At 45.0% G+C, this 72,089-nt stretch overlaps 2 long non-coding RNA genes across 2 annotated transcripts; both read left to right on the top strand.

Annotated features, from left to right (window-relative positions):
- Nucleotides 1-3,691: 3,691 nt before the first annotated feature.
- On the top strand, nt 3,692-7,140 carry LOC142785221 (uncharacterized). The gene is made up of 2 exons (XR_012888875.1): nt 3,692-3,839; nt 6,489-7,140. It is a non-coding gene; the product is annotated as an uncharacterized LOC142785221 (long non-coding RNA).
- Nucleotides 7,141-23,319: 16,179 nt separating this feature from the next.
- LOC142785215 (uncharacterized) lies at nt 23,320-52,087 on the top strand. The gene is made up of 2 exons (XR_012888871.1): nt 23,320-23,556; nt 52,014-52,087. It is a non-coding gene; the product is annotated as an uncharacterized LOC142785215 (long non-coding RNA).
- The last annotated feature ends 20,002 nt before the right edge of the window (nt 52,088-72,089 follow it).

Here is a 72,089-nt window from a genome sequence, read left to right as displayed (position 1 = left end):
AAGCAAGCAAACGTTTCAAATTTCGCGCGCTCTTTCACATTTCAAATTTCGCGCAAATACGCGTTATGTGATTTTGTCATTTTCAAAGAAAAAAATATTCCACGCAATACACACTAGCGTATCTTCTATTTTCACTAATTTTTACTTAAAATTTAAGCAGAAATTATGTATTTACTTATCATATAAAAAATTGTGTGCGCAAATGCGGATTGGTGGCGTCAGCAGGACAGAAATGGCGGTATCTTCCTGGAGGCCGCAACGGCCGTGTGCCACGCGTTTAAAGTCGATTTTCTATGTTGTTCAAAGTGTGCTTGCGCTGTCTTTCGTGTTCTGTCGGTGCTGCTTGTTACGAAGATGCACTATACTCAAGAGAGGACCGGCTGCTTTGTACCGTCGAGCGCTCGCCAAACTAAAAAGGTAGGTGGATGTTTCTGCTGTCGAGGCTTTGTTTTTTGCTTCTCCGGCCAGGCCGCGGCGTGCTCGATCCAGGCTGTTGTGCTACCGCTCGCGTCCTCGGCGCCTCCCGCGGTTAACACCGCAAGCGCTATAGTATAATAACGTTGTGAACTAAGGTTTTTCTAGCTGGTAGACGATAAGTGAGTTTTTATTAACGTAGCGAGCCTGCTGGCGTGTCTGATTTCATTAGGCTCAAGTCTAAGCTCAGGGACGTTACGCGCGGATGAATTTTTTCTGTGGGGAAGGAGGTTAAAGCAATGTGCGCTGTGATGCTGTGAGTCGGCGGGCGATGCTCTTCACGCTATGAATCACTATATTGCCACGTTCCATTTCCCAAGTTTTCGTTATCGTCCCAAAACACCACACGATTCTCAGCGCCAACCGCGCCTGCAGTTTTCCAGAAGGTTCCGGACTGTAGTAGATCATTTCGATAAGATCACGCCCACTGTGCGAACGATACAGATTGTTCTGGAACCTACGCCACCGCCAGCGATAACGCTAGAACATTCGATGGCAAGAGTATAAATGTCGACACGCTTCGCCGCTTGTCAGTAGTTGTTGATCGAAGGCCGACGCTCCGTTCGCCGCTATCAGTCCGAGACTGCTTGCTATCTGTGCGAGACTGCTGCTGTAATTGGACTTTCCGTTTACCGGGCACAGGTTCGCCCAAATAAACAGTTCAATCCCAACACGAAGTCTCCTGTCTTCGGCCACGTCACGACCCCCGTGACAATATTTTTGCAATGCCGTCGGACGCCGTTCGGGGACTGCGCATGGAAGCCGTAAGCGTGGTCTGTGTGTCGCGTGCGTTTGAGTATTCCGGTGATTCGCGTTGAATTAGATCTTTACGTATTTAATTTAGAAGAATGGAGAAGAATAACGTGGTGTCCGCGTTGGTATATACGCGGCCTTGTTCGTTTTCTGTGCCAAAGAGGTATATGAAGAAAGTTTTATATGTTACGCGTCCTCTTTTCAACAGCTACATGATCATTAAATGTGTGTGACTACTATAAGGTAGATGTGTTTTCCTGTGTGACCAAATGTGTTTGCATCCACCGGGCACGTATAATATTAAATTACCGTGATATTCAGCCTATATAAGTGTGCGTAAACTTGACACAGCGTGCTGTAGGTGCGGTTCTCAAAGCGTGCAGTTACGCCTGGGTCAATACATTTTCTCTATGAGTGGCCGCATAGCCGTACCTTAGCTGTGCAAGCGCTAGGTTGAGCAGTAGTTCACTCGTTCGAGTGCAATTTTGGTGGTACTGCTTGTTCCCCCCTGTTCACATATCATTGCATTCTTCTGGTTTGTAAAAGAATTGTGGGCGCTGCAGCCCGCTTTGGAGTTAAAACTTTGCCGAATACCTATACGTCTACAAACATTCTAAAACTAAGTTCTACCCAAACTTCCAATGACACTTTCGAATACAAGTGTAACGCTTTATCTGATATCATGAATTCTTTATGACCTCGCTGCAGATTTACAAGTGACCTGTGATATGTGCAGTGTATGAATGCCTAATTTATTGCTCAAAACACAATAAGGTTATACATCACAGTATGCGTGCCAAAGGCGTGCATATGTTGCTGCTGACATGCAAACTTAGACATTGTATTTATCTAAGAATGAACAAATCTAAACTGCCATTTTTTGAAGATGTATGCATCAGACCAATTCAATAATATCAAAAATAATGTTCACCAAGTGATTGTTGTTTATTGCCTTGCACCGACGTCACTAAAACCGCCTTGTTGGTACTTAGACCACATGGTGGGATGCAAGATTTATGACGTCATATTGAATGTTAATGTCACATGGGATGCAAGGTAAATTGTTAGTAGCATACAGAGGCCAATAACGTTATGGCCTCATCGTTATCATAATTAAGCAGGTTAGGCAATATGTGATTCTGCTGCCTTTACGTCATGTTGGGAAACCATTACGTTATGTAGCTATCAGCAGTGTCTGAGATCCTGGTTGCCGTTCAATATTGCAGAAGCTTGCCTTCTTCATTGTGATGGCATGGGGTTCAAGATGGATGTTTTGTCTTAGCGTTTCCGCTATTCCTCCCCTATGGTCATTAGACAGCGTGTGCTGTTTGATTAGAAGTGAGGAGTAGTGCCTCTTTAGCCAACCAGAACAATTTAGATAAATGATCACTATGAAGCAGCACACAATATTCATTTAGTGAACTCAATTTCAGGCAAATTATAAACGTCCGAATGTTAGCCGTTTGAAGAAAGCTTCATTTGTTGAACTCATGAGAATAAATGGTAGAGAAGGAAAGGCAGGGAGGTTAGCCAGACCAGCAAAGACGGTCTATCACCCTACACGGGGGAACAGGAAGATTGAAGTCCTGTCGCAGTGGTCTAGTCGCTAAGGTACTCGGTTTCTAACCCGAAGGTCGCAGGATGATATTCCGGCCTTGCTGGCTGCTTTTTCGATAAAGGTGAAAATGCTGTAGGCCTGTGTTCTCAGATTTGTGTGCACGTTAAAGAACCCCAGGTGGTCGAAATTTCTGGAGCCCTCCACTACCTTGGTAAAAAATTCATGTGTCAGTATTGCTTTAATTTTATGCTTTATCTGCAGTGGATGCATATGCGCATACTGACATGTATATGCAGTGGTATTGCAATTTTACGGAATAAAATATTCATATGGTGCATATTGCATGGCATTTACTTAAGAAACACATCACATGGGTATCATACCTACAGAAATGCAAATGTGCCTCTCTGGATGCACTCGTGCATATATTTGGTCAGCTTCAAGAACAGAATTTATTGATTGCAAACAACAGCATTACTCACGCATGCTTATCTCTTAATTACGCGCAGTCGATACAGCTAAAAAGGGGTGTCTTCATCTAAGAGTTCTAACTTCATCTTCGTGCATGAATGAGCTATAAAGGTGAATGAAAGTTCACATGTATGACATCGACATGAAAAGCTCTGCAGCAGCATGTTTTTCGTTGTATTTATATTGCAGCATGCCCTTTTTGTATTTCTCAGTTGCGTGCCAATAAATATATGTTGGCCATGCGTTTGTACCCATTCACTGCAATTTGGCAAGCTGCGTATGAAGTCTAGACAAACCTCACTAAAATAATTTTTTGCACTGGTGCAGAAATTCTTCGGCATGGTCTGTCATTTCATTTGAGTGAGGCTGTTGAAGAAAATTTCCTGACAAGGTCAAGGAGCCCAACCACCAGCGAATTCTGAACCATTGTTTCAAGCATCAGCTCTGTTCACCCTGCTTATGCCCTGTGCCTCACCAAGCTACTGGACGCTGCCTACTTATATGAAGTACTCTCCATATTCTCCTCAGTTTGGCAGCAGTGTGTGTGGTCTTCACAATGCTTGCCAAAATCATTTTTGCATAGGTGAGACACCTATTTCTTGTTTTAATTGTGTTAGTATTACTGCACGCACTCCTGCCAAGCAAGAGTACTAATGTTTCCTGTGAATTGTTTGTCATGGTAAACAGAGGATTTCAAGCACAAAATTTATACTGAACTTTGGTCCTTCAAGAAGTGTGGAACGAAGGTGGTGACAATGTCGACGCGCTCTCTGTAGAAATAAAGGCTTTGCATGAAGAGCCTGTCGCACCTTGAAACAGGCACAAAAAACTTCCAGGTGAAAATAAGCAACTTCAGATGAAAATTGAAGAATTCACACTGTATTCAAGGTTGAACTATCCGACATTAAAGGCGTCTCAGATGAGGGTTTTCTTTTGATGCTGTCCGAAATTTTTGGGCGATCATAGAAAAACCATTACTTGTGATGATATTGACACTGCAGACAGAGTAGGAACAAACAAGCCTAGTTCGAAAAAGAAATAGTAGTGCATTATGAACGATGTTACAAATGAAATGTTCTGGATAAGACAAAAAACTTACGTCTGTCTACAGTGGCCTTTCCTTTTAGATCAAGTAGTCCTATTTATGTCAACGAACACTTGACAAGACAAGGTAAGCAGTTAGTGAGAGCACGAATGCAAAAAAAAACAAGTAGGATGGAGGTTCAATTGGATGCACAGCACGAAATTTATAGCGAAAAAAATTGAAAACATTAGCAATTTTAAAGACTGCCTTCTTAGAAGATCTGGCGAAACGCTGTGTTGATGCCTTCAGAGCCACACTTTTCTTGAGCTTGCAATGTCAGTAAACTATGACTGACATGGCAGAATTTCGATACCTAGATAGTGAAAAATTGTTACCTAGATAGTAAAAAAGGCCACCAGCTATCTTCAATGCCTTTACCTTGAATGCTCTTAGCATTATAAATAAGACTAGTTGCCTGTGTCTCTATTTCCATGACATGTCGGTAAAATTTGATGCCATTATTTTGACATAATCCTTGTATTTTTTTTTGTGCGATACAGCCCACCAAAAATACCAGGGTACAATTATCATGGCATTGTGTAGTTCATGAAATAAGAAAAAAGAATAGCGCTGTACATCTAACATTAATTTTTGGCCGATATCAATAGACTTCCGTGTGTTAAGCCCTGTGTTGAGTGTCTAGTAGTACGACTTGGGGGTTTTGTTTGCAGCAATTAGCACGCCTCCATTAGGTCATAAGTAGGAATTTCGAGTTTCTGGAAACTAGGTAATTTGATTTTTCTGTCACAGATGCACAGACGATTTTTCGCTCACAACCAACGGGGCAGACGCCGGCGGTGGGTTTTCTGCGACACGAGCTCTTCAACGCTACCATGTTAAAAAGCTGACATAGGCAGCATTGACCAAATGAATGCAAAGAATAAAGTCAAGTGTCCTAGCAGGAATCGAAACCTAGTATTCTGCTTGGTAATTAAGTATTCTACCACTGAGCCATGCCCAGCCTCGGTTATCCTTTCTAAATAGTCTCAAATGTTTGTGTAACATCAACTGTCATTGCAGTACAGGCTATCAAATTTTTTAACTATTACATGTGCACTCCTATGATGCAGCCGTGAGGTCGAATCAAAGTCAATTGTAGTCAGGCACCATCCTGTGAAGTATTTGTGTAGCAGTGTTGAGGGCTACCATCGTCGCGAGTGCCAGCGCAAACACCAGTGCTTCATACCAGCCTACCACTTCTAGTGTGGCTAATATCCATGTTTCTGTTGGCATCGTTACGAAACAGCCAATAACTGCTAATGTTGTCAAAGGTGTGACATCTCCCCATAACAAATGAAACATATGCGGCTGTTTAACGTATGTGTGTGCGAGAATGTGTACTTATATTGAGCTCCACTTCATAAAATCGCTCAATAAAAAAATTAAAATACATGTTATGCGTGTTTCGCATAACATCGATTCCCAAAGTATGTGGGGTCTGCCAAATTTTTAGCATCAATTTTGTAACCTAAATGCTACCATAAACAATTATTTATTGAACATGAACAGCTGGACTGCAACATACTAAGCTTTAGGTATTAGGAAAACTGAATATGTTCATGACTACAGCATACCTAACAGGCAAATACTAGTACTACAAACATGACACACTATTGTAGAGCTTGATTGATATGTGGGGTTTAACGTCCCAAAACCACCATATGATTATGAGAGACGCCCACTATTGTAGAGCTAGACTAGAATATTGCTTATTGGCACTTTACAATTCTTTAAAAACCCTGATTAACTTCAGTGCTTTATTCGGTTTGTTCAAATCGGACGTGTGCAATTACTTGATGAATAGCTTTTTTACTCAAACCTAACTCATGTTTCACGTGTGCATCATGCTGAATCATTGCTCAGATGTTTCTTGTGTATATATTTCATTTCTACTATGCTGTTTGTTTTTGTATGTGAAATCTGTTGTACATGCTACCCTCTGTAGGCCCCCAGGTACTGTCAAGTTGTTTACACAGTTTTTTGCCTGGGGGACCTCCAACAAGCATGTTTTCTGTTGAAAACAAAGCGAATTTTGATGCTGACTTCTACTCACATAGAACTAAGAACACTCCAGCATGACAAAGCATATTGTATCTTGGACAGTCTGTCTTGTGAAACTCTTTGTGATTACTTCTGTCTTTATTTTAGGCTTCCGGGTGCGCATGTGCTGTAGAGAAGGAGCGCCCTGACCACACTTTTGTAAAAGGAACGAAAGTCGCCTGGGCAGCTGAAGATGGATTGTGCAAGTGTTTGAATGATCACATTATATTAATCCAACACCACTTGCATTACTTTGCCAATATTTGTGATTTTGTAACGCACAAGTTTAGAAACACACACACATATATAAAGGGAGAGCTGTAAATAAGCCTTGAGCAAGTTTGTAGTCAAGGCTTTTAGCATGATGATCAAAGCATGTTATATAAGCCCACATGTTTTACCACACACCTACTTTCCTATCTATTTTCTTTTTCAATTTTGTGGGCACTGGCAACACCCTCAATAAGCGCCTTTGGACTGCTGGTGCCTCTAACTTATATTTTGTTGTTCTAAATAATTTATTTGTTACCTGCTATGCAAGGAGGGAAGTCAGAATGTTAAAAGTTGAAAAGAAGTCTCGTCACAAAAAAGCTGTCTACTCGTAAGAAAAAAAGATTTGAAAAACAGAAGATTGATCCTCACTCACAAAGATCTCACCATTACAATCGATGCAGAAGGTCATAGCTCATGTTTACTATTGTCAATCTTTTTCGGTTGTATGCTATGTACAATAAAATAGTGACTATTTGCATCATGTTAATTTTTTTGTCGTAAATTTTTGTTGGGGCCTAATATCTTGCATTCTAACATGCATAAAAGCTCACGTCTGCTACACATAATTTAAAAGAGCGCAATGTGGTAAGGTTCTGTATTTAGTGCATATTATCTGTGTGTCTTTCAAAGTGAGTATATGGCATTTGAAATAATCACCAGTATTCGAAACTTGTGAATTTTTAATTTGCAGGCATGCATGTCTGTATGGTGACCAAGCATCCATAAATTGTGCATGCATGTGTGCAGCAAGAGGACTTGAATAGATTACATTCATTCTGGACCAAAAATAAGTAGCACAGGCCATATATGCACTCTGGGATCAATTTCATGATTATTGAAAAACACATATTTATTCAAAATACCTTGCTTTAAGGTATATATTTACATATTGTCTACTTCCTTGAACATTGCACCATGCATCCGGCACTCTGCCGAGCGTTTCTTGGGGGCACTTTGGTAACTAGTACACAAACGTACAGACAGCTGTAAGTTGGCCTCCACTTTGTTGACTGCTGGAGAACGGCGTCTTCGCCAAATCACACTTCCTTTGTGGTGAAGCTAACTTTGCTCTTGCAACAGTACAAACTTATCTAAAATTCAACACTGTTCTTCAGAAGTGCAGCTTGTTCTATCCAGAGCAGCCAAAAACGAAAACCCGAGGAACAGCACCTGGACAGGGTAAGGCGCAATTGCAGCACTTCTCGATAACAGTGCCGGATTCTCTATTTGCCTACACATAGAGAAAGCAAAACACTGAAGCCAACTTACCAGTAGCTTCACTGCAGAAACACTGTGTATTTTAAAAGACGATGATGTAAAACCCCACCTAGAGCTGTCACTGTGTTTCAATGCTAGTTTCATAAGCGCCTGTGGAAGGAACTCTGTGGAGGGCCGGCCGCGTGCATGGTGCACGTGCTCAGGGTGGAATGGACGACTTAGTACATGTGTTCAAGTACTAACAAACCGTATGTGGGCTGTCACTCAGCATGGTCTACAGAGTATACAGCAGTCTGCATTTTTAGCCATCTCCAGCATCAATCCTAGATTTGGCCCACTGGTACGTCGATGTGGAGCATCCTTCCAGCACCCATTTGAAAGGGTGTTATGACATCACACCACCTTTTTTTAAAGGGTGCACTCATTACACCCTTCAAAATTTTTGCTCTGCACCCTTTTCTTAAGGGTGCTGAGCTCTGCACCCTTTCTCAGCACCCTTTTTTGAACACCCAATAGGGAGCAGAGGGTGTTCGTCTGGCGACAAGCTCATTTACACCCTTAAGGGTCAGATTTGGTTTAGTGTGTACTCGCCTTCTGACCTCTCAAGAGAAGCAAAGGCGCTTGTATGACCAACGACACCGTGAAGTACACTTTCCGCCCGGTTCTTTGGTACTGCTCCGGTTTCCGACCCGTCAAGTTGGCTTGTCAGAAAAACTGCTTTCTCGCTACACAGGCCCATACCGAGTCCTGCGTGTGGTTACGCCTGTAACATATGAAATTGGACCTGCCACCCCGTTTCCTTCATGTACTCAACAGGCTACGGATATTGTACATGTTGCGCGCTTGAAGCCCTACAAATCTTCTAGTGACGTTGACATTTAAATGCGCCGAGACGGCGCTTGCGCCGCCGGGGGTTATGCTACATGCATATATATTGATATTCTAGGGGGCGATACGCGTGTGTTCCTGACGAGGAAGACGAAGAGTTGTCTCCGCTCACTCGCTGGTGAACCGGGCACGCCATTACCGCTGGTTTTGAATATATCTAATCCCCAGCCACGTCATTACGGCGTCTCTTTTTTTCCGTAACAATATCATAAAAAATGTCACATGTATGTCTTGAATGTCATAATTTACAATTCGTGGTCCTGCAGCTTTTGCGGTTGTTTTGTTCACATTGCATGTTGCACAACTGGTATTGTATGACATAATTGCATGGTGAACACAAGCAAAAGACCCTTACATGAAAGTCATGACATGCGCGTCATGTACCAATATGACTACATGCCATGTTCATAATGGGCTCGCAGCCATTTTGCTAGCGTCACATGTACCAAATTTGGTATTCAAGTACGTGAATAGATGCCAAAGATATGTGAGTGGTTCAAACAAGATAAACGTGAGATGCGTGTAATATAACAACATTACTACATGCTTCACTCACTATGCGCTGGCGGCCGTTTCGCTCGATTGACTTATACCGATTTGGTTTTACGGGATGTGCATGAATGACGAAGATTTGATACTGGTTCCAACATGATAAACATAAGATGCGTGTCATATAACAACATGACTACATACCACGCTAGCTTTACATCTATCAAGCTCGATATTACGCGACACGAACGGGTGGCATAGGTAAATGGCACATCCAAACATGATAAGCACGAAGTGCGTATTATGTAACAACAGGACTACACGCAACACTGAGGATGTACTCGCAGCCAATCCGCTTTCACATATGCCAAATTTTGTTTTACGTGGCACCAATATTGTGTTACGTGGCACCATGCGTGTCATGTTATAACATGACCACATGCCACACTCATGATACGCTCGCCGTCGTTTTGCTAGCTTCACTTATACCAAATTAGGTATTACGAAACCTGAATGGATTACGAAGGTATGTGACTGGTGCAAGCATGATAACTATGAGATGCGTGTCATGCAATAACATGACTACATGCCTCACTCAAGGCACCAATACACTTCGACGGCACCACGCGAGCGTGTGCGCCGGCGTTCGTTTCGTCGCGTCACGACGGTGACGCCACGCCAGGCACTCATCTGCCTGCCATATACTCGCAGGCGTGCGTCGCGCTGCGTTGCTTAAACGCATGCGCGTGTGAGCGCAGCGGGCGTTTCTCCGTCACGAAGAGAGGCAGACGCAGTGCTCTCGGGGTAACGTTATGGGCGCGAAATGCACTATGTCACATTTCGCGCCGGTTGCCGCCTGGCCGCACCGACGAACGCTGGTCGCGCCGGTCATGCCTGGCGTCAGATTATAGAGTGCTAGCGTTGCTAGTGCAGCGTTGCTGTGCCCAGCGTGCAGGCGCGTCAACGTTCTGACGGAGCGTATTCATTCACGATGCGCTTGTGGCCGTTTCGCTAGCTCCACATATACCAGTTTTAGGATCAGGTGACGTGAATAGATGGCGAATGTAAATGACACGTTCAAACATGATAGTCACGACAAGGAAGAAATGTATGGCCTAATTTGCCTCCGCCTCGTAACGTTGTGCTCATTTTAAAGTAACTTATAAACCTTCCTCATCGTGCGTCGCATTTAATAGATTCCCACAGTACCTGGCATCCCCCAGTTTTTTTTCTTAACACACTACCAATGTGGTAGTGTTCTGCGGTGGCCCACACGACGACCGTATGCTCTCTTATAGTGGAGTACCAAGTACTCTAAATCGTTCACCACTTTTTCTTAGCCTTACCAATGGCTCCACAGGACCCGGGCCGGGCGCGACTGTAATTTTTGTCGACACGGATCTTCAGAATACTTCGATGTAAACTAGTTCATAATATTGTAAAGTGCACTAGAAAAGTTATGATTATTATGTGAGAGCCTATACGAAACACAGATATCTCTGCGAATCAACTTGAGCACATGGTACCTGATTGATTGATTAAAACTTTACTTTGGTGCTGAGAAGACGCAAGGGAGACCCCGCACCACACGGGTAATCTCACGTAGGGACATTCAAGCCGAGCTTAGCGGCCCGTTCACGGGCACTCTGGACGGCCAGGGTTCACATGACACCTAGCTAGAGTTTCTTCACCCCGACGTGATAGCTGTATCATATGAGTACATAGGTAATGTTTACAAAATTTAATCACCAACACTGCAAGCACAATACGCGTTTATGATCATTAGGGTATATTTTAAAAACAGTTCTGAGACCCTCAGTGGTTGTTGGGTAGAATACGTGATTGCTACGCAGAATTCCGGTGTGCAATTCCTGCTGGGACGCTCACATTTATTCTTTGCATCGATCGGCTCAACCCTGCCGATGTGAGCTTTTCCTTCACGCTCACGCGTTAACAGGGCCCATGTGTATTTTCAACATTTCCAGGTTAACCTCCCTGCCGTTCTTTTCTCCCTATTTTCTTTCACTTCTTCCTTCTCAGGTGGACAAGAAAATACCAATAACTGGTGGCACACACCCCCTCCCGGGCATGTGCCAGCGTTTTTTTAAGTGTGAATACATTTTATAAGCGACCCCAAACCATCCACCGCCATCGGCGGCGTCCGCAGTCTTCTCTCTATCTTTAAAAGAAATAGGACTTGGCGGGCCGCAGCGCGACGCTCTACCGAATAAGCCACGGACGCGACGCTGATATCGGTGTCAGTAACGCGCCTTATACCCCCTCTCCCTTCGCTCGCTCCTCCGCTCTCCTCGCTCGCTGCAGCTGCGCGCACACCACTCTCTCTCGCGCGCCCGCCTTCACGCTCAGTCTCCCGTCGAGAGCGGGTCGTGAGGGGGAGTAAAGCTAAATTCGTTGGCATTCGCCAGTGAGTTAACGTAAACTCCCCCGTGTGATAAAATTGCGATTCCCAGGAACCATAACACCATAAAGGCACCATAGTGTGATTAATAAATATAATAGTGCGAATTAATAAATACCCCTCATAGCATCCCCCCGTGTATGAGCACTTAACCATGTTCACCCTCGGGGAAATGCTTGGGAGTTTTATTGAAGTCTTGGACGACGTGCGCCACGAGATTGTCATATTATTCTATTCATGACCAGTGACTCGTATTCTTCAAGCCATCTTTCCCTTCCGTACTATTTTTGGTGTAACCCAAGCTAAAGGGTGATCATGAGAGCACCGAGTGGTAGGCGGCTAGATATATATATATATATATATATATATATATATATATATATATATATATATATATATAAATAGATAGATAGATAGATAGATAGATGCTTAAGATGCCTGCAGTACTCAAAGTAATGGTTCGCATTTAATACATGGAACCCATTACAGAAGATATACCATCCGATGGGTGGAAACGCTAATGAGAGCACCGCATATCCGAGAAGGGTGATGAAGTAAAAATGCTTTCAGAATTGGAGCGAATACATCTCTTTGAACAGAAAATAAATTGGAGATCGTTCGGGGACGTTTTAGGCCTACTGTGGGTGCATGTTTCATAAGGCGGCTTGGGCTAGTGGGTGATTCGCAATCAGCATTTTTTTTAGTTACAGCTGTTTTTAGTTGAATTCAGCATTCTTTCCGGTCCATGTTTCTTCTTTCTGTTTGTTACTCTGTAACTTAGAGTTTCATTGCGCAGTGCAAATTTTTGGATTGATATGTCCAGCTTAAGATTCAGATAGCCCCGCCGCGGTGGCCTAGTCTAAGGTACTCGGCTGCTGACTCACAGGTCACGGGATGGAATCCCGGCAGTGGCGGCTGCATTTTTGATGGAGGTGAAGATGCTGTTTGCCCGCGTGGTTAGAACTTGGTAAACGTTAAAGAACCCAAGGTGGTCGAAATTTCCGGAGCCCTCCACTTTGGCGTCTCTCATTATCATATAATGGTTTTGGGACATTGAACGCACGTATCAATCAATTGTTATCTGCATAGGTCTGTGCTGTCTTCAAAACATTTCGTAACATCTAGATACATCGGCTACAGTGCAATATTTCGTATTGTAATAAGACGACAGTAATAAAAAGCTTGTTTCGCAGAAATTCAGCAATCAGCCTCGGTGTAGATTTCGTTGGTTGTGAGAAAAAATTGTTATGTTGTCGGTGACTCTAGAAAGATGCAAATAAAATGATATTAAAAATGATCACTACAGGCGAAAAGCGAACCTAGGCCACCTGCAAACCAGAAGGTGTTCTCCCATAATAGTATGCCATCTTTGTGAAATTGTTAAAAATGCGTATTGATAGCGTTCATTTCTTATGAAAGCGTATAGGCTCCACACCTCAAAAGAAAGTAGAGCGTGTTCTGTCGAAGACACCAACTCTCTGTACAGCACGAATGGTGTTGACATTGTTCTTCTGGTAAAGGCACAATGCACGAAGTTGAGAAGGAGAGTGAGTACATTTGAATATAGATAGTATTGCTACATGCATGCAGATTCATATTCTAGGGGCGACGCGCGTGTGTGCCTGACGAGGAAGACGAAGAATGGTCACCGCTCGGTGTCTGGTCTACCGGTCACGGCGCTACTGCTCTTGGTTTGAAATATATTCAAACCAGCAGCAGCAACGGCGTGACCGGTAGACCAGACACCGAGCGGAGACCACTCTTCGTCTTCCTCGTCAAAGCATCAAGGCAACTTTTCCACTACAGAGCATGAGTGTCTCGCTCTTACTTGGGCAGTCTCAAAGGTTTCCCCATATTTATATGGCACAAATTTCTCTGTAATAACTGACCATCATGCGCTATGTGGGCTTATGTCACTGAAGGATCCTACTGGCCGGCTCGGGTGCTGGGCTCTGCGACTGCAAGAGTATACCTACACGGTGACGCGCAAGTCCGGATGCCTACATCAACACGCAGACTGTCTATCCCGCTAATTTGTTGATGAGTCGAACACTATACTTGACACCGACACCGGCCCTTGCGTCTTTTCCCTTTCGCAAACGACATACATCGGTAACGAGCAGCGCCGTGATGCGTCCTTGCGTGTTATTATTGAGCGCCTCGAATCACCATTTTCCAATCAGTCCCATCGCTCATTCGTGTTCCATGATGGTGTATTATACCACCGGAATCGCGAGCCGGATGGACTGGTCTTGCTGCTTGTAATCCCGAAACACCTTCGCTCGGAAGTTCTACAGTAACTTCATAACCTTCCGACGGCCGGTCACCTTGGTGTCTCACGCACTTACGACCAAATACGCCGACGCTTCTTCTTGCCAGGGCTCGCACGCTCACTCAGAAGATACGTTGCGGCTTGTGAGAAATGTCAGCGCCTTTAAACGCCATCGGCACTTCCCGCCGGATGCCTTCAACCACTTGACATTCCGTCAGAACTGTTCTTCCATGTTGGCTTGGGCCTACTTGGCCCTTTTTCCTTGTCTTTCTTGGGTAACAAGTGGATAGCTGTGGCCACCGACTACGCCACGCATTATGCCATCACACGAGCTCTTTCGACAAGCTGCACCACAGACGTCGCCGACTTCCTCCTCAAGGACGTGATTTTGCAACACGGAGCCCCATGGCAGCTGCTGACAGACCGTGGCCGCACCTTTCTGTCGAAGCTGATAGCCGACATCTTGCAGTCCTGTCAAACGAGACATAAGCTGACTACCTCATACCATCCGCAAACCAATGGACTCACGAATCGTCTAAATAGAACTCTTACAGACCTGCTCTATAAGTGTGTTTCTACCAACCACACCGACTGGAATCTAGCGCTGCCATACGTCACATTTGCCTCTAATTCTTCACGTCATGACACTGCCGGTTGTTCTACATTTTTTGTGCTGTTTGGCCGAGAACCAACATTGCCTCTAGACGCCCTCATTTCGTCCCCTGCGGAACTGACCAAAGAATATGCCATGGACGCTATCACTCGGTCCGCTCACGCACGCGAAATAACCCGTACTCGCATTCCGACCTCTCAAGAGAAGCAACGGCATTCGCATGACCAACGACACCACGACGTACACTTTCCTCCCGGTTTGTTGGTCCTGCTCTGGACTCCTGGACGATGGACGACTTAGTACATGTGTTCAAGTACTAACAAACCGTATGTGGGCTGTCACTCAGCATGGTCTACAGAGTATACAGCAGTCTGCATTTTTAGCCATCTCCAGCATCAATCCTAGATTTGGCCCACTGGTACGTCGATGTGGAGCATCCTTCCAGCACCCATTTGAAAGGGTGTTATGACATCACACCACCTTTTTTTAAAGGGTGCACTCATTACACCCTTCAAAATTTTTGCTCTGCACCCTTTTCTTAAGGGTGCTTAGCTCTGCACCCTTTCTCAGCACCCTTTTTTGAACACCCAATAGGGAGCAAAGGGTGTTCGTCTGGCGACAAGCTCATTTACACCCTTAAGGGTCAGATTTGGTTTAGTGTGTACTCGCCTTCTGACCTCTCAAGAGAAGCAAAGGCGCTTGTATGACCAACGACACCGTGAAGTACACTTTCCGCCCGGTTCTTTGGTACTGCTCCGGTTTCCGACCCGTCAAGTTGGCTTGTCAGAAAAACTGCTTATTTGCTACACAGGTATATACCGAGTCCTGCGCGTGGTTATTCCTGTGACATATGAAATTGGTCCTGTCGCCCCATCGCCTTCATGTGCCCCACAGGCTACCATTTATGTACATGCTGCGCGCTTGAAGCCCTACCACTCTCTTAGCGACGTTGACATTTAGATGCACCTAGACGGCGCTTCTGCCGCCAGGGATTATGCTACATGCATGCGAATTCAGATTATATGGGGCGACGCACATGTGTGCCTGACGAGGAAGATGAAGAGTGGGGTCCGCTCGGTGTATGGTCTACCGGTCACGGCGCTGGTGCTGCTGGTTTGAAATATATTTCATAGATAGCCTCGTCGATTCGGCATCTCTCTTCCGTAACAATATATATATATATATATAGTTGTTTCGTGATTGTGACCATTCCCGTGTGGAAGATCGGTACACGTTGGGAAGCATGCCCTGACGACGGCTATTGATATGGACGAAGGCGATCTAACTTAATCACACGCCAGCTAGTTCTCAAAACAAAGACACTACCCCATAATAGATTCTACTGCACAGCGACGGAGAGTTTTAGACTTGATAACAAAGATGCACTGAACCCCCTCTCATAGCCTCCTCAGGGCATCGTGGAGAGCTTTCAACACAATGTTCGTCAGAATCTTCATATTTACTACTAATTAAAATAACGAGTGCGCTACATAGCGTCACTGTTCTTTATAGGTTATTGCAATCGATCTATGATGACCTGGCTTGCTGTCGACTAAGCACACCAGCTACAAATTAAAGCATTCCACATGGGGACGTCAACATCATTCCATCAATGGCAGCCCAGGGGCGTGCACCATAAACGCGTACAAATTTTTCAGCCCGTTGTCAACGCTACTGTTTTATTTTTTTTGCATTTCCAGTTTGCTATCAAATGTGAGTGTCGGACGCTTGAATTTTGTGGTAAAAAGATAACGTCTTGTAGGGCTAGGCAGTATCATGATACAAGAGTATCACGGTAGTATTGCAGTGATATTTTTAGTATCTGTATTTTTATACAGAGATACATATGAGAAATGCATTTTATTTCGCTAGTAGAATATTTCTACGGTGTATCTCTTGTATCGAAAAACCATGATTGATTGGTATGCGGAGGTTAACGTCCGAAAACCACCTTAATATACGAGAGAGGCCGTAGTGGAGGGATCCGGAAATCCGACCACCAGGGGTTCTTTAACGTGCACCCAAATATGAGCTCACAGGCCTACAGCACTTTCGCCTCTATTTGCCGATACCATACAGGACACGGATATCTTGTTATTATCTTATGTCGGAAATGAGCTGAGGTGTGTTCTAAAGGTGGACTGAACCTTCCTATTTGTGTTAAAACAAGAAAAAGGGCACCGTTTATGGGTGACGTAATAAGGTCGGTTACGATTTTCTATTGAACCCAGAATGTACCATGGGTAAAGCGTGTGACGTCACTGATGGCAGAATCGCAGAGACCCTTTTGTCGGCCTCTTCCGACCAAAGTTCCAGTCTCTCAGGACCAGCACTGCACGCTTAAGTCTTTACGGGTGGCAAGACATTACTTCTTTGCCCTCACGCAGATACTGCCTTGCAACATAGGCTTTAGAACACTTTGCATACATTCATTTCTCAGTGCGCGACACCTAAAACTATCGTTTTAACCTTTGTAACATCCCCCGTTTGTTAATATCCTAATCATGCTATAAGAGTCATGTAACAAATGAATTAGAATTAGGCAAATTGGAAGCTTCATTGTGCTACGACTTTCTTTGCAAAATTGGGCTGCACTTTAAAAAGTATCTGCTGAGTATGAGCATCTCCAAAATACACAGAAAATATTTCAGTATATGTATATATGTAACTGCATTATGAAGAACATTTTGTCTTTTTACGGAAGCACCTTTGAAATAACCTTCTACGTGTTACTTCAATAGTTTTGTGGGTTTTAATATCCCAAAACTAAACTACGTGTTATTTCAAGGGCAAATGTATCTTGGTATCTCGGTTTCGATAATTGCATGCAAGAATACTTTTCCGAGTATTTCTGTCTAGCCCGTTCGCCTTCAGTACGCAATGCAGTAATTGGGTTAGACTTTTTCAGCATTGAAGCTCTTTATAAAATCACTCTTTGTATAAAGTAACACGGAACTATCATTCTAATATTCGGGCATGAGCCTCAATATTGAGTTAACACCAATGCTCACCACCGATTCATCATATACGGAGAAACGTGTATACATATATACTCAGAAATGGCTGAGAATCAACTTTCGCCTACCCACAACCAGTACTGGATCGCCCGAAAATAAATCGTCCTCGCGAATAAAAAAAGAAGCATCCGAGAAGTGAGGATTCTCGAGAACGTTGGGCACGCAACAAAGACACTGGCTAAAAAGGCCAAGGGACGATGCGCTTCCAACAGAACCAGAATATTGAAAGTACTTGAAATGCTGCACATGTACTAACATGTGCAGAGCCACACTGATGTGTTTTGTCTAAAAATGAAAACTTTTTATGCTAAGTTTATGGAAGCTGTGCTGATGCAAGAATCAACCGCTTTCACCATTTCCTCCACCTCCATCACCTCACGAGTTGTTTTCGCAAAAAATGTATGATTCTTGCATAAGCACAGGCGCTATCAACCTAACGGAGAAAGAGTTTTCATTCTTTACAAAACACAGTATTGTAGTTCTCGCTGCCCATTTCTGTGTACAGCATTTCAAGCGCTGTGTGCTGCTTTCCTTTGCAATGTAGGGAACACCTTACTCTACAGTCCGTAATGTCTGCAGCACATGCATCGCAAAGTGTGGAAGCAACTTCATCAAGCGCTTATATATTACCACGATAGAAGAAACGCTAACAGTGAAAATCATGGCTTTTCACTCAGTCGAACTGCGACGCGCCTTGACTGTCGCTAGCAAAACATCGGCTTTTACCTGGCGTTGCCGCGTTGCCCTACAATCCTGCTCCGACCTAGGCTCATGCACTGTGTTTACTTATTTGCTGTTCGTACCGGTCACTTGTAACACACGCACGGTGCAGAAGCACCAGCCCAAGCAAGATGCAAGAAAGCTATGGTTACGCGATCTGAAAAAAAAAACTGCTTCGCGTAGCGACAGTCAAGACACGTCACAGTTAGGCCAAGTCAGAAACCTCGCTTACCGCTGTTGACGTTTCTGTGCATAATAGTAGTGCGTTATTACATTTGTAATAAATTGGCACAATGGGCTGGCTCACATAGGCTAAAGATGTTGCATCATCTCTTATTTCCATGAGGCCTGCGAACGAGTACGGCGATGACTTGGTGCTGCATACTACAGGCATACCGCACACAAATTCCAGCTGCAAAGAGAATTAGCGGGCGTCATGGTTGAATGCAAGCAGTAATTTTGTGTATTCACGCTTGCACTTTTACTGGGCTCGTAGTTATTCCTCTTGGTTGCCGCTATAGATGGGTGGCGGAACTTGGCGTTTTTCGTTGTAGATGAAACTCTGAGCAATGTGGTAACACCGAACAAGCACGATTCCCGCGTCGTGCTGTGATCCTCACGCGCAGTGCTGAGTAATAACTTCTTCTGGCACTGACGGTTTTCCCATCCAAAAGACGGCGCAGTGGTGCCCAGACGACTTCTTGCTAGTGGGAGTGGGGTGAACAGGCACTTTTTCGCCTAATGAAATCCCAGAGGGGCTGCTTTATACACGCCAAGGCAGCCAAAAACAAAATACCATCTGCGTGCGAGAGTATGCCTTCGGGAGCGTATAGGTGCCTGGATCTGAGCGAGCAAGGAGAAAAACGGGCTCTGGACACTAGGTGGTCTTGCCAGCGTTCGAGAAAGCGACTACGACAGCACACAAGAGCAGTTCTCAACATTTGAAGAAAAACAAAAACGAAGCAACAGCTGGAAATACGGCCACCTGTTTCCACCAGGAGGGGACGTGGTAAACATTCTAAACCATTTCGATAGCCTATTTCTTTATTTCAGCCCAACACATCGTAGCCCTGTTCATCAACACACGTTAGCAATTGACTGTCCCCATGCGCAGTTTGGAGTCAAAATAAATTGTGAATAAATACTCCGATCCAACTCAGTTCATTCTTTTTTTTTTCAAATGTTACTACCGGTTGGTCGCGCTCAGGGTAGTTAGTAGACTTAGCAGTAAAAGGAAATGCGTGTGTGGAGCAGACACACGCAATCGTGACTACAACTGCAAACGGAGTCTCTTACTTTGTCTGGGAGAATACACGTACCAACACTTCGTATCCAGTCAGCCAATACAAAACACGCGAACAGGCGGAGAAGGATACCCAAGCCTCCTTTTTGCAGGCTGCACATCTGCACAACCGAAGCGAACTTATTTCGAATGCTAAACGCATACTCGCTGTTGTGTGCACCATTGTAAACTGTACTGCATGAGATACAACGCAACGTGACTCGCAAACTAAAGCTCCGCAGCTCAAACGCGTGTCGATACAGGACATAAGTATGCATGCAGGACATTCGTATGCATGCAGCTGGAACGGACCTTTGTTTTCTGAGGGTGTTCCTTTCAACTCTGTTTACCCGGTATGTATTTACGGTAGAGGATCTCTTTCGAATGAGTTAATCGAGTAATGGCCATTGGTAATATAGAGGGGCGCATGTCGACAGAATTAATGTGCTCCCGTGACGTATTGCTCCTAGCAAACGGCCATTGTTCTACTAATGACTAAAACATTCTTAGATGCGAAGAAGCTGTTTGTATCACGTGTGTCGCCATACGTACGTGCGTCCATACGAACGTGCCCCAACACGTTTCATAAATATGACTCGCTGGTCCTGACATGAATGATTTCACAATCCCGTCACGTACGCCATCAAACTCTTCTCGCCGCATATTCATTTAACGCGTGAGAGTTAAGCTGGCATTGGCAACGTTGACTCTACGAATAAAAATAATAAACGTTTGTGTCCTAGCATCGAAATCAAAGCCAAGCAATCTGCGTGGAAACCAATTATTATACTACAGAGCTACGCCAGGTCTTCGAAATAGTTTGTAAGAAGAGGCAAACGTTCGCGAAACGCCAATGCTGGTTCCAGTGTTGACTATCCAATTTCTAGCATATATCTACCACCACTTCATAATGTTTAACTTCAGAAAATTACAACAGAGTCACCTTGCATAGCATTGATTCCCAAGTTACGTGGAATCTGCCAGTTTTTTGTTGTTTTTTGTGGGCATTAGCTGATGGCGATATGTATGTCGCAAAATATTCCTCATTTGGTATTGGAAAGCGCCAGTACTGTGAAAGCAATGCAGTAGTTCTTATAAAACATTATGTAAATACCACTTCGAAAACGCAGGGAAATAATAGTTGGCCTCGCACAGCTCGGCCTCCTGAAATCTTCACAGCGCTTGCGGAGAGCAAGGATTGAACGCAATTGCACCCACTCACACAGCAGCGCACCATGCGGGCGCCGCAGGCAGTCATCAGCTGCGGGGCCATCTCCTAGCCCGCGCTCAGCACACTAGGCACTATATTTCTAGACACTGTACCTGCAGGTGCACGCCGTGCTGCGTTGCTTTGGCGCACGCGCGTTTCGGCACGCCCGGCGTCCCTCCATCACAAAGAGAGGCAGACGCAGTGCTGTCGGTGTAGAGCTGGGTAACGTCATGGGTGCGAAATGCAGCATGTTACAGATATCGCCCGTTTGCCGCCGGGCCGCGCCGACAGACACTTGTCACGCCGGTTACACCTGCCGTCCGTTTCACTAGCGCAGCGTTGCTGTGACCTGCGTGCGCGCTCGTCAACGTTACCTCGGATTATATAAGGTCCTTTATGATGCGCTCGCGGCAGTTTCGCTAGCTCCACATAAACCAAATATGGAGTTCTGGGACGTCAATGGATGAGGAAGGTATGTGACTTGTACAAGCATAATTATGACACGCGTGCCATGTAAGAACGTGACAACATGCCACGCTCATGGTGCGCTGGCGGCTGTTTCAACAGCTCCACATAGAGCAAACTTGAGATCACGTGATGTGAATTGACGACAAGGGTAAATGACACGTCCAAACATGATAATCATGATATGCGTGTCATGTAAAGCATCACTAAATGCTACGCTCTTAGCGTGCTCGCGGCCAATTCAAAGCTCTACATACAACAACTTTGGTATTTCGTGACGTGAATGGGTGGATAATGTAAATGACATGTCCGAAAATGAGAATCATAATATGTGTGTCATCTAAAACATGACTACATGCTACTATCATAGAGCGCTCACCGCCGTTTCGCTAGCTCCACATATACCAAGCTTGGTATCGAGTGACCTCAACAGATGCCGAAAGTAAATGGCCCATGCAAATATGATAACTATGACATGGAAGTCATATAAAGCATAATTTACTTCCGCCTCGTAACGTTGTGTTGATATTAAAGTGAGATATTAACATTCCTCATTTGTGCTTCGCATATTATCGGTTCCCACTGTACGTGGGATCTGCCATTTTTTCAAGTGTCCGCCAACCTGTAACGGGGGCAGGACTCTGTCGCGCTTTTAGTACCATAATCCCCCTATCGAAAGGAAATAAGTTTGATTGATCGAATAAAATATTATTTTTTGCACATTAGACTGCTGTCTCCACGCGCACTGGACGAATTCATGCGCCCTATTTGAGTGATCTATCAAGTTATCGAGGAATATACAAGATACGATGAACAAGGGCGAAATGCAAAATCTATGTAGGCATTCTTTGTCGCGTTTGCATGCCATGAAGTGCCCTAAAGGCACAGGTGTGTAAGCTCTATGAACTATTCAACACTCAGGGTAGGCCCCCATTTAAAAGCAGGTGGTCTAATTAAGGCAAAAAGATGAGAAATAAAAAATTCCGCCATATCCACGAAGTGAATGATGATGAGTGGGCGAAGCTCCGGAGGTAAACCTGGTAAACCATGAATCCTCTGTACATTTTGCCCACTCGATTTTATTACATCGCTCCCCCTAGCGTACGTCGCCGCACTAAATCGAACGATTGCCTTCAACCAATGACACGCGCCATATGTGACATCATTCCTATTTTATAAGATCTCGCGTCTTTCATCAACTACAAGTACCGCTTTCTAGTTTATAACATCTTGCATCTTTTCATCATCAGCTACAAGTACCACCATCTAGTAAACACTACAAGAACTAAACGAGAGGTGGCTACATACAGGAGACGGTACCGCCATCTAGTGAACACTGCAAGAACTAAACTAGAGGTGGCTACATACAGGGGACTTTACCGCCATCTAGTGAACACTGCAAGAACTAAACTAGAGGTGGCTACATACAGGCTACAGAGACGCACAGCCCACGCCCTAAGGAGCTTCGCCCCTAAAAGGTAAACATTTCTGAATTCTCGAAAAAACAAGAAAGTGTTTCACGGCCAACATAGCAGCTGTCAAACCTGTCTGCCAGACGAAAGGATACTACGCTGCAAGCTACTCACTTGAAGGTGGTATAGCGACTAAGATACTCGGCAGCTGACCCGAAGGTCGCAGAATCGAATCCTGGTTGCGGCGGCTTCATTTTCTATGGAGGCGGAAATGTTGTAGGCCAATGTACTCAGAATTTTATACACGCTAAAGAACCCCAGGTGGTCGAAATTTTCGAAGCTTTCTACTACGGCGTCTCTCATAATCATTTGGTGGTTTGGGGACGTTAAGCCCCGGATAACAATCAAGCTGCTCACCTGAAAATATCCCTTTTTTATCTGCCAACGTCAGATGTGAGAGCAAGTGGCTTGAGTCTGTTCCGATGATACCAACTACTTGGACGGTGCTTAGCTTTCAAGCCATCGGCGCAGGTGTTGCTGCGCTGGCTTCTTGTTCGCTCTTTATCTACCAGCTTCAGCAGCTGATATCTGCGGCATCGTTTCCTGAGCTCGTAGGTGGCATAGCATCCTGGCTTGCTGCCAGCGGCTATTGCTTCTAATATCTACCCGGCAAAAGTTTTTGCTTTCATGGCCGCTCCGGAGCCCGCTGTGCTCGCCACTGATGTGTCACTACTTGAAAATACGAATCCACAGGCTTGCAACCTAAGTGTCTCAGTGACACGGCCGACTTCACGTAAGAACTCGGCTGCCGTTACCATGCCATCAAGAGTACTGCTACTACCAGACAGCAACACATCCGCCTCGCTTTGGGAGCTCGAGGCCAAAAATAGCACTGAAGGTAAGTCTGACAATTCTTATCAAACTAGCACAGTTTTTACCGCACCGAATGAAAAGGAACCTGTGCGACGCTCACTCTTGTCGGCGCCGGACTGACAGCACACTAGCACGGCGAGGGGTGATTTAGCGCGAGAAGCGCACGTCTCACGCTCCCTACTTCCACTCGTTACCAAAACAAAAATGATCGTTGGGTACCAATGGACTATCGCCGTAACCAGCAGTGCTGTGTGGCGGTCGCGATGACACGCTGCTCATTTGCCCCGCATGTTTATCAGTGCACCGTCACCCTGCAGCCGAAGTGCCGTATCAAGGATGAGCTGTTCATACGATTGGTTAGATTATTTGCTCACCGCATTTAGGCTCATCTCAATGTCTGTGAGCATTGCCCACTGCCTAAGTTGAGGAATTTAGGTCATAGCAAGCTGCTCGCAGTCGACACGGCCGCACCGGAGATGTGCAACGCCCTTTTCGTGGTAGCGTCTCCGCCAATCGGCGGAAAGGAAGTGAAATTTGAAGCTTACGAAGCGGGTAATCGCAATCAAATCAGATGCATTATTTGAAATGCTGGAGACATGACTTCTCACGAACTCATGAAGTCATTGCACTGCCACAAGTACTAAATCCTGCAGGCACGCCCACTTTGACAAAGGCATTGCCATGGTCTCATTTGAAGGTAACAGCTTACCAATAAGGTCATCTTGAAATAATTTAGTATACGTGTTTTTCCGTATTGTGAAACAGTGGCTGTTTCTTACATGTTCCAGAAGATAGGGCATCAGGAGTGTTGCCCGAATATTTAGGAACGCAAACCCCAATACATAGTTTCTCGCCTACAATACCTATGTTTGCCTTAAAGTTGAATACGCAAGCGCAGTTTGGCATCCCGGCTACAAAAAAAGAAAAGAATAGCTTTGTGGTGGTACAGAGGTGGGCAGTACGCCTCATATTTAAAAATTTAAAAGAACATATTCACCTTCATTTCAAATTCTTGCAAATCAGATTATAACTTTAGAGCAGTGCAGAAAAATATCAAGATTTAATTTTTTATTTTTGCTTTATAACAACGGACTTAACGAATGCGCATGTGTATCCTCAGTCATTTTTGTCGTGCACGCCGAGACATCGAAATGTACATAATCTACTTGCCTAATAAACGCGCATAATCTCTTCAAGTACTCTTTTTTTCCACGAGCCATTTTCGATTAGACTTCGCTACGTGAAAATATTGCTTCTTTTGAATCTGCTCCTACATTCGACCACAAATGTTTGCGGAATACTTGCGCACGTGCCAAACTGCCGGTCTACGCCACCTAACGGTGCGTCATCTACTGTCGACCGCTGTTCTGGGCTGGATACGGGTCTTCTTACTCACCGGTCTTTGTTTTCTACTGCCGCTCAGATCATTGTTCGCAGTTTTCACGAGAAGCGCTTAACTGCAGTATGACCTTCACATTGCTGTTTTTATAGGAGGATCAAAACTATCACGGCGTGCATCAAATGGCGTTCTGTTCGATAGGGGCCAATTTGTGATAATGATGTTGGCGGATAACAGTTATGCTCATCGACAGCTGTCCAGGCAGAAGCTAGTAGACGCAGATGCCAAAAGCGCGTCGCGTCGAAAAGCGAAAGGTAAAAATTTTTTGTACCCAGTCAGAAAAGGGACAGGCCATTGATTAGGGGAAACGCTGCTCACATGGCTGAAATGTCGTGAAGAGGCTTTCGGCTGTGCACTCGCGTGGTCCGGCCCCGCCGCGGTGGTCTAGTGGCTAAGGTACTCGGCTGCTGACCCGCAGGGCGCGGGTTCGAATCCCGGCTGCGGCGGCTGCATTTCCGATGGAGGCGGAATTGTTGTAGGCCCGTGTGCTCAGATTTGAGTGCACGTTAAAGAACCCCAGGTGGTCTAAATTTCCAGAGCCCTCCACTACGGCGTCTCTCATAATCATATAGTGGTTTCGGGACGTTAAACCCCACATATCAATCAATCAACTCGCGTGGTCCGCATACTTCTGCGGTGGACTGTATACTTCAAAGTGCGCTACTTACCCATCTTGAAGTGCAGTAAACTACAGAATGTTCATGTGGCATTTTCTATCTGCTTTATCTTCGCTTTCGTTTTTGTATTTTGTAATTTTCCACTGTTCTTTTTGATGCAGTGTTACTTCATAAATTGCATATACTGTATTCACACGCCCCAGTTATTTCGGGGAGAGCTTTTTGCTTGTATTTTCTCTACGACTGCCAGCTACTATATGTTTTGCAATCAATAATGGGCGTATTAAGAGCGGAAGAGTGCGGTTGTTTTTTTTATCCTACTTACGCGTTCATGTATACTGCGAACTATAATTTTTTTTTACTTTGTTGTCTAGTCAGATCGCACTGGGTTCTTGTTTACGTAATACTTCAAGATATTTTGATAGGTTTGCTTCGTTTCATTTTCTTGTAGCGTGTGTGCCCTACGACTCCTACTATGCTTGTAAACTTGCAACTGTATAATTTCCCACCTGCATGATCCTTTGTGATTGCAGTATACTATTGCCGCGTTCCATTTCTCAAGTTTGTTATCGCCACAAAACACTACACAATTCTCAGCGCAAACCACGCCGGCAGTTTTCGAGAAGCTTCCGAACTTTAGTAGACTGTTTCGATAAGATCACGCCCACTCTGCGAACTGCACAGATTATTCTGGATAATCTGTGCAGTGGAGCACCACCAGCGATAACGTTAGAACATTCGATGGCCAGAATATAAATGCCGACGCACTTCGCCGCTTGTCAGTAGTTGATCGACGGCCGACGCTCGTTCATTGCTATCTGTGCAAGACTGCGCTTGTAATCGGACTTTTAGTTCACCGGGCACAGATTCGCCCAAATAAACAGGTGAATCCCAACACAAAGTATTCTGTTTTCGGCCACGTCACGACCCTTCCCATCTGGTGGAGGTGCTGCTTCGTTCATGTACCGGACGCCCCCGTCAAGCCGTGAACCCATCCCACGTTACGGAGAAGACACCGACGCCAACCAAGAGAAGCGAACAAGCCGCCGACAGCAAGGTCTCCCATCGGAGTACGGGCTTCTACAAGACAAGGCGCGGAAGACCAAGGCCATGACCTCGACTGCAGTGACAATAACAACCGCAGCGTACCAGCCCACGATCGTCATTCATCAACCCAGGGAACCACCAACGTTCCATGGACCATCGTTTGAAGACCCAGAAACCTCGCTAGAAATATACGACCACGTGGCCGCCCTCAATGACTGTGACAACGAAGAAAAGCTTCGTCGTGTGTACTTCTACCTGGAAGACACCGCAAGGACCTGGCTCGAAAATCGGGAGTCCACGCACCGAACGTGGGATGTCTTCTGCGGCGCATTCCTGCAAACGTTCGCGAGCATTGCTCGCAAAGAGAAGGCCACTGCTCTACAGGAAACCCGGGTTCAGCTACCGAAATGGAAAGGTTGCCATTTTCACAGAAGAGACGACCCGCTTATTCTGTCACGCTGACCCAGACATGCTTGAGGAGAAGAAAGTTCGTTTCCTCATGCGAGTGGTCAAATAGGAGCTCTTCGCGGACTAATGAGGAATCTACCGAACACCGTCTAAGAATTTGTATCCGAGGTGACCACTATCGAAAAAACCCTGGACATTAGCACCAGACAGTATATTCGTCGCCTGACTCCAGATCGTGCTGCTGCTCCAGCCAGTGACCCCGAAGACCTGTGTGAAACAATACGAGCAATCGTGCGTGAACAGCTGCGCAAGCCTCAAGTGGATTCGATCACCGACATTGTGCGAGCAGTAGTTCGGCAATCGTTTCGAATTCCCCAAACACCGCTGCCCGAGCGAGAAAATGTGAGCTACGCCGCTGCAGTCCGCCACAACGCTCCTCGCCGTCAACGCCGCAACGCCGCAACGCCGCCCCGTCGCACTTCCGTCGCCAGACGCCCCCGCCGCCACCGGCGCTACCACCCCCACCGACGTCCTACCGTTCGCCAGCGGGCCAGCGCAGTGCGCCGAGGAAAACGGAAATTTGGCGTGCACCTGACAACCGCCCGCTCTGCTACCAAATCGGCGAGGCCGGGCACACATACCGCCGTGACCAGTAACGAAAGATGGGACTGCGTGGCTTCGCCGTTAATGCACCGCGTCCGCAGCCAGGAGATCGGCCACGTGACATCGCCGACTACCTCGCAGGAACTCACTGGACACCACGAAGTCCTTCCCGTTCGCCGTCGCCCAGCCGCCGCATGTCACCGCACCTCCGGCAGTACTCTGGCCCAACGCGGGGCCGGTCTCCTAGCCCGTATCCGGGAAACTAAGGGCAGCAACCGATGGAGGTGCGGTTGCTGTGCGACGAACTACCGAAGATCCTCCGACGACGACGCCGCCGCGACGGAGCTTTTTGAACACCAACCAGGCAAAGCCCTGAAGGCAAAAGCTCACTTACCGAAGGTGGCCGGACGACGCAACATGGAAGCAGCGGAACAAGCCGACGCAGCCGTGACTCGACGCCACGCCCTAACTGTAATGCGAGACGGCGAACTAGCGACTTCGACGTTCTTATCGACGGCCACAGTGTGACTGCTCTCGTCGATACTGGAGCCGACTATTCTGTCATCAGTGGGTCGTTCGCCGCAAAGTTAAAGAAAGTTAGGACAGCTTGGAAAGGCCCTGAAATCCGCACAGCCGGAGGTCATCTCGTAACGCCTGCAGGAGTCTGCACAGCGAGAGTCACCATTAATGGCCGTATTTATCCTACAAACTTCGTAGTCCTGCAGCGTTGCTCGAGAGATGTCATCCTTTGCATGGACTTCTTATGCCTCCATGGTGCTGTCATCAACCTAAGAACAAAAACGATAACCTTATCCATAGAAGAAGCACTACCGCCGCACACGCCATCAGGAAACCATGCCTTGAATGTCCCGGAAGAAAAGTCACCATTTCGCCTCGCTCCAGCGTCATTATTTCAGTCGGCCCTCCTAAATTACCTGACTTGGAAGGCGTCGTTTAAGCCAGTCAGCATCTGTTGGTCACCCGAAATATTTGCGTCACAAGAGGAATTGCAGAGCTGTGGGGAGGCGAAGCAACGATTATGCTCACGAATTTCAGCAATGAGTACATACATGTGAACAAAGGAACAACGGTCGCATACATCGAAGAAATTGTGGACGCCATCAGTCCTTTCGCCCTCGCCGATTCTGCGGAACCTGCTCAGAGGAACCAAGCCCCTCCCACAACTTTCGACGTCAATCCTAGACTTCCGAACCATAGACAAGAACAGCTCAAAGCCCTGCTCCTGCGATACAAAGATTGATTTTCATCGTCCCCGAAAATTCGGCAGACCCCAATGACGAAACATCGCATCATAACTGAAGAAAAGGCCATACCACTCTGTCAGAGTCCATACAGGCTTTCGACGCGAGAACGTGAGGCCATGAAGAGACAAGTTGATGAAATGCTGCGAAATGACATCATCTAGCCGTTCAATAGTCCATTGGCGTCCTCCGTGGTGTTAGTGAAGAAAAAGATAAGACCATACGTTTCTGTGTCGATTATCGCCGACTGAGCAAAATCACAAGAAAGGACGTGTTTCCTCTCCCACGAATAGACGACGCACTTGATCGACTCCATAACGCCAAGTACATTAAGTCAATGAACCTCATGACTGGCTATTGGCAAATAGAAGTCGAAGAAAGAGACCGAGAGAAGACTGCTTTTATAACACCAGACGGCATCTTCGAGTTTAAGGTGATGCCCTTCGCCTTTGTTGAGCACCTGCAACTTTTCAACGCGTATGGATACAGTACTGGCAGGATTGAAGTGTCAGACTTGCCTTGTGTACTTGGACGATGTAGTCGTGTTTTCCTCGAGTTTCGACGAGCATCTTCGGCGCCTTGAAGCTGTACTTCAAGCCATCAAGACGTCCGGACTCACACTCAAGCCATATAAGTGCATATATATGTACGAGGAGCTCTTGTTTCTGGGGCACGTGAATACCAATTCTGGAGTTCGTCCCGATCCACGGAAAACAGCCGCCATCGCCGACTTCCCGCTGCCCACTGACAAGAAGGCGGTGCGCCGATTTCTGGGCATGTGCACCTAGTATAAGTGGTTTGTGAAACACTTCGCCAACATTGCTGATCCACTCACAGACCTTACCAAGGCCCACGTGGAGTTCAAGTAGGAAACGCCGCAGGAACACGCTTTCCAGGAGCCTAAACATCGCCTCCAGACGTCTCCGTTACTTGCTAATTTCGACGAATTCGCCGAAACAGAAATACACACTGACGCAAGCAGCGTAGGTCTTGGCACCGTTCTTGTGCAGAGGGCTGACAGACTTGAAATGGTTATTAGTTACGCCAGCCGATCGCTATCTAAAGCAGAAGCCAATTATTCCACAATAGAAAAGGAGTGCCTCGCCATCATCTGGGCTACGTCGAAATTTCGCCCCTACCTCTATGGCAGGCCATTCAAAGTTGTGAGCGACAACCACGCGTTGTGTGGGCTAGCCACCTTGAAGGACCCTTCAGGTCGCCTCGCACGATGCAGCCTGAGACTTTAAGAATACGACATTACCGTCGTTTACAAGTCCGGCAAGGAACACTTTGATGTCTAATGTCTATCTCGTGCGCCTGTCGACCAACCACCACCCGACGACCCGGATGACGACTACTTCTTGGGGTCGATAAGTACCGACGACTTCGTTGAACGACAGCGGGCTGACCCGGAACTTAAGGTCCTACTAGAATACCTCGAAGGCAGGGCTGCCGAAGTCCCGAAGGTATTCAAGCGCGCACTTGCGTCGTTCTTCCTGCGAAATGGTCTTCTCGAAAAGAAAAACTTTTCACCGCTTCAAGCCAAGTACCTCATTTTGGTGCCTTCAGCTCTCTGACCGGAACTCCTGCCGGCCCTGCACGACAATCCTACAGCAGGGCACCTCGGTGTTTCTCGCACGATCGCGAGGATACAAGAAAGGTAATATTGGCCACGTCTTACTACCGACGTCACTCGTTATGCGAGGACATGCCGGGACTGTCAGTGACGCAAGACACCACCGACAAGGCCAGCGGGACTTCTGCAGCTAATTGAACCACCTCGCCGACCTTTCCAGGAGATTGGTATGAACCTACTGGGACTGTTCTCGACGTCGGCCTTCGGAAACAAGTGGATCGTGGTAGCTACAGACTACCTCACCCGCTACGCCGAGGCAAAAACCCTGCAAAAAGGCAGTGCATCCGATGTAGCTAATTTCTTCGTCGAAAATATCGTTCTACGTCATATCGCTCCGGAGGTCCTTATCACCGACAGAGGAACAGCATTTACTGCTGACCTAACTCAGGCGATCTTGGCATACAGCCAGACAAACCACCACCGGACGACAGCGTACCACCCACAGACCAACGGCCTCACCGAGCGGCTAAACAAGACAATCGCCGACATGCTGGCAATGTACGTCGATGTCGAACACAAGACGTGGGACACCATTCTTCCGTACGTGTCTTTCGCATACAACACGGCGGTGCAGGAGATGACGCAGATATCTCCATTCAAATTGGTCTACGGGCCCCGCCGCGGTGGTCTAGTGGCTAATGTACTCGGATGCTGACCCGCAGGTCGCGGCTTCGATTCCCGGCTGCGGCGGCTGCATTTACGATGAAGACGGAAATGTTGTAGGCCCGTGTACTCAGATTTGGGTGCACGTTAAAGAACCCCAGGTGGTCAAAATTTCCGGAGTCCTCCACTACGGTGTCTCTCATAATGAAATGGTGGTTTTGGGACGTTAAACCCCACAAATCAATCAATCAAATTGGTCTAAGGAAGAAGCCCGGCAACGACGCTCGATGCCATGTTACCCATCATCACCGACGAAGAAAAACTCGATGTGAGTGAGTACTTCAATGCACCGAAAAAGCCCGACAACTCGCGCGTCTCTGTATCAAGAGTCAACAGACGACTGACAGCCACCGTTACAATCTTCAACGACGCTTTGTGGAACACCAGCCCGGTGAACGTGCTTGGGTGAGGACGCCGATACGCCGACATGGACTAAGTGAAAAGCTTCTGCGACGGTACTTCGGACCATACAGGATGCTTCGGCGTCTCGGCCCACTTAGTTACGAGGTTGTCCCCAACGGTATCACGAACTCTTAACGATGCTGATCGCGACCTGAAGTCGTCCATGTCACGTGCCTCAAGCCGTTTCCTGTGCGTTAACAAACTGAAACAGTGTTTTTTGTATCAATATTGTATCGTAATTTATTCACTGTACTTTCTTGCATTATTGTTGTACATTTAACTTTAATTAAAGCATCGGAACGATGCCTTTATTGACTGGGGCAACGCCACGTTCCATTTTTCAAGTTTTGTTATCGCCACAAAACGCTACACAATTCTCAGCGCAACCCGCGCCTGCAGTTTTCGAGAAGCTTCCGGACTTAAGTGAATCGTTTCGATAAGATCGCGCCCACTCTACGAACTGCACTGATTATTCTAGAACCTACGCCACCGCCAGCGATAACGCTAGAACATTCGATGGCAAGAGTATGAATGCCGACGCACTTCGCCGCTTGTCAGTAGTGGATCGACGGCCGACGCTCCGTTCATTGCTATCTGTGCAAGACTGCTACTGTAATCGAACTTTCCGTTTACCAGGCACAGGTTCGCCCAAATAAACAGTTAAATCCCAACACAATTTATCCTGTCTTCGGCCACGTCATGACCCCGTGACACTATAAATAAAAAACAATTATTAGAAATTCTCGACATGCGGTCTGTGGCAACATAAACAGAAAAGCCAGAGCATTGTGTTCCATGTGTTCCAGAAAGACAAAAGTAAACGAGAAATTGAACAAGAACGCAAGCCGGCTGTCAAAAGGCCACGTCAGAAAGGAAACATGCAGGAGCATCAGCGCCACCTTTTCGGGACACAAGGTTTTTTTGTCCGATAATCAAACCAACAGGCCACCGTTATTACACCGTGCCACCAACCCCCTCTAGCTGCCCAGTCAGAAGACAGCGGGATCATCTACGTCATGGATGTAGCTGAACAAGCGAACGGGCAGCTAACTGGTTCTAGTAAAGGCATTACATATAACGCATCCCTCATGCTCAACACCTGCATGCTGCAGCCTTCCTAGGGTGGAGGGTTGAAGCGTACTCAAAGGAACGTAGCTTAGTCAGTGTGGGCTTTCGATTGCCATTGACCATTCTCATCATCCCGCCTCAAGGACACTCCAAGAACTCTATAGCGGCAACAAGAATACCGTATGGCTTTAATAGCGAAATCCACCCATGAAAGATTGAACAGAGGAAAAGTCAACCTTCTACCCACTCCCTCTGTTCCCTTTAGCATAGCTCTATCAACTGCGTAGCGGCTGTTGCTATAGAAGGAAGTGGAATGATGGTTGCATGGTGTCCGTCTTGTCTTGTTGTGACTGCTGCTGCTTGTAAAGGGTGGAGACCAGCACCTTTCAATACGTTTCAATTACTCGACTTTATGTCAAGGAACTTGTGTACGAATTTACAAGACTCTTCATCGTTGGAACGGTCGCATGTTGCCTCGGCAGAGCCGATAGTGCAGAGCACTGTTTACTGTGACCAGAACGACTGGGAGGAAACGGGAGCCAGGTTTTAACATCTCGGTTGACCTTCCCGATTCTCCTCACGACAATCATAACAATTTAGTACGTTTATTGGACAGACTAAACACACTTGTTGCAGTCCTCTCCTCTCGCTTTCTTATTCAAGCACTCGACCCCTCGGTCCGAGAGAGAGAGACGAAAGGACCGACCTGCACACGATGTTTCGCGAACTGTGTGGACACACATGATGGTGACACCATTTCGGCTGCGGGCCCATACAATTACTGCAAGATGACCAGGCTGTCCAGCGGGACAGCCGTCCCACGGACTCTTATCCAGATGGATGGAGTCGATACACCGGATGTCCTCACGTCGCTCGCCGGCACTCCGCTGGTCGGGGACAACCTAGCTGGTTGTTAAAAGTGGCGACCGACCACGGTCTTCTTAACAGAACGGGCGTCCTTACGCCGGGATTATCATCTTCTGAGAATCGGCTCTTTAGGAAGCGCACCCTTTGCGACAAAGACGACTGCCCCCCCCCCCTGGCCTGCTACGCCAGACCTTACAAACAGCTTCCTAGCCGATCCATTGAAATATGCGTCCAAACTACTATAAATCGCCTCATGCTTTTCGACATGCTGCTTCTTGGCACAACTTCACAGGGGCACTTGTGATGCGCAGACCTATGGTACCGTCAACTCCGTCGCTCCTCATGAAACAAAGCTTTACCACGGTTAGCTTTTCAAAATCAACGCCAATCGAACGGCAACGAAGTTGCAGTTTGATTCGTAGCAAGATGTCTGAAAGGACAACTTGATTTCCAGCAAGACAGGCGACACCAGTCCATCGGTTAATACCTTCAAGAAGACAAGGGCCCTGTGCTCAATACAGTGAGCTGTGGCGGCTGCGCACAGCCTCAACGACCAGCTTTATCTACGAAGACCGCATTGCAGGTGCAACATGGAGCTATGAACGTGCAGTTAGATGTGTAAACGTGGCGCAGAACTGCTCTTATTGTTGTCGGTTCCGGGCTGGAAGTCTCATTGCGTCATTACAAGTCTTCTGTCTTAATACATTGTTCTTGAATACACCAGGAATGAATCCAAAATGGTGTCGGTCGATCTCAGCTTCATTTCGCACCTTAGGAAGATTCATCCTCAAGGTGCTATACTGTTGTTTTAAAACTTCAATTTTCAGCTAGTCGCATGCATGGCAACTCACTCAATGCAGCCGTCGCTGCTTGCGCATCAGGCAGCTTGCTTCAAAATCTGGCACTGCGCTTCTGAATACGCAGAAAACACACGCGCGGCTGAGACGGACAGTTCACTATACGCAGACACACCACCAGACCTTACCTGGAGCACCCGTTCTCAGCTATTTCAGTGGAAGAGGCTGGACAACTGCATCCGAATTGACCATGTTCCCATACTCATACGCTTTCGCACAGACGATGCCAATGTGAAGATAAAGTCACGCGCCCAGTACAGGTAGAGCAACATAACATATGGGAGAATCACTGCCATTATTTATAGCAACAGCCACCAGTCATATTATTTATTAGATATATCTCATTGAGCGACTAATGATAGCTACATATCTTTGACAACAAGCTATGCGGTCACAAAGCCGCTACTTAGTCTGCCAGATAATGTTGAGGAATAGCTGTGCACCAACTCACTGGATGTTCTAGTTTTGTGTATTCGCACTTGTTCACCTAAGATAAAGATCTATCAGCAAAATAACCTTCTTTCTTAGGTCAGGACAACCGCGGAAGACGATAACAGAGCCCGATGGCGTGAGAGAAAGGACAAGTTCTTTTGACTTACTTACCCAACGGAGAAAAACTGAGCCACGTCCTTTCTTACCTTTTTCTTAATTAACCTTTTGGGGCCGCTTTATTAGGGCTCTGATCACTCGAGCGACGCCTTTCCCACGCCGGCTAGCATGCCAGACTCCTTATTCCTTTCGGCACGCTAACGTAAAGAGTGGCTTAATACGTCAAGGAAGCACTGTCACTCCTTGCGGGGAAATGAAAAGCGTACGGAGTTTCTTATGCGGAAAAATAATCAACTTGCAAACGTTCGGTGTTCTCTGTGCGTAGAACGGGGAACCTCGCTGTCAGGCACTTGAACTCGTATCGCAGCAGCACAGGCGAAGTAAACGCGAAGAAAGTGAGTCGAACTCATCTCTCTATTTCTCTTTCTGTAAGTGTCGTCAAAGAAATTTTTTCAGTCCTAGTCACTTTTTTGCTGCAGTTTCTGCTCTCACGACCTAATTCAGCAAGCACTGTATCGATCCACCTATAGTCCGGTACAACTTTGAAGAGGCCAATACCAGACTATAGAGAAGCGCAGCAGGCAATCACCTCCGCGACAAATGTCTATCTATCTATCTATCTATCTATCTATCTATCTATCTATCTATCTATCTATCTATCTATCTATCTATCTATCTATCTATCTATCTATCTATCTATCTATCTATCTATCTATCTATCTATCTATCTATCTATCTATCTATATATCTATCTATCTATCTATCTATCTATCTATCTATCTATCTATCTATCTATCTATCTATCTATCTATCTATCTATCTATCTATCTATCTATCTATCTATCTATCTATCTATCTATCTATCTATCTATCTATCTATCTATCTATCTATCTATCTATCTATCTATCCAGAAAGCACTCACTTTTTTTGCACAAGAGACTTAACTGATGTTGAACACTGGTTCATTACAATAGCATCTTAGTACAAGAGAGTCCATTCTATTTATAAATTTAGGGAGCATTCTAAGCGTGTCACATCATTCTTATCGTTTTCTGGGTCAATATGCATTTTCTTTTCCGGTCCGCAATACCTTCATGTTGTTCATAGGGGCTTCCTCTAACTTATAAGCACCTGAATATCCTGATAAACATGGAGAAGGTTACTGTGCAGAGAAAGACAACTGAAGGAATTAGATATTCTAATGCAGCTTTTTAGAATGACACTTCCAAATACACATAATACAATGTCCTGTCATGCTTGCATTCGCGTTAACTTGCGTGCGCTTTGACCCCATCGATATTGCAAATAGGTATAGGAAATCAAACAGGGGTTTGTTAAATAGCGAGTGGTCGCATTCCCTAAACCACGTTCGCCTTTTACAGAGAAATATATTATGAAATCACAACATGGCTAGTGTTTCGGCACCACCACCGCTGCCAGTGTCCGTAACCACTATAGCACGAAATAGTAGAAAAACTCGGTAAATGAAAAAGGACACAATGAGGTTCAAACCCCCGTTCCCTGCACGCCAGCCCGCTATTCTATCACTCAGCCACGCTAGTGCTCGCAACTATTTTGCAAACTGCCTTTAGGCAGGCTTGATGAAAGGAAATGAATCGTATTATTATGAGCAATAAAGTGTTTTCGAACACCAAAGAAACAATAAGGTGTCCCATAATGCAAATTGCGCAACGAGAGGGTGGTGGAACGCTCCATATCTTTACAACAGCTCGATCTTGTTCACACTGTGGCGCATGCCCACGGAGGCAGGGGATTTGCGGGATTACAAATGCTTCTGCCATAATTTTTCATTGTCGTCAAGCACAGTTCCCCCAAAAATGCACAAAGTTTCTTTCAATCATGCAGCAGGTACCACGCTTCTCCGAAGAATGACGAAGGATGGCATGGTGAATGTCTGCCTACTACACAATGAATAATGGGGCAGTTGGTATACCGCGAGTGTGCTCCCAGCAGCTACTCAAAGAGTGTTCTAAAAAGGCTCTCAAAGGCCGCTCTTCCAGATTTAGTTGTGACAGTGCTGCGCGTTCGGTGCAGGCTGGCGGTTTTCTCGCTGTGACAATGCGGGCATCTCCTCGAGAACTCCTCATACACAGGTGCTCTGTCGCCATTCTAGAAAAGTAATGACTCGTGTAAATTTCGGGTTCTTGAAATGTTGCTTTATGGAGGCCCGAGTTCACACTAAACATTGCATTACCTAGCTGCAAGAGAGCAGCCAAGCAAAGAGCGCCCATGTAACATTGACCCATTCTTTTTTTTCATGGAGCACAACGAAGAGCACCCGCCTTGTAGCTCGTGCAATGTAGCGAACCATGACTATTTTGGCAATTCGCGTTCCGTCCTCCGAAGCCATTTTTCTTGCACACTCTATACCTCTGAAGGCTAAAGTGCCCACTTCCTCACCTCAATCTGGATGCCGCAGAGGCACATACTGAACAAGATAGATCTTCTGTTCGGGCCTAGAACGAAATGGTTTCCCCGTTATCGTACTCTATTGCCAACATACTAACGCAAGAATTGAACAGGTGCGCACAGGTGCACACTAACAACTGCTTTCATCATAGGTAGATTAAAAGCTTTCTACATCAACGAGCTATGCATACGCACCGTCAAGAGAATTCGGGGCATTTTCGTTTCCTTTTTATTTCCAAAACGTGCATACAAGACGCGAACGAAATTCGACCTTTGCACCGTACAGCAAAACGGAAGTGTCACTCAAGTTTTTCTCACTGGCTTTGGAAATGTTTCTAACATTTCACGAGCCGTTCTTTGACTACTTCTGGCTAGGATTCTCGCAAGTCAAAATCGCGCTTCATAATGCCAGGATGCCACGCTTTGGTTGACGAGGTGACTTCTTTTCTTACGATTTAGATTCATTTCGTGTTCTCTGAGTCGGTCATCGAGGCCACATCCCATAAGGCCGATGTAGACCTTGCCCCGAGACCTACTTAGCTGTGTTTAGCTGTGCCGGTGCATGTTTACCTTTACATTCACCTCATGGGTCCTTACGTCAGCTACACATTTCGAAGCACACACGCAACGGAGGAAAGCCAGCAATGGTGGAACCCATCTCAATCGCCGCTGGGCTTGGTTCTTGCACGAGCAGCGATGAGAAATGACGTTGCTGAAACACTTGCAATTACCTACTAAGTGACATCACATTTTTTCTGCGCCGTCTACTCTTCACGCAACGAAAAGGACCATATTCCTTTAGGTGATGCGACTCAAGCCACCTCGTTCCTGTCCAGCCGCTAATATACGGCCTCTTCTTAATGAACTTATCTGACAGCCTGGAATGCAAAAAAGAACATAGAAGGGTTTTTCATTCCCCTCGGCTTCACGCGTGACTGTTTGCCGGTCGCACCCTTCATATTTCTACCACCCACGCCCTTATTCTCTTTTAATACTGCGTACTTGATGATTTGGCGATACCGTGGCTGGCCGCTCCCTTCGTGGGACTTGGATGCCGTCACGTAAAAACGTGGGAGGTTACCAAAGGAGGATTTTTCACATCGCTTTAGGTTGATGCCGCCAGTGGTGAAACTTTGTTTCAGGCGGGGCATAGACTCTCGTTTTGGAATACCTGAACAATTCCCAAATACGTTGTTTCGGTGACATCACAACAAATTTAGAACGTGAGGGCTTTCAAGGGTTAAATCAAATTTTCCATAGTAGCCTTATGCACACCCAATACGGATGTTGAACGCACCAAGAACATTTCGAATTCGCGTAAGCCTAATGCTAAAGACAACCTTGAGTGGTTGCGAGATGCACCTTGGGATAGGGCGTTCCACACGCCAATGAACTCTAAAAAGAACATGAAAAGGCGCAGTGCGGATGCCGCCTGAAAGCACCTTTCCGCCGAAAGCCGCAGTCGTACAGTTTTCTCAATAACAACTTACGTTTACAAGTTCACTTCTTCGCCTTCCTTTCTTTCTTACACCTCTTATTATCCAATTGAATCTAGTTGCAATTATGACAAATGAAAATGAGCCCATATTCGCTTCTTTAACTGCGCTCATATAAGAGCGAAGCCTCGAGAGCGATCGCTATGAAGAAAGAAATCGTTATTTTTTCTATTTGCTGCCATTAGCGCTGTTTAATGATATTTTGTAACGAAATGGTGGTGAGAACTAAGCTCACTTCTTGTATTTAAATGTACTAGCTCTCAATGCCTTTATAAAAGCAAGAATATATTGGTATCAGTGTGTTTATCAGAAAGTGAGAAAATTCGAAGCTGTTGTTTTTGCGCTCGCTTTTGTCTCGAAATTGGAGTGTACATCAGCAATAATTATTCGGCGCTTACCATACTGAGATACTGAAGGCGTAATGTATGTTGTTGTAACTGTAGAATAAAGGTGTCTCCGCCATCAGAGTGAAGCAAAACAAAGGCGTAATAACTCAGACAGATGAAAAACGCGTTCGTGCTAAGAAAACATTTGGTTCAATGCGTGCGCTCCCCTCTCAAGCCACACCTAGTCCTCCTCACCCTCAAATGAAACCTCGATGGTAAGTGATACCATTCCACTTGTCTAGGCAAACAATTGCTTACAGGGTACCCATAAAAATGAGCATTTATTATTTAGACGCGCTCATTGAGTACCTTTCTCTTCAACTGATGTTCTTCCACAGCAGCACTTTCTGAATGGCTAGTTCCAGAGCACGCACCATATGATTATCTGGTCTGACAAGGACGCCGATTGGGCTAAGACACAAAAGCGTTGCCAGCAGGCCTAGAAGCGAAATTGCAGTGCCATGTACAGAAGACCAAACTGCAAGTTTATTCAGTGAAATCACCAGAGTTCACTGCAAAGGCGCTTATATTGTCTCACTGATTACCTGTACATCAACCAGTAGTAACAGGTAATATCAATCAGCCTGACCTAGTACACACGGCATTTTAGCTAACACAAACATGAGTTGAAAAATTTTCTTTAGAGGCTTCTCCAGTGGGGCCATTTTCGCTCAGCCACCTCGTATATTTCAGCAGTATACAAACCCCTCAGGGACGCCTGCGCAAGTAGGCGTTTGGTATGTAGTGAGACCACGGACCTTAGCTAACGGAGGATTTCGACTCTTTCCCACGCCTAGATCCTGGGGGTTGAGTTGATGCTGGGTGATATGACCTTTAAGGTCCCCCGGCAGTGGACACACCCCGTTGGCCCCGGCTTCACGCAGACGGCACCCCTGGGCTGACCCAGCCAGGGGAATTCGGCAGTCGCTTTTTTCTATATTTCTCCCCTACGACGTTGTCTTTATCTGTCACTTTTTGTCTGTCCTGTCGACTTGTCTCTTCTGGTTACTGCCGTTTATTTTCTGGCGGCAAGGTTTAACCTTGTGTGTTCACCCCACCTTGGTATGCCTCACCCAAGGTTATAGTGGCGGTGTACAGCTGGCCAATGCAAGCAATTTCATGTCTTGCAGCGTCCCCTCGCTGGGCTCGGTGGTGGGTGGCTGCCACCGCCAGTGAGCACACTCCATATTTTATGGCCAAAAACTTCCAACCCTCTACTGATAGCTCCCTGAAGCGGGCGCACACCGAAGCAAGCTTTCAGCTATTTCAACTAAACAAAAACAACTTTCCACGCTACCACGTTATCCACAGTGACACACCAGCAAAGCCTGTCTGAAAACTTTCACCATCCTTAGTTTGAAGGTGCCTAATGGACACACTTGCAACAGGGTACAAAGCTACAAAAATGGCCAGCGGTGAACTTCTCGTTGAAGTTTGAGACAAGGAACAATGCGATAAACTATCCAGTTTGAAGACTTTTTGTGATGCTCCATCACTGTTTCCGCTGACCGTTCGATGAACGCGGTTCAAGGAGTCGTATTGGAGGATGACCTAGTTGACTTGACAGATGCCGAACTTCTTGACTAAATGTAACACTTACGGCTCGTGAAAAAAATCTAAACAACACGACACACTAGTTACGAGTCCCAGACGAGAATATCTCTACCATTACCCTGTGTATTGAACGAAAATAAGCCAACATCTCGCAGATCTGCGCTTCATGTTTTCGTCGTTAATCTAGAATAACATAGATGAATTGTATTTTTATGTGTTTTTTTGCTCTGTTGGTCTCCTCGAAGTTGGGAGTACTGGTCGCGTTCTTTTGGCAATTATGTATGCTTATGTACGGCAGTTAACGTATGCCGTCACGGCCTGCTGCTGAACATTATACAGCTGGAAAACTTAGTGAAGTTCAAAAAAGCTTTTTATGTACATGCTCTCCGCAGTAGTTAGGTCCAGTTTGTTACTGCGTCGATGAGAATCAACGGGATCATCGCAGAATGCTTAGCTGCCATTTGCATTTTTGCGCGACCGGATGTTTACAAGCCATAAGTCAAGCCAACCTGACAGCCGCACTACGGAAGCCAAAATACAATTTTTGGTAGCGTGAAGAAAAAAATGGCAGCGTCTCCTGTGCTGCGCGGCGCAGCAGCCATCACCACACAGAAGTGGCTCCTGCACCACACGGAAGTGACGTCAATTTAAAAATTATTATCTAAAGCTAATTGAATGTGTGAATCATTCATGTGTAATGCGTTAAACATACAAAACCTTTACTAAGCAGGTGTTTAACGAGTCAATAAGCCTAGGTTTCTTAACTAAACACATATTACAAGTACTTTATTTACAGGGGGCGCCATGGGCGCTGCGGCTGCAAAAGGTAAACATTGCGAGATGGTAGCGGCCTGCGATGTGTGTAGGTGGTGGAAAACTCCGATGAGATCGTGGCCATAGCCTAGGCCGCCCCCTAGGAGGACCGGAGGCCTTGTGTCGTCGCTGCTTCATGTGATTGCTCGATGCCCAGTTGAACCTGGTGGTTGGAGCTAGCGAGACCGTCCACCATGCCGGAGCTTCATCTGAGAGTGTGCGCCATAAAGTTTCTCAGTGTGAAGTGCGGATTATAGTTGTTGGACGTACTGCATTTTCTAGATTGCAATGCCCAGCGTGGTGTTGTCAAAGCTGAAAGTGTTCTTGCTGTCGAGTTTTGCTTGTCGTGAAGGGCATGGTCGACGATGAAATAAATGCTTTCACACAGTTCACGGGACGGGATGCACATGCATGAAACCCCAGTGCGTTGGCGAAGTGTTAATACGATGGATGGAAACAACTTTATTGTAGTGTTCCTACGAAGCCCGTGATCTCCGAAGGCCAGAGCTACTGCATTGCCGGCTGTTTTGTCAAGTGCGAACACGTACGGCTGTTCTCATCCGTTGCTACGTGAATGCTCCCGTGCTGTCACAGGCCGTGCATGTTATTCAGCAAGGCAGACAAGCTGTTTTGTAGTTAGATGGGCTAATGCCGTCGGCAGTTGCCCTTGGGCATTGTTTATCAAGTGCTGATCACTAGTGGCTCTCCTTGCTGTGTTGAAGCGTGCGTGCAATTTGTCGTGTCGCATCGACTGATTTGGCATGTGTTCCACAGCATGAGTACTATCATTCAAAGTGACAATACGTGCCAGAATGTCGAGGAACCACTGCGCAGTGACAACCTGCATGTCGAGGCGTGGAAAAAGCGGAAGTAGCGTGGAGTTTCATGCCTTTCCGAGCCACGAACCTTATATTAGCCAGTGGGTTCATGCGCTGATGGACAGAGAGACTGGACGCCTAAGAATAGCCACATTTGCTCGCTTCACTTTGCGCTGAGCTGCTGCAGGGTAAATCCTGTGTTGGCGAATAAGGTGGGTTACACTGGCAGTATGAGGCTCCTTCTGAGAGCCGGAGCTCAAGGAAGAGGGGAAGAACGACTAGGTGCTGCTTAAGCTGGCCGGCCGAAAATGCATGGAGAGGCTTTAGTCTACCTAATCAGACACACAGCTGGACTGACTGCACGTGCGCTCCTAGCAGACGAAATGCCAGTGTGCGTGACGTCACCATTTTTTGTGAAAGCAACATCAGCTAAGCAGTGGCCTAGGTGTGGCCGCGAGGTAGCCCTGACAGCATTGAACCTCGTTCAATAGCAGATATATAAATCAATATTACAGATATTCATTCGTACCTGAGATGCGTTTTAGGTCGCGAATCGCTGCTAAACGGACGATAGCTACTCGTTAACGCGAAAATCTGGACATGAGTAAATTTGATGTCAGTGCTCTTTTAAGAGCTCCAAGTAGTAAAAATTTCCAGAAAACTCAACTAGGCTTGATAATAATATGGTGTGCTTGATAATCATATGGTGATTCTGGCATGTGAAACCCCCAAACAGCATTCCTGTTACAGCAAGACATTACGCTAGGTGGCATTGGTATTCTTGTTTGAGAAGACAATGTGCTGTTTAGATTTGAACACTAAAAGGGGCACTTTGAAAGAGGCCCTGGCTGGTTTCGTGGACCTAGATTGATTGATTCATAGACTACGCGCCATTGTTCACAACATTATTTTCTACATTGGTCAAATGCTAGGCTTTTCTGAAACCAATTTCCATCATTTCCCAGAAGAAGCTTTCGAGAGGAAAAAAAGGTATCACCCATTCAAGCACGCAAACCTTCAAATAGGAAAAAATTTCAAAATGTACATGAGACGGCATCATGCAAACACATGTATGTCAAAACTTTGGCAGCAATTCAAAAATGGGCAATCTGCGCTGTTTTAAAATTATCAGCCGCAAAACTTCAACCATGAGGTGTATGGTGCACTCACCCATATGGTATGGCTCATTGGTCTTTGACAAGTCGAACCAATAATCAGCAAACTGCCTTGTTATGCCCAGCAGAACACTATGCATATACTCCACTGTATAGCCCCACACGAGATCGAAGTGTGGGAGTTTCACCAGTGGTGACACCCCTTTCAAGCCATTGACTGGGGTCTTTAGTCTAGATGCCAGGGTCATGTCTCTTGGGATGCCTGCTGATGTCCTCTCCACATCAGGTTCTGCAGTCAAGTTTATTAGGCGCCCTGCAGTGTAACAAAGCAGAAGCAAGATGAATATTTCACTGAGTAAGTGCTATAGACCTCGCTTAAGGACGCGATAACCACCAAACAGGAGCACAAGGCACTTGTTCATAGAAAATTGGGTATGCCACAACAACTGCCATGACAAGCACACTGCCTTCACGCTTTTACATTTGAACCTGCACCATGCCAGCACTTTTGAAATCAAGCAAATTTTGCAACGTGCAGCATATTGCAGTGTATTCAGTCGTGAACTTCTGTGTTAACCTTCGATGGTATCTGTGACTACCACTGTGAAGAGTTTATGTGTGCCACTGTTGAACCAGCTGAGTGGTTCTGAAGTATCGTTGTGGATTTGTTGTTTTTTCACCCGTTTGCTCTATGGCATGGATTAAAACAAAAAGATTCAAGTGGATTGATATGTGGGGTTTAACGTCCCGAAAACACCATATGATTATGAGAGACGCCGTAGTGGAGGGCTCCAAAAATTTGGACCACCTGGGGTTCTTTAACGTGCACCCAAATCTGAGCACACTGGCCAGCAACATTTCCGCCCCCATTGGAAATGAACCTGCCGCAGCCGGGATAAAGAAAAGAGGATTCAAGTCAGCTTCCTAGATAATGTCCAGGATCAGTCAATGAAATTCACGGATGCATTTGGAATAAATGTTCATGAACACCCAATGAGCAAAGGCAAAGTTCTGTTGAGAACGTGAGAGGGTACAGTTTCAATTTATTTAAATGAGATACCTAATCTAGACAGTACATTTCTCAAGCTCGATGTTTCTCAAGCTCGATGTCGAAGTCGGTGCGCTTGCGACTAGTCAAATGTGTATGCGTAGTATTCTGCAAGATATCCTTTATCGAGTCCTCTAGGTTATATGATGAGCCGTCGGTACAGCAGTCTTCCATTAACATTTTGAATTTCGGCCCATCGGTGTACTTGAGGCCTCTTGAGGACTTGGAGCTGGTGAAACCTTTTATACACAGACAAGTTGGTATATGGTCACTGCCCCGCGTTTCCAGATCCGAAAACCAGTGCACTTTCCTGCTAAGTGAGCGAGAAACCAATGTAAGGTTCAGGCAGCTGCTATAGACTGATCCGCGTAAATATGTAGGGCTTCCATCGTTACAAACGCAGAGTTCGTACTCCGAGGCCAAGGACACCAATTTTCTTCCTCTAGAGTTGTCCCTGGAGCTTCCCCATAGGAAATGGTGGGCATTGAAGTCGCCAGTGATCACCCATGGCCTTGGAGTCGATGTCAGAATACCGCGTAAGCGCTCGCAGTCAAGGCGGCTTGATGGAGATAAGTAAGCTCCGAAAATCGTGAACGCAACCTTATCCTTCTTCGCGGTAAGGCACACATACTGATTCCCTTCATCAGGCGAGACTCTGTGGTGAACGTAAGTGAGGTCATGGCGCATGAATACAATAACTTTGCTGCAGTCTCTGTGAGTGGAGGGCATAAAGCACTCATATCCTGACAGCTTGATTGAAGCACACAGGTTGGGTTCACAAATCACGATAATGGGGAAGCGGCTCACAAATACAAACTGTCTAAAGTCAGACATGCGCGACTTCGGTCCTCTGGCGTTCCACTGAAAGACAGATGCATTCTTGACTCCTGCTCGAAACGACGGTGCCTCGCTGGACATGGTTTTACCCTAGAGCTGCAAGCACCGGACTCAAGATGTCCAGCACATGCAGTGCGGTCTGCGCAGCCGAAGTCTTCATAATACTCAGTAGGACACGTGTAATACTCTTCAGCGATTGCAGCAAGCTTATCACTTGATCTTCATTCATCGCATCACTGGTTTGAGGGGTCGTCGAGGGCGGCGGGATTTGATGCAGCTCCGAAGTAGGTTGACGTCGTGGAAGAGAGGGCCACTGTTCGGAAGGTGCGACTGCTGTCCCTTTCTTCTGTTTGGCAGTATCCGTCTTCAGTGAGCTCGGTGTTTGTGGGTCAGCCTCTTTATAGAGGATGACATCTCTCTATCGGTAGAGCCGTTTTTCCGTGATAGTCTTCGCCCACGACGCCGTCGTCGGCGTAGTGTAGCGGCAGCTTCCCTGTGTGTTGAATTGTCCCGCACCATACGCCTGAGTACCACGTGCTCGTTTCGCACCCGCGGGCAATCTTTGGATGAGGCCTCATGAGCGCCGTGGTAGTTTGGACATCGTAGCATGGTGGCACTGCAGGCGTCTTTTGAGTGAGACTCAGCGCACCGCGGACACACAACTTTGTTCTCACAGACACCTTTTACGTGTCCCATCTTGAAGCACTTGTAGCATTGCAGTGGCTTCGGTATGTAAGGACGCACTGAGTGGCGAACGTGGCCAACTTTGACATACGAAGGAAGACTGTCTCCCTCGAACACAAGCCTCAAGCAGCGTGAGTTGCCGAGTCTGGTAATGTGCGTGATGCGGGTGCTTTCAGTCGCTGGCTTTATTAGTATTGGCAGGTCATTAGCTGAGATGGAAAGATTCAAATCATAAATGACGCCTACAGTGCCATTACAACCTGTAGTGACCATTGGCCGAACTTTCACGTTGCCGATTTCTGTTATGTGCCGAAGGTTTTGCAGTGCGCTACGGTGCATAACGTCTACAGCAAGGACATTCTTTCGTGCATTGATCCTCACATCTTTGATCTCATTCGGTGCGGTTTCTCGAGAAGCACAAAAAGAACTTGCCTGTTGAGGAGTCGCAAGTTAGATGCAGGGTCTTCGGGCATAAACAGCATGGTGTGCGGCCACCGCTGTGGTGCAGTCTTAATGGTGGAAACACTTGCCGACGATGCCGTTCGCAGCAGTCTTCATTTTGTAGATCGATTCATGACGACCGTGAAGTCATCATCCGATGACTCAAAGCCGTCCAAATACAAATCGGTTGCCTCACTGTCGGTGTCGCTCGACGCGTTGCTACGCTTCCTGGACGACGAAGTCCGGCGTGACAGTTGCACGCCTGAAACATTCTCAGGTGTGTCCTGAAGCATCACCGCAAAGCAGGGAGCGGCAGCTCCCAGGATTTCCAGGAAAACAAATTGAAAATACAGGGGACACGGGCACAAGCGTTCTGCGAGAGAATCACTTCGTCACAGGTGGATTTAGTCGCTAGAAATGTCTAGCAGCTTGCCGCACTGACTACAGCAATAATGGTATTTGCTGACGGAATCGCATTTCGTGGGCCACAATTTCCTCAGTATAGGTAATTCGACTGTGCCAGGCCGCACTTTTCGAAACCGAACAAGGCTTCCGAAGTTTCAACAAGTCATCCACAGCAGACCAGGTAAGTCCGTGAGCCGCTATGAACGATAATATTAGAACGATAGCGACTGCAATTGTGGTTACTGATCCCGGAAGTGTCCTTGTTCCAAAATCCGCGATGCATCTGGCAAGCAATTCTGACTCGTCGAACGAGGGCACAGAACTACGGTCGCCAGAAATGTCTCCTTCGGCTCCAGGGTTTTCGTCTCGATCTACCGAAGCACCGTTGCCACAAAGATAGTCACCACAATCTTCTTCGGTTCCAGAGCTTGGGTCTTGATCTGTATCTCGGAAAGGTCGAGTGTCACCGTCTTCACTATCATTTTCTGAATGATTGCTTTCGTTGTCAGGGCATTCTTCGGGGCTATGGTATGCATTGTCGCCTACGCCATGCACGCTGTTAAAGGAGTCGTCGCTTCCTTCTGGCACCTCTCTTCGTACTCCTATCGAACTCGTATCAACAGAACAGCCGTTCGTGACACATAGATCTTCTGTTGATGCCTGGGACGCGTTAGAACTGTCTGGTGGCGAGTTCAAAACACCCGCGAGACGAGTCGTAGCGGTCGCCGAAGCACTGCTGGTCGAGTGCTGGCTGTACCATTGCGTCGAACGGGGTACTACAAATTCAGTGTCTGGTCCTAAATACAACTTTCGACGTTTCTTTCCAGTAAGTTGACTCATGACTAACTAACCAAAGCACAACTGATCACCACAATACGATGGTGGAGGTAACGATACGGATGACGAGGATGAATGACAGCATTAACCGTAGTAGCAATATACTCGGTATAGTGCCTGGAATGTAAACGTATGACAAATAAACATAGTGGCGGAATGCTGACAGTGTTAAAGCAAAACATGTGACGATCAGCGACCCACTAAACAAAAATTGGCGTTCTCGTCGACAGTGGTGTTTAGATTCTTGCAATTAAAGTGTACTTTTGCTATGTAGAGCACTTAACAGGTGGTAATAAAAGTAGTCACTTCAAGGAATGCACTATTTTGGTTATCTGCAAGTTTATGACTGCACAGACTTTTTTTAGCAAAGGACGGGACCGAGAGATTGTCTTTCCGTGGTTAGAGTTTCATAAAATAATGGTCTGCTCATAACTGTTATTATTGCCCACTGAGGCTGCTACCTAAAATTACTTTTCTTCATAAGTCCATCATTGAATGCCTCTGTATAAAGAGCCTGCTCCGAAACGAGAATTTTCCACCGGCAGCTATCCATATTCTCGAAATTTGTCATGTCTCAACAGCACTTCCCAGAAACCTGACCCAAACGTTTATCCGCAGAATCAACTAAGAGAGCCGGAAAAAGGGTGAAGTAATATCACTAAACACTACTTATCGTGTATATGCGTCTTTCCTCCACGTTTGCAGTTCTATGAGCGCAGTGCTTCAAGCTCACATATCCGCTTTCCACGCGCTCGAGCCACACCAGGTCACACCTGCATTATTACCATCCAGGTCACTGCAGTAGCTAGGGGTGTTCAAACTCCTGCCCCCACCCCAAAAGAAATCTTTGGCTTCATTCTGGGTCCTGGATACAGGTAGACACCTCGGATAACCTCGGATAGCAAACACGCTGGGAATTGACGTAAAAAAATGTAGCCGCTTATAGGTGCTCTGAGTGCACATGCATATATTTGCATTAATCTAACCTGAAAAGATGCAGACGTGATTGCTGGCCAATGTCGACATGGAACTTTTTCATTTTTCGTTATGCTGCAGGGTGCCATCAATCGCTGCAGTATTACTGTTGGTCCTCCTTCGCCGATCTGAATGCATAGACGTACATGTTACGCACAGGGGTACACTCACGGGATAAATCGGGCTATTATTTTTTTTTGCATTGACGACTTGTACGCCCAAATACTCGAGATGAAAATATTATGTCGCGACAAATGTGGTTCCCATAAAGGCAATGTTGGCTCTGATCTTCGCGTCCCTGTCAAAGTAGTAGGCTGATATTGCAAGACTGGCTCATTACTTATTAAACAATTGTATCGGACCAGTTGGCATGAATCTACCTTGGTAGAAAGTGCAGTCACTATTACACAGAACACACAATAGAAGCGCTTAAGAGACGTTAAAAATGAAGAGCCCGCCGAACTAAAAATGTAAGTCAATAAACAATTGTATCGGGTCAGTTGGTATGAATCCATTTTCGTACGAAGTGCAGCCACTATTACACAGAACACACAACACAAGCGCTTGTGTTTTATGTTCTGTGTAATAGTGGCTGCACTTCCTACCAAGATGAACTCATTACTTAGTCCTAAATTAGCCTAATACGATCCCGAAGGTGGACACTCACATGCCGTGTGGCATGAGCATCAATTCTTTCCCGTTGCTTCACTGCTGATCCCGAAAGTGTGTGTTCGAATCCGGATTTCTAGTAGAAGCGAATATGCTTCAGGCCCTTGTACTTAGATTTCGGTGTGCGGCTAGGGACTCTATGTGGTCGAATTTTCTCATGCACTCCGCTGGGGCGCATCTCTCATTTATCATCGTTTTGGAATGTGAAAGCGCCACATTTATATTGTTCTTGCGAGTGTTAGCATTCCATAATTACATTTCTAATATGCGAATGCAATATCGTTTCGATAATTATAGCAAGCCGTGCGCTTTTCTTTTTTATTGTGTCGTTCAGTGAATATCACATAAAAGCAATCCAGTGGTTTATAGGCTGGTTTCTTCATTAATTGATTGGCACGATATTGTTGCGCCTATATATTCATCAATAGGATTACGGGTAATGTGTAAAACACGCACGTCTACCAACGTCTTTAAAAATAAGCAAGAAAAAAAAGATGCAATCAAGTACATTTTATTTATTCCTCCAGTGTCCTGTTAAGTGGTAGATCTGGCGTGTGTTCGCAATTTGGATCCGCGAAAACAACAAGTTTTGTAATGTCCTAGCTGGTATCGTAACACATTTCCTTAAACATAACACTACCTTATACCATGTTTGCCCCACAAACCCATCAACCCCCACGAAATATAGACGTAAAAAACACCCTGAAGAAGGAATACAGGCAAGTAAACTAAAAATACTAAGCAGACTTTTCGAGTTGAATGAGTTGTAATTACATTGTTCTACAACAGTCAAAATCATCAGAAATCAAACAGAACAACCCTTTTTTAACTTACTAGCGTGTTCTGTCCTCTAGTGACAAAAATACATTATTTTACGCGTACATTTATTTCAAAATACACAAATTCAGGTTTATTTTTTACTCAATAGTTGGCGCAATAACTACTGAACGATTTACAGGCTGGGTCGTTAGCTTGTTTAGTTTAGCCATTCCAAGTGCAGTTCTCTACGTTTGACGTTATAGATGTTTTGAATGAGTCCTATCAGGCGTGCCACGGTAGTAGTCTTTGCCGTCTTTTTTTTTTGGAGTCAGTGTAGATTTTACGCTCCCTTTAATTATGCCGGCAGCACCGAAGGTGGCCTACGTCATTTACGACGACGGTTACCGGGCTATAGTGAGCGTGAAGCTCATTAAGGACTTTGAGCCGGTGAGTGTGGCTGACTGCCACAAACACCAAGAAATATACTGGAAGAGCACTCAAGGAGGGCACGTCGACGAAGGCTATTATCGAGGAGACGTCATCCTCCTTGGTGCTGAGTTCTGTCTTTTTTGAGGTGTTAATTTTGGTAGCGTTTTGGAATCTGTTTTGCAATACAGGACAAATGCGTGGCAGACGTCGCTGCTCGTACGTGTGTTATTCGGTGCGTAGTCAAAATAAGGCGCACGTAATCGCTTGTGTATTTTCAGTGTGCCTTCTTTGACCCGTTGGTGGTGGTTGTGCAACTACTGCTAAGTTGTTCATGCTTATTAGCCCACGTAGCTTTTTTCGTGTGCACGTGGTGGTCGTCTCGGGCACTCAATATATGATTTGCAATACGGTATGACCTTGCGGGCTGCAATACAAAGAGGCAAAACATTTTTCATGTATACTCTGAATGTCATTGGAATGTTTCAGCAGTCTTTCAGTCCACAAACGCACCACAATAGGCCTTAATCAAAACACGTGCGTAGCAGGAAAAACAGCGAGCATGTGATCATTCTTTAATGTAGGAAACAGAAGACAAATTGTGCACTCATTCACAGTGACAGTCATGCCGGTGGACGCAAAGATTGATTAGGAAGTCCGTGGAATGTTATATTGTGCAGCTGGTCGAGTAATTTAAAGCGTGCGATCCGTCGGCATATAGGCAGTTCAGGCAGGTTAGGCCTGTTTGAAAATGCGGGTATATACTATGTCTTGTAACAACGCCATAAATGCCGAACTTGTGATCAGCTGAGCTACTCATATTTTCTGATTATCTTGTTCTAGTTTGAGCTTGATGCAATCTTTGCACCTAAACATTTCAACTGACAAGATCTTTGAACTGCTACGTGTCGAAGCTATAAAAAAATGGCAATGCCAAAATTATTTTGACGACTTAATATATGTAGATAATTTTTTCTCTGCAATACATTGCAATGGTAATAAACTGGAACTTCAAAAAGCAGCTGCGGGGCAAGGTATAAGCACTCCTAGGAATGGTGTTGCTCGCACAGACACTAAATTACGTTCAAAAGCTTCGACTAATTGTTTTGATGATGTGTGTTCCAATAGCTCATATGTGATCACCTGGTAAATTAATTAAGATTGTGCTATAACTAGCAACATGTGGCTTGTCTCAAGGTTTAAATACTTGCATAACTCTTACCACCAGCCATTGACTTGCATCATCTAGAAGCGAATGCACGTACAGCTCAGCTTTATTTCTGCAGAACCAAACTTTTGTGGTAGAATAGATATATCTGTAGTTGTACTTTGCATGCATTTGTGGTCTTCATACCACATTGGTGTTTTAGTGGCCTGCTAATATTTAATTTCGTTTGATAATTTCTGTAGCCACCTTCAGTGACCTTGTCCAGAAGATGGGAAAAAACGGCGGTCGGTTCCTGACACTGTTTTTATGACATAGACAGTGAAGAAGAGACAACTGAAAAGGTGACATACTTGAAACTTTTTTGTTTGTTTTTTTTAAATTGACAGTGACCTGCATCAGGCACCTGGGCAAGAAGTGACTACTGCATTTTCAAATATAGGTGCTAATACTGTGCTGTCAGATTTGGTACTTATAGCACTTTTAACTGTATTGAAATGGCATGTTTCTAAATTTCATGAAGCTGCAAAACAAGGACGAGATGTTCCCCCGTGACTGTGTTTGGCAGTTTCTTAGCAGCGGAAGTGGCTCAGAAGTTCTTTGAAAGGACAAAAGTCCTGGAGAGCTCTTCTTACGGGGCAGTATGTGTAGATATTGCAGCTAGTGTACACTGAGCATCAACTTTGAAGTGGTGATGAAATAACAGCTTCTTGAATAATCGCCCTCGCGTGGACAATTCCAATTTCGCGGTTTTACATCGAGCACCAGTTTTCTGATGTGTACGCGACACAGGAGATGCAAAGTCAGGGTTGCAGCACTCTTACAACCAATAGGTGGCAAAACATGCTGAGAAACTCTCCCATTGCTTTCGCAACAGTTAAGATGGCCTTAAGGAAAGGAGCATGCATGTGCAGTCTGTCGTGGCCATTGTCTGACAAAGAGGGGAGGAGGGCCCTTACAGGTTTTCAAGACAAAAAGTGCTGTAGAATAATGGTTATAACTTGATTATTTATAAAAAACGTCAATAATAACTGGTAATCAATGGCAAGTAAACATAATTGAATTACCCAGAATGTTAGTTTTTGAAATGTAATTGATTACTTGAAACTCGTTTTGTATAAATCTGCTCAGTCTAAACCAAGATAGGTATGCGTAATATGGCTGCTTGTTACACAAATGGTAACTTTGCCTTGCATGGAATGACAGTAGAGAGAATAGTAGGCACAGAGCAGAAACTTCCAGCTTTCTGGTTACAATTTACATTGTGACCCATGTTAAATTTTACAGATATGCATTTCTCAGCCTATTTGATGCCATAGTGTGTTAGTGTTGTCGCTTTTATCATATTATGTGGCAAAAATAGTTTTGTTTTTGATACATGCAGTCAAGGTAACTATGTGTTTGTTGATGTTATGATGCAGTTAAGAATTTTTCTAGACAATTCGGTGCACGTTTAGGGGGTGCGGAAAATGCACTGTTTCAAATCGAAGATCATTGCAACTGCGGTGGCTGTGGTGGTTATCGGTACACCTTGCATTGTGAGAGATGTTATACTTTTGTCACATCGCAAATATAACGCCATTCACAACAAATTACATTAAGCGGACCTAATTTCATTTTAACTGCGTGCTGTCCCACGACAAAAACAAATGTCGCTTTGAAATCCCACGACCCTCCTGATGACCCTCCTGACCTATGGCTTAGGGAAAAATAAACATATAATAAAACTTGCATGTAACATGCGTGTATCCACAAAAATAATTTTTATAGGTGGAAAGGTGCACCTATAATAAAAAAGTGGCGGTTTTAAATAAAAACTTGCCACAGCTGCACAACACGCTCGAATACCGTTGGCCGATGGTATGACCGGGCATGAGTACAGTCAACTGAAGCAGGGTGCACAACTGACTCCCCCGCTGCAGAAATGAGACGGCGATAAATGAGAAAGTCACCACCTTGGTCACCACATGATTAACATCCACAATACAGGCAATAACGACAACAGGACACAAACAAAACATGCCCTGCGTTCAGCCGCTGTAATAAAAAGTAGCTTCTTTTTGATGCGATGGCATCAGAGAGCTCGATTTGCAGAAATCTCGGCGTCGGCATCATTGGTTGTGAGCGAAAAATTATCTTATTCACTACTGAAAAATCGAGAATGATGCAAATAAACAATAAAAATTCTTGAGACAGAGTGAGGATTTATCGCAGTGCGTTTGCATGACAAGTGAATGTTCCATCACACGGCCTTGCATCTGTTTTGAAATACACTGAAAGAACTTCCTCTGCTTGGAAATGCAGTGAAATTACCTTTCATACTTAACAAACACACAGGTCCTGTACACGTGCTTTACAACGCAACATGAAATATTGCAGTACTAATGCGTGGTACAAGCTGCCAATTTCAGCAGGCGTCATAACATGTCATTATCATAATGGCTTCGTAATTTGAACCAGTAACCCACTACAAAAGGCACATGCGCTACTGTACCTATTTCCTTGAGGCCACATAGTGGGTGCGTAACAAGTTCGAAAAGGTTTCATGCATCAAGTGTTCGATGCACGCAGTAGCAACAGGATATCCTTATCGCCTTCAACTCTTAAAAACAAAGCTTTAGGGTCACTTAATTGATTTTTTAACTTTTGCTCGTGCTATCATGTAATCAAACCAGTTATAAGTTAAGCAAGTAAGGACAAAGTTATTTAAAAATTATAAAATCTATATATACCGAAGGTACAGCCATTTCCCTAAAAGTCCTTGGCATTGAGACTACTCCGTCAGAAATCGAATGCGAATGTGTTCCAGGAACTTGTTCCACAGAAAAGGTCGTTTTCATCAAATGGCATTAGTTTCCTCGTGTGACAGCAAAGAAAGGACATCGCGAACGAAGGACATCGGATTTTCTGTGTAAAAGGGTGTTAGAATGCTCACTAGTTATGACTGGAATATGCTACGTATCAATTTAACACATGGTGTAATAGTGCAAATTTGATGGGGACACTGAGGACAAGAAAACGCGGCACTCGCTAGTCTCACATGCAGTGGCGTGTTTTCTTGTTCTCTGTGTCCCCGTCGAATTTGCGCTACTACACTATATGTTGCAATGATATCTCACCAACTAGCCCAGCTCTCAACCCTACTGAACTTCATACGCTAGGTACTTGCTACAACCTGAATTATGTTTGTATCAATAGAGCGTGTATGTTTCCTGGCATATTTGCTCGTTTTCGGCTTCTAATCATTGATGTTGGCTTTGGATTGATGTGTTTATTTGCTAGCATCCAAAAAAGAAAAAAAAATGAGCAACCGAGAACAGCAAAGAAGCGCCGCAGCAGTGAAAGCTCCGAAGAAGAGCTCGTCAAACTGAGTCGGCTGAAAAAAGAGAAGGACCTTAGGAGAAGGCAGCTGAAGAAAAAAAAAGAAGACTACAGCAAAGAGTAGAAATACTTGAGAGGATTAACAACAAGCTGAAAGACATGCTGCGAAACAAACTCAGTAAGCTATATTTCTTCCATGCCACCTTTAAGGATTTTTTAAAAAATGATTTTTCATGCAGTCAGTGAGTGTTGTGGTAATGTGTACCCTAACACAATTTTGGCATCTTCATGTTATTTCAATGCTTTTTGTTCCACAAAAAGGAAGTCGTACATGAAATAGCCCTTTGAGTTATTGTCGTAAGGTCGACATCCTATTTCGTGGACACTCAAGGGATCGCGAAATGTTCGGAAAATCACGCAGTCTGAAAAAACGAATGCAAGTAAAAACACCTTTTTAAATAGGTATTTTCACTGACGGAAAAGGTAACGGCAAGACTACAGGATTCTCGTTGCAATTAAGTAAGTGCATCATTTAGGTAGCCCTGAAAACAGTCATTTGTAATAAAAAAAGCGAAAAGAAAAAAATTGATGTGACCGACGCTACTGCATTTGTAAACATTAGGCGCTAAACGGACTCGCTTATTTTCGTTTGCGCGGAGCTCCACTTGCCCCGATTATGTCAGCCTCAATATCAGCTGATGTCGTGCTGTCACTGTACACCTATGACGATGTCATTTTCACGTCAACACCGAACTGGTTGCCTGTGTAGGCTCTGCCTCTTTTATCCCTGTGTCGGAGTTGTTGAAACCTTTCGTAACTTGAATAGATTCATCACCGGTCAATTCCGCACACAGCTCAAGGTTTTTAAAAGCGTCGGCGAAGCCCTCGAAGTTATCCCGGCTGAAATGGAAACACCAGCACCGTGAAGGTCGTTGAAGCAACGACCGCAGTTGGAAGTTCTTTACGAACGTTGACCTCTCTAGGCGAGACTGCCGTCTTGGCGTACATTTTCAAGCTGGCGTGGCAAAAACAGTTCCTGGGAATCTGTTGCGTTACCGCCTTCTATGAGTCCGGAAGCATGCCAATGGCAGACAATAGGTCAACAGCGTAGCTTTCCCGCCGCACCACAGCCTAATAGTAACAGTAGTAGCAGCACCATGCAGCTGTGGCCACAGGTTTGTCTAAACCATGGCTGGCAACAAATTGGCGTGCGCTGGATTCCGGCATTTGCGGTGTCGAGGGTACGGCAGCCAGATCTCAGAGGGTTCGAGGGTACGAAAACAACTAAAATAGTGGCGCTGATAGTGGCCAAGTCCGCTGTTGGTGGTAAAAAGTTTGAAAACCGAACGGTGAAAGCTATAAATGTCCGAAATTTTGGACTTTTTATTACATTGACACCATGGGGAACTTGATGGTGCCACAGATCAGTCCGGGAATTCACGCATGCCCAGGATTTCCGTCGTCCGAGAAATCGGACGTTAATTGTATGATCAGAGATAAAAGAACCATTGGAGTCTTTTATGGAATCAGATATGTGTGAAAGAGTGGCCACTTAGTATGAAAACAGCTGTGATAGTTGCTGAATGGTGTTTCCTTCTGCGACAGCGCAGTGGTTACAGCAGCACTAGCAGGAAATGGCAGCCAGTAAAGCATATGTTCTGTATGAATGGACTCCGCTCCTCGTACCCTTTTTCACCAACTGGAGACGGCTCACGCAAGGTAACAGAAAATATATTGGCGTTAGGCACGAAGCCATCCGACCCCACCCACTGAAGTGCATTTTTTCTCATTATACTAATGTGTAACGGCGGGGGGGGGGGGGTCAGGCGGCTTAGCAGAGGAGGAACATATAACGTCACTACCCACCCTGCCAGAACTATTAGCTTTCTCCAAAAAAATTCCCTAACAAAAATTCATCTCTTTAGCAGAAATCAACCAATAGAGAGGACTGCCTTTGGGAACTATGAGGAACAGTTTGAATTGTCTGACGCTTAGAGGAGTTGTTAGCGTACAACTTTCTCGAGAGCAGGGCTGGGCAGTATCGCGATACAAGAGTATTCAGATTGTATTTCAGAGATACTTTTGAGTGTTTGTATTGCTGTATTGAGATACTTTTTGAAAATGTATTTGTATCCCAGTAGTGAAGTACTTTTACGATGTATCGCCCGTATCGCAATATTACCTAGGGCATGCGTATGTGGTAACCTCTTTTTCGGAAATGAGCTGAGACGTGTTGACAATGGCAAAAATTTATGCTGTCACCTTAGCATTGTGTGGCGAGATATGCACCCACCATTTCTACATTTATTTTCAGGGGGTAGCTGACTCCTACCTTCTTGATATTGAGCTAGTTGCTTTTGTACCTGCATTTCATTGTGCAGGCAGAACTGGAATGTGTTTGAATAATAACCTGCTTGGGAGCTTGCCAATAATGTTATAGTGCCATTTTGAATTCCAGCAGTGAGGAGCATAGAATATGGCACATTGGGCGCCAACCAACAGCGTCGTTTTTAAAATGTGTTCCCTCGTGCCTATTTAACGAGCAGTGCTTCTTTTTTCTCGTTTTTCTCCTGTTTTTTGCGGCATCTATTTGAAAAAGCGGAGCTTATCGAGGAAGCCACAAACCACCCCAAAATTCGGCGTGTGGTGCCGAGTGCCATCAACGATACTTCTTTTTCCAAAGCATTTCTGGAAGACAGCAAGTGCGGCCACACGCTGTCTAGTCGTAGTCAAATATGACCAGCCCAGTTTCAAGTTTCCTGTCTACAGAAAAAAAAATCCACAGCATCAGGTACCGGCATTGACTTGCTGCAACTGACAAACCAGAATATATCAATGGTTGTCTCACTTGTCGCTAGAACCAATAGCCTCTGCACAACGCAGACTAGCAGGGCTCCTGACTTACAGCAAGTGCACAGAGATCTCTTAGCATCCGGCTATCCGAACTCTCGTTAAACGCCAGCTCTTTCAGCCGCAAAAATTTGACCGTGTATTTCCAAGAATACGTGCCGCTATACCGTACGTGTCTGATGCGTGCGAGTCAGGCATTACGATGTCGAAGTAGTTCCGTTCCTACAAACAAATTGCATTATCGCCAAGTAAAGATGAAGGACAAAAAAGAAAGGTATCTTGATGCTTATTGCATACCTTGTAGACTGTGTGTATATATCAGTGAAACAGGAAATTTCGAACATCAACTCAGACAGCATGTCAATGATGTCAACGAGGTAAAGGTGTCTTCCAACGCCTTGGCAAAACACCCTGAAAACTTGAGCAATAAAATAGGTTAGGATAATGGCATAAGCTTGAAAAAAACTCTTCAGGACACCACTAATAATCAATGCTGATTTAAACAATGGATACACATAACACATGTAAACAAGGATAACACATGGAACCTCCTTTTTTATCTATACTCGCTGTTTTGAGTCACTTTTGAAGACCTCATAAGCGTATTTTCACTCTGTCTTGCTGTCACTCTGAACAAGACTCCCATCATGGGAGCTGGAATGTCCTATTTGTATTCCTTTTCGTGGTTGGTGTCATAAATTTATCATGTTCTAACCTTAAAAGACTTCTGTCAATATCTCAACTTCACCCATCTTTTGAGTGGAGTGTATACTACACTATGCATGGCATTAGTTTCCTTTTGTTTATAACAGGTTTTCTAGAGAGTAAAGCGGTAAGGCAACTTGGTTGGAGCACTTCAGAGTATGAAAGAGTTTGATGGCACTCGAGGAATTTAGCAAAAAGTACTCCGGTAAAATCGGGAAAAATATCAGCCTGACACGCTGGTGTAGATTTGAGCAAATACCACAAAATTGTGTGCGTAATAATCAAATTGTGATATATTGAAGTTCTGAAAAAGTAATGCTTCGTTGAGGACGCAATTAAGAAATGTACCCTCTTTATTTTTCACATTTGCTCTTTTCCAGAAACATTGGCCGGCCGTTCTTGTTGCCACCACCAATGCCACACAAGCGCATCAAATAATCATGGAGCCTATGAAAATGAGGCCGCCCACAGGAGCATTCAAGAAAAGGTATGGGCATATGACAACGCATTAGGATGTTTCATTAAGTGAGAAAAGTGGCCGTCAGCAGTAACAAATGTGACAAATATCACCTTGTGATGCCATCACCGTGGCGTCAGAAATGAGTTTCCCCAATTTGTCGTGTCATCACGACGTCACATAATGGCATTGCTTGTTTTAAGGTTGGCTATCCCGGAGGCATTTGTAAAACAACTGGGAGCGCAAAAAGCTGTTGGGAGTCGTGGCGGGTCAATACAATCGACTTAAAAGAAAAAGATAATTTTTGTTATCTGTTGTTTAAAAGCAGTCGTGGAAGGCGAATGAAACTGTGCCCATTTGTTGTTTTCCTGCTTCAATTATGATTAGCCGATTTCACAACATTTTGATGCAATATTCAGTCAACCTTGTGCATCATCACACATTGCTGCCCAACTTATCAATGAGAAAATACCTTTATGGTGGCACAATCGAACCAGTATGGTACTACGAACCTCACTCAAATATGCCTCGGCAACAATGGCTGCGCTGCCACGTTTTGTTAACAACGGAGACTTCTCATAGGTCGACTTAAAGTGATGTCAGCAGTACAGTTGAGGCAAATTTGCGAGCTGGAGCATCAAAGTCATCGACCTTCAATGTTGGATTACCGGCCCAGAAAACTTTTGTGCCAAGGAAGTGCTCATTTTGAAATAAAATCACGTTTTAGTGGTCTGCATCACGTAGCACACTTCAATTTACCAGCCTCAAGAAGCGGAAAGTTTCACGTCACTGTTGCCGTCCACAACGTTGCGTGGCTTTTTACTGTACGGTTGCCGACACTACTAGCGGAACTAAAGCACCAGGAGCCGCAACAGCTACACCGGCCATCGATCAATTTCCTACAATAGGCTCCGTGATGGCAGACATCTTTTGAATCCATTAGGTCCCGCAAGATGGCACGGCCTGTCTAGTTTAACCAGGAAAAAACTGATTTTTCTAACCACTTGTGTCATTCCCCATTGTAACTCCCGGCGCTTTGTTTTTTCATGAGCCAAACAGCTAAACAAGCAGCATTTTTTACGTCCTTTGATGCTTGGAAGGTTCCTTATTTAGTGAGCTAGTTTGATTACTAGGGAATAAATGTAAACAGTTTGTCCGACATCATAAGGACCATTTCACGAACGTTCTACTGCGGCGCATTTGTTCCCGTGCATTTACCCTAATTTCTCAGTGTGTAGGGCACTGATGTTGATAATACTGTCGTTTTAGATGTCACACATTGAGTTTTCACTCTCCCGTGAATTGTTATTTATTATTTAGCATGTTTGAAAAGATGAGATTTCACTGTATTGAACCAAAAACAAAGCAACGAAAGCATATTGTAGTCAGTTTAGACAGGTTGGATACAATTATAAAACTGACAAAAAAATTCGATTCAACCTGCAAAAAGAAAGCTGTATGCTTCAAAAGTGTAATATAGATTTTTTTTTGCATTTTCAGGCAAGGCCGTTGCAGTTCATGCAGCCATGGCTGCAGGCATCACCACCGCTGCCACCCCCACCGTCGCCCCCACCACTATTTCCGTGCTCGCCATTGTTTCCAAAAGGATGGTCAGGAACACTACCTTAGTTACTGCTACCAGAGCCTCCATCGCCTTCTTGAGAGCAGCCACGGATGCAGCCATGCCCGTTGATGCCACTGGTACCACTCGCTAGAATTACTTCAAGTGGTTCTCAATAACCTACCAGCCATATATTTACTACTTTATAATTGAAATGACTGTTTCCTTTTTTTTCAATCCGATTTAGTGTTTATATTGTCAGGCTAGCCTCCTGGTCCTTTTCAGTTTGTTTATTTAATCAATATACATCTAGTATTTGTTAGTGGTAAGCAGACAAGTATTTTAAAGTTGAGCGAATTCAGTGAGACCATCTGTCAATGGCGAATCGCATTGGTTGAGCAGGATCAAAGTTTTCTCGCCCGGTTCCCCTGGTCAATTCAGAGCAAGTTCGCGCTTTCTACTGGCATATTCGAAGCAACCCACTCCGCAAGGCGGCTTCCATGTTGTTTCATCTGGCAGAGGTAGATTTTTCTGTAACTCCGGCAATACAGGGCTGTCATTTTTGATACGATCGGGAAATAAGGTTGTTTTTAACGTTTTTTTGGACAGTAGTAGCAGCAGCGATCACAAACCGTGTGTGGAATTGATTTTTAAAAAATGCAACATCTCCTTATATATCATATCAAAAAAAAAAGAAATGTTGCCTGACCAGTTGTGCAGATGCCCGAAGATTATCGGCTACGTCGAAGAAGTTCAAGAGCCGGTTTAAGTGCCGTATGCATAAAGAGCTTCTGCAGCGACCTTATGCACAGCATTCGTGTGTTCCAGTGGCAGAATTGGCGTGGTGTAGGACGTTTATAGATACCGTCCGTTGGGTAAGCACGCGCTGTCGCAGTGGCGAGGAGCGGCCCCCTCTAGCATCCCGTGGAGCGGCGGCACGGCTGTCGCTTTGGGATTGGTGAAAGAGCGTTGTCTGCAACCTATGCATGTGAAACAACAGGAAATTATTTTCCAAATATGCAGATTTAGCTAAAGTAGCTAAATGAGGGCCGAATGAGTACATACTACTTAGTGATAATTAAGGTCCGGGCCTGTACCTAAGAAGTATGTCTTGACCATTATCTTCAAGATATTTAATGGAATAGCAGCTGTTCAGGCCTTGAGAACTGCAGGGTAATTTGGGGGTTTGAAGAAGTACTGCTGATCACAAGTGTTTTCCTCATAAGCATAGCCACTTAGACAGCCTGACGCACTGTAGGTCGGCATGTTTACTATGTTTAACTGCTAATTCACTCAAGCTTGCTTGATTGTTGTGTACCATAATAAATACTATTTGCGATGGCGGAAATCTAACATTCATGCGATGGCAGAAATCTAACATTCTAACATGGCGGAAATCTAACATGAGCAAGCAAATTAAAAGAAAAAATAAATTCAACGCTGCCGCGGGAAGCCAGCGGTAGCTCGTTCTCAAGGCTACGTTAGCGCCACACCCCTCGGAGCGCGTACGAGTCGGTGCCGCCTCCAGAACGGGCTTTTCTTGTTGTTGTAAGCCGTGTTGGTGTAAGCCATGTTGGTGTAAGCCGTGTGCTCGCTTCAAGACATGGGCGGCTGTTCCGGATCTCTGTCTCATTCTACATATTAATAGTTGTACACGTAGCTTTACTCACAATAAAACCTAAATGTAAATTTACAAAGACTTTAAAGCTAATTGCATATGCTTTTTGCATGAATAATTATTCTTGACAAGCTAGCTTTAGGAGATGAAATTCTTCAAGTGTGTGGAGCAAGTTCTATAATTTAATCACTGTAAAGTAGGATGTCATTCTGCCATAGTTGGTGTATGGTTAGGTGTAAGGAAGTTGTAATGATGGGCAAACCTTGCATAATTAGTATTTTTGAACATTCTGTAACAATTTAGTTCATACAAAAGCTAGTTTGAATACTGTTATGATTAAGTGATAACTAAACAAGTCAGATACAAGTAGTATGAAGTTAGCCTAGACAAGGCGAGCAGCATTAGAGTAAAAAGAACTGTTGGTAATTATGTGTATGCCCTGATTCTGAATGTTTTCTGTTAACAAAAGAATATTGTTATGCATATTTGCCCATGTAATAATGCCATAGGTGATTTGACTGTTTATGAAAGCAGGACAACAATTAGGCATCAGGGAAGATAAATAAAGAATAATTGAGGTCTTGTACACCGAAGGCAGTTTTTTGATTAGCATAAGCAATAAGATGGGTAAACTTCACGTTAGGCTGAAGTTTTTGGCCTATAAAACACACTAAATCGCAAGAAATAAATTTTGATAGTCAATTAAAAGAGAGCGTTGTTTTAGAAACTGTATAAATTATGAACTTTTAATTGGGATTAAAATTAAGTTGTTTAAATAACACCGTGTAGAACAGTGATCAGTTGGTTGTGCAGCTCAGCGATTGGGCTCTTAACAATTTATGGAGCATGAGTTGAAAAACCAATAGGGATAAAAGCTTTACCAGCTGCTATTGGTCTGAACAAAGCAAAAATTAGGGTTGATAGTAATGTTGTGTCTGAAAATTAAGAAAAAAGTTTTGGAAATAATGCTTACCTTTCATACCTTGAAGCCATGCTGGCATATGTGTGCCTAGTTTTTTTTTTTTTGCTCATCGACTTTTTCTTTTGTTCTGCCTTTTAGTTTTGGGTGCCAGTGATAAACTGCCGCTGTTTTTTCTGGTGGACAATCAAGTAAGTAGCTTTACAGTACCTTGATAATTAGGGCTAGTTGGTATTGGTTCATCTTTTAACTGAATAAAGGCACGCACAGACTCTTGAACACTGCTTATGTTGTGTGCATTTGCTTCTAGTGTCCGTGTCTGTGTGCATGCCCTTATTCAGGTAAACAATGAAGTAGCTTTACTTTTTGTAAATTTATGTTTATTCTGTGCAATATTATCACTACTGGGTTGAATGCATAGTTATGCAACTTGCGTTGCACTTGCACTTCTGTGTATGTTTATGCTTAGTTTATTCAAATATTACGGATACTTTGTAAATTATGAACTGGTGACTTTAGAGATTAAGACGTTACTTCACAAATTACCAGTGCCATCTTCTCCATTACCCTTTTTTGGAATGTCACGGCATTCAGTACAAGCTTCATAAATATTTTTGTGACAAGTCCTAATGTCAGAAAGAAGGGAAATGAATTGAGGCTCTCTCTTTTTGATTCCTGAGTGCCTCCTATTATTGTACTTGACAAAAGAAATTTTCATCTGCAATATACAAGAGCACTTGTTGTCAGTGGCAGCTCTAAGTACCTTTTAGGGTGTCTGGTGGTCTCTTATGTTTTAGTAGAATATTATGGAATCAACATAACTAACAACTGTAACATAGCTGTAAGATATGTTACACAGTTGCTAATTTAACTTTCACACATGAGCCGCCATGATAGCTCAGTCGTTAGAACATCGAAGGCGTTATTCTAACTTCCACACATATCTAGAGCACTCGAAATTGTAAATATGCTTATTTCCAAAATATCTTGCAGCTTCTCACAAACTGTTCAGGTGAGACATAAAGACAGCAATAATATATGTGATTTGCTTTTCATTGATCATTGGAAGGAATCCTTTTTTGTTTCGCTGGAGCCATATTAGTGTAAAATTAACAAATAAGGATTAAGTTGATGTTTTTCTTACTTTTTATTCCACCCCTCTTTTTGTCCAGTCTTATATAACTAAAATACAACGATTCTCCTGGTGAGGGCTTGGGTAGTATTGCCAATATTGAGCACTATATGCACCTGTAGACTTACATTCTGTGAACTGTACTGGCTTTAGAAAAAGAATATTTGGATAAGTTTTAGTATGCAAATGTTATATAAGATAACATCCAGTTGCAGAAGTGAAGTGTAAGATTCATCAGAACTATTTCAATACATATGAGCAAAACTATACTCGCACGACCGAAGAGCGCAACTAACATCTTCAAGAACAAGATATGTCCTGAGTCTTTTATTATGATTCAACGTTTTTCTTGCGCAGATTCACCTAGGAAATGGCATATTCATGCAGCAGGAGAAGTGGGCATGGCTGCTTTTGCGTCCGAGAGACAGCTTGTTCTGCAAGGAGGCGACGAAGCTTCTGTGGGGTGTGAGTGCCCTCCACAACAGCAGCATCACGGGAGCCCCTTGTTGGGGCTACGTGCGTTCCGAAAACCAGGCACCATCCAGGAGGGCACTCACGCCTAAAAAATTGAAGGCAGTCGGAAATAAGTGATTCATGCTTAGTATATTTTGCTGAATTTAGCGACAATCAACTTTATCAACTATATGAACCAGTAAGTCCCTAATTGCTACACAATCCTGCTCATTTTTACAGATACCTTGAGCAAGTACATTGCTGCGAAACCAAATGAAGCGGCAGAAATTGACAGGCAAAGGAAGATGAACCGCTTCATTGGTGAAATGTTGAACGACATAAATAAATGAGTCGTCAAAGCATTACTCTAGCCTGACCGTGTTTATTTGATATCTTTACAGCATACCTACATCACAGTGTTTATTTTACTGTGTGCTTCATGAACTGGCATGCCTTTCTCAATACATTCTTTTGCTTCATGCCAATTTTGACTCAAATAGCTAATCCAACCCATATCACCTGCATTTCCTGTTATACCCATACATTCGTTACACTAATACCACCTATGTAAGCCGTACCACCGATATGAGCCATACCACCTGTATGAGCCGTGCCACCTGTATGACCCGTAGCACCTGTATGACCCGTAACACCTATACGAGCCATACCACCTATATGCCCCGTATCCAATAACTCGTATGTGCAGGTCCTGTACATGTAGAAACTTTCAGTAGGGATGTCAAGGAGACCGCCGCAAGAGCAGCAAGACCATGAATTGCAAATCATGACATTCATGACATAGGTTTCATGATTTTCATGTTACGACTAAACAAAAATGTTCTTCATTCAGTCATGTTATGCCATGCCAAGTTTGGTATCGATACCATTATCGAAACGGCCAGGAGAGCTTCAAGTCGTAGTCGGCTAGATAGATAGATACATAGATAGATAGATAGAAAGATAGACAGATAGACAGATAGATAGATAGAGAGATAGATAGATAGATAGATAGATAGATAGATAGATAGATACGCTGAAATTCACCGAAGTTCGCCAAGAAGTGCTTCGCATTTAAAAAAATAGCAGATCCCACGTATAGTGGGAACCGATGATATGAGAAACACGAATGAGGAAGGTTTATAGGTCACTTCAAAATCAGGACAACGTGACTAGACGAAGGTAAATTATGCCGTACATGACTTCCATGTCATGATTATGTGTTTCGACGTTTCATTTACTTTCATGATCCATTAACGTCAATTGATACCAACTTTGGTACATATGAAACTAGCGAAACGGCCGTGAGCATGCTATCAGCGTAGCGTGTATAATCGTGTTTCACATAACATACATTTCATGGTTATCATGTTTGGACTTCTCATTTACATTTGTCGTCCATTCACGTCACGTAAAACCAAACTTCGTATATGTGAGACTAGTGAAACGGCTGCGAGAACGCTATGAGCGTAGCATGTAGTCATGTTTTACATGAAACACTTTTTATAATTACCAGGTTTGGACGTATCATTTACCTTCGTCGTCTATACACTTCCCATGATACCAAATTTGGTATATGTGGAGCTAGTAAAACGGCGTCGAGCGCGTCATGGGGGGCCCAATAGACTCCGACGCAACATAGACGCACGCGCAGGCTGGGTGCAGCGACGCCACGTTAGCGAAACATGACCGGCGTGACCAGCGTTCGTCAGCGTGGCTCGCGGCAACCGGCGCGATATGCGACATGCTGCATTTCACGCCGATGACGTCCCTTACACGGCACAGCGTGTGCCTCTCTCAGTGACGAAGAGACACCGTGTTCGCTGAAACGCGCAAGCGTCAAAGCAATGCGGCACGCACCTGCGAGTGTATGGCAGGCAGATCCACAATGAAGGTCAGTGGGCAGATCCACACATCTCTACTAGAAGGATATCGGCGCCTCGCGTGGCATTGCCGGTGTGATATAATGAAACAAATGCAGGCGCGCTTGCGCACCGGGTCATGTTTAAGTGTATAGGCGCCTTGTGAGTGGCACGTAGTCATGTTCTTACATGACAAGCATCTCATGATTATCATGTTTGCGAGAGTCACATAGATTTGTCATCCATTCGTGTGATGTGATACCAAGTTTGGCATATGTGAAGGTAGCCAATCGGCCACAAACGCATTATGAGTGCGGCATGTAGTCGTGTTGTTACATCACACGCATTTCATGATTATCATGTTTGGATGTGTGATTGACCTATGTCGTCCGTTCGCGTCACGTAATACCAAATTTGGTACATGTGAAGCTAGCGAAATGGACGCGAGCGCATCATGAGCGTGACATATAGTCATGTTGTTACATGACACGCATTTCACAATTATCATGTTTGCACCACTCGCATAGCTTCGACATCCATTCACGTGCCATCATACCAAATTTGGTATAAGAAAAGCTAGCGAAACAGCCGCGAGCACATCATGACTGTGGCATGTAGTCATGTTGGTACACGACACGCAATCCATGATTTTCATATTAAGGTGTGCCACTTGTGTTCACGATGCAGTCAATGCAGTCATGTCATACCTTACTATTTTTGCAATATGTCATGTGAATAAAACCACCGCAAGAGCAGAGAGATCACAAAATGTAAATCACGACTATAATGACATACATGTCCTGATTTTCATGTTATGACTGGGCAGTTATGTTCGTCATTTAATCATGTTATGTCACACCAAGCTTGGTATTGATGCCATTATCCAAATGGCCAGGACAGCTAAAAGTCATAAGTGGCTAGATTAGACAGATAGATAGATAGATAGATAGATAGATAGATAGATAGATAGATAGATAGATAGATAGATAGATAGATAGATATATAGATAGATAGATAGATAGATACGCTCAAAGTCGCCGAAGTTCACCAAAAAATGCTTAGCATTTAAAAGCACAGCTTTGCTCCAAGGCGAATCAATGAACACGATAGCAACAATTCGGAAGTCCACTTGCAAAATTGCATGCTGGTCGAAACGTGCCCCGCGTTTCTCACGCACAAAGGACGTGAAAAAACGTCCTCACAGGTGCAGATTAACGTGAATAGGCATCTCAGTTGTTACTTCGCTGTGTCTGAAAACCATAACCTTTGTGCAAACGGAGGCTGTGCTACAATTGCTGTGACCTTTGCACTCCCGATGACTATAACAGCATCGTTCCGACGAAACCCAAAGGATAGCCAAGATGTACGATTCTCCCCACTGCAAAATAAGGGCGTGCGATCGAGCGTATACCCTCCCCCCCCCCCCCCCCCAATTCTCTACGTGGGCCAAAGTGTGCGCGTGACAGATGAGAGCCGCCGTGCACTCAGTGTGCCATCTTGTTGATAATGCTGAAAACATGATATAGTTCCACCCCCACCCCTCTGAAATGCCTGCCAATAGCAGTAAGTGGTAGATATGAGTAGCTTGCCGTTTGAAATTTGAAGGAGGTAGCTCTCGGTGGCTCAGTGGTTAACGCCTCGGATTGACGACGCGCCGGTCCTACATTCAGTTCCGTGCGCTGGAGTCTTTTTTTCCGGGATTTTTAGCTTTCTGGCGTTTTTGTATAAATAGATACGTATACATATCGGTCCATGACATCAACGCCGGCGGCGCAATCCAGCCGACAGTGTCCATATAATTGCTATCGCAATGAAAGTACTAGGTCACACTCCTTGTGCATGCTTCGCATTACATTGATCGGAATGTTGCTTCAGATTTGTCACTTAAGATGACGAAAATTCCCTGCTGTCTATGGGATCGGAACGTATGTTAATCTGTAGGGCTTCTTTGGAGAGGCCAAAATATTGCATTCCAGTAAACATATAATTTTGTGTTTTATCTCAGCCATGTGTTGTTGCGGTATCAACTGTATGAACACTATCGGTAGGTTATCGCCGAAGACGTTAACATCGCCATCGTGTTCCACAAAAAGCCGCAATCGGCGTGATTGCCCCGTGTTTCGTATGATCCACGCGCGGGCAAAAGTGCGTGAATGAAGGGGACGAACATGGCGGATCAAACGTATCGGCCCATCTCCATCAATTAGAGATCGCATGTGCTAAGAATAATTCGTGGCTGAAGCATGCTGTCAAATGCTACTGAAGCAAGACGTAAACGCCCTGTTTTCTTTGAAGGCGCATGAAAAGACGCCAAAGGAAGGAAGGAAAATAGGAGGAAAACAACGGCAGAGAGGTTAACCAGCCTATAGACAGCCGGTTTGCTACCCTGCGCATGAGAGGGGGATGGGGGAGGTGAAAGATAGAGAGCAGAGAGGGAAGAGAGATAAACACAGTACATTTGGTAGCACAAGCGCGCGCACTCAGTCATTGCCCAGGCTTGCCTTTCGCGGTGTGTGACATTGCTGTTACAGCCGCTTGTTCAAGTCCGTGTTGCGTAGGAGTTTCAACAGAGCTTTTGTCACCTTCTGTTGCAATGTCTTCTCTCGGGCACTTGACAGAATAGTGTCCACAGACATTTGGCTGTTGTCGATGCGCGCAAGAACGGATGCCAGTGACTGTCTCTTGATGTCATACAACGCACAGTCGCACAGGATGTAGTGTAGTGCCGCTTCGCAATGACAGGTATCGCAGAGAGCGTTGTCCGCCATTCCTATGACAAAGGAATAAGATTTTGTAAATGCCACTCCTAGCCATAAGCAATGAATAAGCGTGGCTTCTCTTCGGTCAAGCCCAGAGGGCATGCCGAGAGCTTTAAAGAGGACACGTGGCGCTGACGACTCATCTCGTCTTGGTGAAAACCAAAGGGAAAACGGGACTTTACTCGCAAGCAGTCGAAGATTACTGCCTGCATCGGTCCGCGAAAGTGGTATGGCTTCTTCTCGTGTTCCTTCAAGAGCTGCCCACACGGCAGTATCGGCATGTTCGTTCCCTATGACGCCACAGTGACGCGTAGGTGAAGGTGGGGACGGGGGAGGAGTGTTCGTGCAGCGACTGTGACCGTTGACAGTACGGACGTGGTGGCGAATGTTATATACACAAATATCATTGACGGCTTGTATACCCTTCTACGTTCTTCGCTCTCAACGAGAAGCGACTGTGTGGATTTTCCTTTTCTAGCGGGAGCGGCTTTGTTATATTGCAGCAGCGTTATGTTGAGTTACGCAACACCGGATGTAAAAATTTAGCTTTACTTAATTTGTCACTACCGCACTCATCACATCATCCTTGTGATGAAACGGGGTATTTTTAAAGATCTTTCTTGGGGATGTCCGACGCAAAAATTTTGGTCTGTCTGTACGTTTGTCTGGTTGTCCACTCTTAACGGCACTGGGTACTTGAAACAGCCGACCCCATCAGCAGCGCCCATGAATTTCGCTCAAGGTTTAGCATTCATATTTTTGCAATTTTCAAATAAAAAGAAATAATTGCGCATGTCTGGGGCACCATGAAAACACGTATTCATTCTGCATGTGCGTCGTTTACCAGAAAAGGCATACATAAGTAACTTTAAGGAGCGTAGCACTTATCACGCTGCACTGACCATGCAACGCTTGCCCGAAAAGGCGAGTTTCCAACGCTTTGCCAAGACGAGACACCGGTGGCACCCACCCGTCGCCTTACGTTCTACACCTGCCCCGCCGCGGTGGTCTAGTGGCTAAGGTACTCGGGTGCAAACCCGCAGGTCGCGCGATCAAATCCCGTCTGTGGCGGCTGCATTTCTGATGGAGGTGGACATGTTGTAGGCCGGTGTACTCAGCTTTGGGTGCACGTTAGAGAACCCCAGGTGGTCAGAATTTTCGGAGCCCCCCACTACGGCGTCTCTCATAATCAAATGATGGTTTTGGGACGTTAAACCCCATACATAAATCAATCATGCGTTCTACACCTTATCACCTTTTAGACGGGCATGCACACCCGTCTCAGAGCCACGCGCTTCGTTTTCCATTAAAACTGTCAGATAGCGCTCAAGTCTCACTAGTGACGTGACTTGATGCGCTGGGTCGCTTCCGCTGCACGCTCGAGGCACTCTAACGTAGCGCCTCCAGGATATCCTTCACCAATTTTCTTGCGCAGAACATGAAATAAATGTTTTGTTCGTTCTCTCCACACGCAAGACCATCGTCTTTCGACGACATTTGCAGAATAATATGCAGATACCGGGCCAACTTGGTCATTTGTCATATATTAAGTGCTGCGTAAGCCAAAATCGACCAGCATACCTTCCTTCTTGACCATCATAAAGCTTTGTGCACTGCATCGAATAGGTATGAGTGATATGATGGGTGTAGATCAAATTTTTACAGAAAGTTTCAGGGACTGGTGCTGTCACTGAAAACAACAAACCGTCATCAATAGAACATATTTCAAGATCACGATTAGTCTCTTTTGTGGCTCTAAAGAGCAAGGCAACCTGCGCTCATGCTCTTTTATCAAGTTTCAAAACTTTTCAGGGATTTGTATGATTAGTTCTACAATTTTTGTACGTTTAATTTCTTCCATTCTTTCTTTTCTTTCTTGGTTAAAAGTGCCTATACATATATTTATGCTCGAAAGTAGAGGAAGTTTTTCTACGCTTTCTGCATTGAGATGGCTGATACTGCAGCCTGTGACCACTGTGACAAAGAAGAAACCAGTTCATGCATCTTCGGTGCCTGCTGACAGCATAATTAACAGCAACTGTGTCTTTGCAATGAGCTAAACAAATCTGCTAATGCACGTCTGTCGAAGGCAAAAAATTACAAAGTCACGACTGGGTGAAGGTTCAACTGATGAGAGCGGCTCCAACTCCGAGCTACCCGGTATTGAGGCACCCCCAAATAGAATAACGGCTTTTAGTGAATGAGAAAAGCTCTTATGAGAGCTACCAAAATATCGCTTTTAGGAGTGCATCTTTTCCTAATATAGGTTCTTTAAGGTGCTTACTTCTTAAAATTAGCGTGGTGTTTTTGGTAGTTCAATATTACTTTTTCGGAGAAAATGAACATTTTATCGCAGTTTATATTTTACTAATCCGCAATTTGGCGAGAAATTGGCATCTGCTTTCGTCTGATTTTACGAGGTTCTCTTGACAACCTTGTAAAATCACCACCTGAAAAAGGTGCGTTTCCATCACAGCACTCCTTTCGAGTGGTCATTCCTCGTCTCTAAAGAAGGGGTGTATCAACATACCAAGTGATATTTTGCTGTCCCGCTGAACCACTTATCAGGATATCCTAGTGGTCCTACGCCTAGGGAGCTCCTCGTCACATATGGTTGCAAAAATTGTCACTGTCTGTCATCCGCGAAGGTTGGGCGACTTGTCGATGGTGACGAAAATGGCACAGTT

Source organism: Rhipicephalus microplus, unplaced genomic scaffold (assembly GCF_043290135.1).
Source record: "Rhipicephalus microplus isolate Deutch F79 unplaced genomic scaffold, USDA_Rmic scaffold_19, whole genome shotgun sequence".
Classification (NCBI taxonomy): Eukaryota; Metazoa; Arthropoda; class Arachnida; order Ixodida; family Ixodidae; genus Rhipicephalus; species Rhipicephalus microplus.
This window is presented reverse-complemented; position numbering and strand designations above follow the sequence as displayed.